This window comes from Hydra vulgaris, chromosome 06 (assembly GCF_038396675.1).
Source record: "Hydra vulgaris chromosome 06, alternate assembly HydraT2T_AEP".
In the NCBI taxonomy this organism is placed as follows: domain Eukaryota; kingdom Metazoa; phylum Cnidaria; class Hydrozoa; order Anthoathecata; family Hydridae; genus Hydra; species Hydra vulgaris.
The window spans coordinates 29,135,193-29,207,281 of NC_088925.1; the positions used below are offsets into that span (position 1 = coordinate 29,135,193).

The 72,089-nt window shown below is 26.7% G+C and overlaps 1 protein-coding gene and 1 long non-coding RNA gene across 5 annotated transcripts; both read left to right on the forward strand.

Moving 5' to 3' along the window:
* Positions 1-8,010: 8,010 nt before the first annotated feature.
* On the forward strand, positions 8,011-25,844 carry LOC136081764 (proline-rich transmembrane protein 1-like). Of its 3 annotated transcripts, XM_065799816.1 has the most exons (6): positions 8,576-8,712; positions 8,866-8,892; positions 9,208-9,263; positions 23,258-23,370; positions 25,414-25,557; positions 25,657-25,844. In XM_065799816.1, the coding sequence occupies exons 3-6, from the start codon at positions 9,245-9,247 to the stop codon at positions 25,792-25,794; spliced, it is 414 nt and encodes a 137-aa protein (XP_065655888.1). In that variant the 5' UTR covers positions 8,576-8,712; positions 8,866-8,892; positions 9,208-9,244; the 3' UTR covers positions 25,795-25,844. The 3 variants fall into 3 exon arrangements, with proteins under 3 accessions (XP_065655889.1, XP_065655888.1, XP_065655887.1); XM_065799817.1 differs by lacking the exons at positions 8,576-8,712; positions 8,866-8,892 and adding an exon at positions 8,011-8,534; XM_065799815.1 differs by lacking the exons at positions 8,576-8,712; positions 8,866-8,892; positions 9,208-9,263; positions 23,258-23,370 and adding an exon at positions 25,088-25,237.
* Positions 25,845-47,528: 21,684 nt separating this feature from the next.
* Positions 47,529-59,036, forward strand: LOC105845932 (uncharacterized). Of its 2 annotated transcripts, none has more exons than XR_010638802.1 (4): positions 47,529-47,684; positions 49,694-49,755; positions 58,194-58,340; positions 58,618-59,036. It is a non-coding gene; the product is annotated as an uncharacterized LOC105845932 (long non-coding RNA). The 2 variants fall into 2 exon arrangements; XR_010638801.1 differs by lacking the exon at positions 47,529-47,684 and adding an exon at positions 49,553-49,613.
* Positions 59,037-72,089: the final 13,053 nt, after the last annotated feature.

Below are 72,089 nucleotides of genomic sequence, written 5' to 3' on the forward strand. Positions count from 1 at the left end.
TGAAAACGCCGAAAAAAAAAAGCCAAAAACAGTATATTAAAAAAGTTAGTAAAATAATAACGATAGCAGTAAAATTCCAACGATGAAATTTTACTGCGCAATAAAATTTTAACGTTGGAATTTTGATGGGCAGTAAAATTTTAACGGCAGAAAATTAAAAAACGCTACAACGGTTTCAACCCTACATTGATTTTTAAATGTACCTCCATCTAAATCTTCCAGATCTATGCTGGACAATTAGCTTTCAAAGTTCCATGGTAGCTGATATTCAAACTTTTAAAATTCCATGGTAGCTGATATAATATCTGATATAATATATAGTATAGCTGATATAATGGCTGCTAGCTGAAATTATGGATTTACTCCCCTTTTGCCAAAACACAAAAGTACAATGTTCTGGGTCAATTGTTTTCATTGTTAGGGTCATTTATACACTTATACTAGTTTATAAAAAAATCTATAAAAATTCATAGCTTTTTCATATTACCTGCAATGCATTCTGTAACTTTATCTACTTTTAACCTACACTTTCTTTCTAACCACTGCATCCTAAATATTTTCAACTATACGCTTTACATGCTCGCCTACATACAGTTTTTAATATTTTCAACCTTATTCATTAATTCAACTCAATTTTTACTTGTCTTTTTTATTACTGTAAATAACAATTTAATAATCTAATTTAATTATATTATGTAGATTTATCGCAAAAACAAGTCCTGATACAAAAAATAAAAGCAAATTAAAAAACTAATATGTCGGACCTCACCCGACATACTGTTTTGAGTTTTGTAAACAATCTAGTGCTGTTTTAATGAACAGAGCATCAATAGATCATATGACGTTATATTTTTAGTTTTTATAATTATTGTAATATAATATAATAACTATTATAATATAGCATAATTTGTTATAATAAAATACTAGTTGTTATCGTAAATAATATACAATATATAAAATATAATATACATTATAACTTCTATAATATAAAATAATTTTTTCATGTTTATATAACTATTGTTAGTATAATAATTATTTCATACATGGTCATTATCAAATACGGTACCAAAAATTACATAAGAGCTTAGTAATAACATAGTATTTTAATTACGCTCTCCTTTATTAATAAACTTTCATTAAATAGAGAGGAGACAGACTGCGTTTTAAAGGTAATATGTTTAAAAAAAGTTACAATAAATAATTATTTTCATAACTTAAGTTAATGTTTTTAATAACAATGACAAAAAATATCTATTAGCACAAAATAGCTATGGCTCAATTAAGCATTAAAAAAAGACTTTTAATGTCAGTACTAAACAAAATTATTGTTGCCTCAATAGTTTAGAATTCCAATTTCTTTATAACTGTGAAAATGGTTAACACAGTCAATTTTATATCATATAAATTTATTAAATTAAAACCATGTTTCAACAGTAACTAATAAAGCAATAACAATTAAAAAAAGAAAAAAGGAATACAATTTTATTTGAACTTCAAAAAAATAAAGTTATTATTTCATTTTAGGATAATTATACTCAAATTTAATAAAATTTGATTCTAAAAAAAATGTAGTGAATAATAGTAGAACTAAAATATATAACAAATCTGATAATATTCTAATCAATTATAGTCATAAAAACTTTATTATTATTTGAAAAACAGTTCTTAAATAATCTTATCTTTCTTAAACATATCAGTCGTGATATCGTAGAATATCTGAAAGTAATTAGAAACAAAATGTTAAGTATAATAAAAAGTAGATATACGTAAGGTTGAATTTCAATTAAAATATAAATATTAGTAGTTATCTGATGGGTCCAAGAAATTATAACTGAAATAATATTTGGTAGCTTTAATTTATAAATTATAATTGAAATTATAATTGGTAACTTTAAAAAAAAAAGGAAAAGAAAAATGAAAAAAAAAAGATATGTACCTTAAAAAGTTGTAGTTTTTTATTTTGATACTGATTATAAAACAATTTATACTTGGTCTTATTTCTAAAGTGGAAATAATTAGGAAATGATAACATTCCTTATTATTAAGGAATAAGTTCTAAAATTTACAGCTGCAAGTGGCTCTGAGATTTACAGTTGATAATGTTCGGGAAATATCTTGAAATAGGGAAAAAAAAAGCAAATTTACCTTCCCATATTTTACTATTTAAAGTAAAAATTTTTAAATTAAAAACATATGTCAATTTAATTAAAGATTTATCGAAATTCATATCTTTTTATAAGTTTAAATAAATATATAAGTATATATAATTTACTAATTAAAAACAAAATACAAACTGTTTGTGAAATGAACTTAAATTTATTTAATGTATAAAACAACATTTCTTAGTATCAATTATGAAAAACATTGTTTATAAAAATGAAGTTATGTCAGTCAGTATATAATTATCCAAGGTAATGAAAAAGATAAAATCATTTAAGAACAAAATTAAAAATTTCTGATGAACATATATTCAAACACCTTAAAATGAAGCACAACACAAAATTCTTTTGACAACACCTAGCAGAGTTATTTTATGTTTTTTTATCTTTGTCTATTCCTTTTTTTTTTTTCTGAGAGAAAACCTACATTTAAATATAGAGAAATATAAAATATACTGAAATATACGCAAATTTATGCATATAAACTTACATGACCACAAATAACAGTCTTATTTTATTTAACTTTTCATGTTAAATACATAAATAAGGTTTTATTCTCATTAATCTTTCTATAAACAGTTATCTTCGTCTCTAAATTATAAAATAAATTTAACTCACTAAAAAGACTAAGGGTCTGCGTCTCAAAACTTTTCTTATTACGATACGATACAATAAGATATCGGAATTTGCGTAATCATAATCGTAAGTTTTTTTATATTATGATAATATTGTTGCCAAAAAATTTGCACGATAAAGTTTCGATATTTATTGGTTCATTACGATAGTTATCGTTCAATTACCATAAATATCGTAACTCAAACGACAACGATACTTATCGGTTCATTACAATATTACTTTTTCCGACTAAAAAAATAATTTTTTTAAAAACCTAAATAACTTTAACAAAATTTCTGACAAGTGCACTATTTAACGTAAAAAAAGAAATAAACAAAACTTTATTTGTAATTTTGATTTTTTAACTTATTAAGACTTAAGCTGAAGCAAAAAACAACTAAAAATAAAAACTAAAAATGTTTTACGTGATAAATTATTGATTTGGCATGTTTAACATGTTAAGGTTTGTGCTTTTGACTTAATTTAAGAAAAAGATTAAAATTTAATCTCAAAGAAAAAGTTCATTGAAATCACTATATGGCAAATTTTATAAACTCTAAGCAGTGAAGTTGACCAATGACTCCACTAAGACATTGAGGCAATTTAAATAAGTCATCCATTTCAACTGCTGGAGTAAGAGTTGATGTAGGAGGTCTCTGACTTGAAGAAGTTGAATTCTGAGAGTCATTGGTAGAAACCTACTCAAGCAATTCTTCTTTTTTATCCTGAATGGTTAGAAACCATCTTTTGATCTGGATCTTAGGGTAGTTTTGCATAATGTACAACAGTTTTTCAACTTTTTCAGGCTGCAATTTTGTTCTTTTATTAGCGACAATTCCACCAAAGGCACTAAAGACTCTTTCTCAATATGCTGAGGAAGCAGGTACATATAGCCATTTTTTAGCAGCTTGAGCAAGGAGAGGAAATTTGTACATATTTGCTTTCCAAAAATCCAGCACGTCAACACCAACAACCCCTGGGAGTTTTTGAAATAATTCCAATTCAGTGACAATGTCCGACTTTGCAAGTGAAGCCGGACCAGAAAAGGAAGTCATAAGTGCAGAAGCTTCTTTCATTTCAACATTATAGAAAGAATCATCATCTGAAACATGACCTTGGACTTCAAAATGTAACCGTTCATTGAATAATCTTATTTCAGCAATCCATTCCTGATAAGCATTGGATTAAGTAATCAGTGTCTCATAGGCTTCATCAAATCCACCCAGTTTTTTCAGAGCTCTTCCCTTGTACAAGGGGTTAAGCAAGTTGGCAACAGAGTAAAAAAGGTTTTGATAAACCAGTCTCCGGAATACGAACATTCAAGTTTACCACCAATTTTTGGTGAAAAATTTGTGCTGTTTGTGATGCCTCACCTGCCTTGATGAAATCCAGGCATTTGTGCCTCAGTGTGTAAATGTTTGAGATAACGAGGTGAATGCTTACTTCTTTGTTAGCAGAGAAACATTCTGATATCTCAGAAACTCTCCTCAGAATAGGCAAAATTTCGTCATAAAGATTGAACTCATCTTCTGAAGGAATGACTGGAGCTAGTTTGCTGTCATCTTTTCCAGGAATGTCTCTAATGGAGCTTAGGATACAACGCATTTTTAAAATGCTTTCCAACATCCTAAAAGTTGAATTCCAGCGTGTTTTCACGGGAGTGATGGTTTTCGCAAATTTCTTTGCCAACATGATCACTGTCATCAAGCAACAGCTTTAGCTAAAAATTAAAATAGAATTATTAGAAACATAGCATAAAAGGTGATTTGCCCTATTTACTAATATTAAAAACTGATATTAACTATGTTATATGTTTTTACTTTTTAAGTGTTAACATTTTATTAGTTATTATTGATATCATTAGAAAAATTTGTCACACAAAGTTCATGGACACACACAACGGACGAAACTCCATTATTTCCCGCCATCTCTTCCTGAAAAGCAAAAGTAAAATTAGTTGTTTGGTTTTTGATATTTTAAAATACAAACTTATACTTTTGTTGTTATTTTAGATATAAATAAAAATATTAATTTGTGCCAATAATTTTAAACTAAATGGCGGGTTTTGCTTTTTTGTTACAAAAAGTTAAATAATTTAAACGGTTAACTTAATTTACAGAAGTTTTAACCTAATAAAAATAAAATACTAAAATATACTTATCCAGACGAAGAGCAATGGCTTCAGCTGTATGTTGCCTGAAAACAGAAAAACTCCAATCACAAACATCTTTAACCGGAAGTCTTCACTCACATAGTGCAATGTGCTGGCTTGGTATGCATCATTATTTCTGCTTTGCCAGAGGTCAGTTAAGATTGCAAATCCAGCGGTCTTTGGCAATTTCTCCTTTAGAATGTCACCCACACAGATTTTCACATTTTTGTACAACAACCGCAACCTAAAATTAAAATAAAAAATTTGTTATTACTGGTATTCCTCGTTACATATCAATTTAATTACCTACTAAAAAAAAAATAACAAATTGGTGTGGATTGGTCTTAAAAAAGTATCTTTTTAAAAAATTCAGTTCTCTCGGAACTCCTAATAAATTTACTCCCCACCCCAAAATAAAATTTATTTAAAACAATTAAAATTTTGTATACTTAAACCGGGAGTATGTTGTTGCAGCCTTCACATTTATTTTTGGGTTCTAGTAGTGAACAAAATCTTTAAAAGCTTCATGTTCAACCAAAGAGAATGGTAAATTTAAACGGGCCAAAAAATTGACAATTTCAATGTCTCCTCTAAGGTTGTCTTGTGGCTTGTATTTGACCCAATGCTTTAGATTTTGGACCTTTTCTGCTAATGGTCCGGAAAGTCTTCCTTATTTAACTTTACTGCCCAACACTAATGACTTCTTATCATCTCGGACCTGTTCATAAGCCTCGTTTTCATTGTAGGTCTAAAAACTTATATGAAACCTGTTAAAATACCTAATATTGAAACATTCATCAGCATTTATTGAAAGTTATTGATATTTATTGTTAAATCTTGTTAAATCTTAGTATTGTAATAGTAATAATAACTAACACATATGAAAACAAAAGTTAATATTTAAATTAAAAAAATAAAAACGTTTCTAAACTTTATTGCACGTCTTCTAACTCATCAAAAGGAACATGGCGCTTTTTCTCCAGTGCTGCAAACTATACAGGATGCTTCCTTGTCAAATATGATCTCATGCCAGATGTGTTTCTGTCCGTCAACTTGCAAATTGCAAAACAAGACTTGCATTTTGCAGTAACAAGTCGCTCTTCATAAGGTGTAGTACTGACCTCTTTATCAAAGTGATTCCAAATTTCAGTCCTTGGCCTTGGCGTTGTTTAAAATGCTGTTTAATTACAATTTTAATACTAATTCAAACTAAATCTTTAACATCTTTCCTTATAAAAAAAAAATAAGTAAAAAATTTTAAGAACCTTGTAATGTATATCTAAGTAATTTAAAGAGTATTGAAAAACTTTTTCCCAGAGAGTTTTTAAAAACGTTTTTATTACAATTAGCTAGTAAATCTCGGTTCAGTAGAACCGTGATTGGAATTCTAACCAAAACCAAAAAAATGTTATTTTTAAAAAAAGTAACCACGAAAAGAAATTAAACTATTTAGTTGGTGATTTTAATTTTGATTGCTAACAGTATCACGTCAAACACAACATTAAAGAGTTTTATAATGACATTTAAAAACGAAGCGTTTCTCTCAAAAAAGGAATCATTAAATGCGATCATAGATCATTTTCCGATTTTTTTCCTCCATAAATACAGATACTGAATTAACACTAAATAAAAAAATAGCTTTTGTAAACGCATTTATAGCAAAGGAAATTTAGCATCATTAAATGACTAATTATCAATGCTTCATTGGCACCATATTGATCATTTTCAGGACGCCAACTTAGCTTATAGCAATTTTCTTAATACATTCTATGATATTTTTGAGGCAAATTTTCCTAAAATTGAAATAAACCAAAAGCTTAAAAAAATAACATACCCATGGATAACCGATGTACTTAGAAAATCTTACACAATTAAACAAAAATTATATATTACGTACATGAAATCCAAATTAGTTGAAAATCAAACCATTTACAAAAATTATGCCTGAGAGTTCAAAAGACAAAGGAAATATTTCAAAAAAAAATACTATATTGACTTGAAAAAAAAAAAAACAACTCAAAACGCTTTTGGTAAGTTTTAAGAGAAATCACTGTTATATATATAAATATATATATATATATATATATATATATATATATATATATATATATATATATATATATATATATATATATATATATGTATATTTATAAGTGTTATAAACACTTGTTTTATTGAAAAAAAAAAAAAATTACTAATAAAAACACAAATATATTGATTTCATTACATAAAATATGATGTTCCAGTACTTTTGGCCACCACTGTATACATATATATATATATATATATATATATATATATATATATATATATATATATATATATATATATATATATATGTATATATATATATATATATATATATATATATATATATATATATATATATATATATATATATATGTATATATATATATATATATATATATATATATATATACATATATATATATATATTTGATAATGATAAAAATAATCTTCAAAAACTCTATAACTATGATATTTATTTATCATTCAAATTTATTTGAATAAATAAATTTTTGAAAAAATATATTAGATTTGTTTTTTTACTGATTTACGGGATAAAAGGCATTTAAACGATCAGTATATAACACGATTTGATAAAAAAAAGAGCATGTGAAAATATTTTATTATTTGATGTTCGTTTAAAAAATTTGATTCATTTGTCACGTGATTTCAATTAAAAAACTGCAACTGTTATAATTAAAAATTGATTTACCCACAAACGATTAAAACATAAATATAATTAGGAATTCATCATGACCCCATACATCAATTTAAAACAACAAAATTATTTTCCGCAAATGCTTCTTTATATATACAAAATTTGTCATTTCTTAAAATAGGACTTTCTAAAAGCATAGGACATTGTTAGTTCACACCACGGTATGTTTTTATTTAAAAAACTAAAGAGTTGGATTATTCTTCTAACCGCCTGAGCCATTTTTAACAATTTATCTAAAAAATAGCATTCAAAATTAGGCGAATATTAATTTTTATCAATATTTTAATCAATAAATTGAGAAAATATATTGCAAAATAATTTAACTTAGCATTTAGTCATATCTAATACAAAGTATTGTAAAATATTGAAACCAAACCATATTTTATCGGAACGTATCGAATCATATCGAAACTCAAAAAAATATCGTTATACACTTTTTAGCGATAAATTGTGCGATATGTATTGCTAAAAGTGATACTGATATCGTGCATATGGAAACCCAAGCGATATTTTATTGGAATCATATCGAAACATATCGGATCATAGCAATTCATATCGAAACCCATTATCGTAAAAAGTATTGCTTAGTTTCGATATTTTGATAACGATACGCAGATGCTTAAAAAGACCTTCAGCTCTATTTAACTGCTCCAAAAACAATACTTGATTAATGTTTTCAAACGAAAAACAAACAAATGATTATTGAAATTTTTATTTTAGTTTTTAAACAATGAACAACATCAATTCTTCTATAAAGTAAGAATTTATCAGCTCTAATTTGCTGGCAGACCTTGCTTGAAAGACCTCGTGGAATATTGAACCGCGTTGATATAGAAAAGCCTAGAAACTACATTTAAATGACGTAAGTCGACTACTATTAACTATGTATTAAATTACAGTTTTATTATTAAGATAACTTTTTTAGTTTTGAATTTCATCATCAAATAAAAGTAAATGTTCAAATTTTCTATAGACAGTTTATTAGTAATATTTATACTGTAGACAATTTAATAGTAATATTTAAGTTTATTTTTATGCAGGTTATTGTTTTATTTTTATTTCTAGCTCAAGTAAATGTTGAATCTTTTAAAATTATATCTATTTTTTTAAATTTCTTGATTATTAAAATAAAAAATCTGTATATTTGTTTCGAAATAATAACAACAACAATAATAAAACCATCATAATCATAGTTTCGTTATTCAAATGTGGATGCAAATGTGAGTGGTAAAATTTTTTAGAAACATATATAAAAATATGCATGCATACATATATACCTACATACATACATACATACATAAATATATACATACATACACACATACATGCATACATACATATTTCTATGTACGTATATACATACATACATACATACATACATACATACATACATACATACATACATACATACATACATACATACATACATACATACATACATACATACATACATACATACATACATAAATGAGCATATTTGTGTACGTATATACATACATATTTGTGATTATACAAAAGCAAACAAATTTTTTTAGAAAAACATTCAACATAATTTACAAATAATTAGAAGCAATGGAACAAAATTATAGATGTAAGTTCGCTTTTGTTGCCTATGCATCCTTATTGTTACTTGTTAAGTTCTTAATTTACTTTGTTGTTACTTTTAATTTAGTATTTTTTTTTTTTATACTAACATACAACAATATAAAATATATTTAGACAACTAACGTGAACTAAATAGAACGTTTCGTAAGACTGCATTTTATGATTTTTATTCTCGGACAATAGTATTAGTTTCAGTCCTAATTTTAAAAGTATGCATTTAATGTTTTTGTTAAAACGCTAGTAGCTAGAGATCTTCGAAATGGACAGTTATGTTAGGCAGCTATGTTATAGGCATAAACTAGTCTATACTTTTTACGTTATTTCAAGTAATACTTTTTTTTGCTAGAGCCAAATTTTTTTTAAATCAAGATAATCAAATCGATTTAAGCATTGCGTAAATTTTAGGATAACCCTGAAAGTAATAATTTTATTTCAACAAAACTTTTCAGGCAAGCTTTGATTTAATAAAACTTGTAAATCACTAATGTTTATCAATTGAATTTAAAAAAATGAATAAAACTTAACTAGTTAAAAAGGACCGACTTTTACATAAGAATTCGTTTAACTAGTTATTGGTTGGCGGTCAATAAATAGAAAACCTGTATCATGTTATTCATTTTCTAATTAAATGCAGTTTTTTTGCAATTTTTAACTGCAGCTATTAGTAGTGACGCAGTGGTAACAGCGTTAGACTCGTATTTTAGGTGTACCGATTTCAAACCTCCGTCAAAGCATATAAGCATTTTCGGTTCGGTAGGAAATGAGAAACTAAATAATTAGATGCTTATCCCCATGTGATGGTACTCCGTGATAAAACCATAAATTGAAATAAAGAAATTCAAAATCCCCAAATAAAATGAGTATTATTCAAAAAGAAATTGTACAACACTTTGTTTAGATTTAGTTTCCAATGTTGCCCCTAAATTTTCTCAAACTTAAACAGTTGTTTGTAGTTAGGCGATTATTTTGTACTTTACTTGAGATATTGGTATTTTAAAAAATGTACTATAATTTCTTAGAATGAATGAATCATGATAGATCGTTTTAATTAAAACGAAAAACTTTTTCTTAACTTGTGTTAGGGTTGTCAAATAAACACTTTTCTCAATGTTTTATATTTCACTAATATTTCTTTGATATAAACAATTTAATTTGGTAAATTATTTTTAAAATAGTCCATATATAGTTAACTTTGCACACCACTTACAACTATCTTTTTTGTAAAAAAATATATTTTTCAAGCAGTGCTATGAAGTCATGCATGGCTTACCTAATACACGGCCAGGTATTTTGCATAAGTAGGCTGAAAATTAGAAAAACGGTTTTTCGATATTATAAGTTTTGGGGTTTTTGTTTAAAAAGATTAGTGTGTCTCCTTCAATATTAGATTTAGTTGTAGATAGATATGCTGCATTTTGCTCTTTGATTAAGAAATGTTTTTTTACTCGGATTGAGAGATAAAACCACTTCCATATCAAGCTGCAATGTTAAGGCATAAATTTTGTTTAGAAACTCGAAACATATATGAATCATTAAGTCTAACCAAAGATGAAAAAATGGACCCTTCTGTTATATTGGAGAACAGTTTTTGCCAAGAGTATTATTAATGAAACTTTAGAAAGCCATAAATACTTTAAATGTTTTCAAGAAGGTTGTGAATGTTTTAATGATTTGTAGACTGAAATAAAATTATTAAGTAAAAATTGCAATTTTTGTAAAACAGCCGATTGTTTTGACAGTTTATTAAAAGATAAAATTGTTTTTGGGATACTACGTGGAAATACAAAAAAATTTACTTCCTGAAATGACATTAACACTGGATAAAGCAGTGAAAATTTGTCGTTCTTCTGTAAAAGCACTAGAAGGTGTATCTGAATTACGAAGTATTAAAAATGAAAATGTTGACCGGCCTGGACAACAATTATAAAACAGATAAAGTTTAATTCACTGACACAGAACAGTGGCAATGAAAGAGACTTTAGGTTAAATTCATTAGCGTTTAAGTTCTGTTTAAAAAAAAAATCATTTAGTCGAGAATCATGTCCAGCATGGGGTGAAAAATAAAGAGACTGTAATATTATGAATTATTACTCAAATAGATTAGTTTACCTAAAAACAAAATCGAATATTTCAGATGGAGAGGCTGATCAGTAAAACAAAATAAAAACTTTTTCAACCTCGGAGCAACATTTAGGAGCATTGTATTTAGAAAGAGTGAAATCTAATTTTGTGCAATTGGATTGGATTAGTTTTGTGCCAGAAGGACCCTCGGAAATGCAACTAAAAGTAAAATATGATACAATAAAATTCAAAAGTGACGCTGGTACCGATGTCACCGTTATAGTACGTAGAATATTTCTAAAAATTCAATAAACATATATGTATGTGATAATGTAAAAACTGCTTTTTTAGGTAAATCTGCCTCACGAAAGTTTAATCTAGTTAGAATAGATACTCCTGAAAAACGTATGTGTGGTATGATTAAAATGTATATGAATATGTATATGGAATGAATAAACTAACAAAAAATAACGTGGTAGAACAGTTTACTTCAGTATTTAATGAGTTAAGAACATTTAAAGATGACCCTGTACGTATTAAGGAAGATATTGGAGCACCACAACGAGTATTGTTCCCACTTCTAGAACAATTAAAGTTAGAACTGGAACGTATAAAAGAGATGGGTGTTATCAAAGTAGTAGATCAATCTACTGGCTGGTGTTATCCAGTTGTAGTTATGAAAAAGTCTAATGGACAGCTTCGTGTTTGTACGGAATTTCCACAATTAAATAAAGATATCAAACGCGAATTCTACGAGTTATGAAGTGTAGAAGAAAATGAGTACAATAAAAATCCAGTTGCATTACTATGTAAATTTGCAGATCATGGAGTTACCCTTAATTTAGAAAAGTGTTTAGGACATAAAAATTTCAGCTGAGGGTGTGAAATCTCTAAATAAAAAGTTGCGTAGTTCCCTAGGTATGGCTCAACCGTTATCGAAAGTTATTCCATTACTCACTAAATTAGCTCAACCCTTGCGAGATCTTCAATATTCAAAATCAGAATGGGTATGGACAGAAAATCATACTAAAGCATTCGATGAGATAAAAAGTTTGAAAAACCCACCATTATTAGCACACTATGATGTGACAAAACCAGTAAAACTGAGAACAGATGGAAGTTTACTAAACGGAGTTAATGTAGTTGTTTATTATAATCACGATAAGGTATACTAACCAATTGATTGTGCATCTAAATTTTTGACAACAACAGAAACAAATTATTAACCAATCGAAAAAGAAATGTTAGCTGTAACATGAGGGTGCACGCGGATGTATTTGTATGGGTTATCAATTTTTATTTTAGAATCAGATTACAAACCTTTAGTTCTTATATAAAATTATCGCTTGCTTACAGAAATATCGCCAAGAACAAAAAAATTAAGAATGTCATTGTTAAGAATTTTATTCACTACAGAGCCTATTGCTGGAAAGTCAATCACAGATGCTGATGCAATGCCTCGTGCACCTGTATTGCAACATACAAAAAACAACGAAATTGATCTAAACATATACATTGATTTAATAGTTAATAGTATGCTGACTACAGAGAGTCGAAATAATTTTGAAGTGTAGCCTTAGAGGTAAAGTAATAAAGTGTGTAGCCTCTATATCTTACGAAGTCAAATTAAATCACAACGGGCATATTCTCCGATCGAAATCAAACTCATCTTAGAAGATTGTATACTATATTTGCTCTACACAGGATTCGAGACAATGCGGAGATGATGGTGCACAAAAAAATAATAGCAGAAGCAAAAAAAGTTCCAGGTGCGATTAAAGAAAAACAAATTATGCAAGTATCAATTCGCAGACAAAAAATAAATAATTAAAAGCCACTCGATTGTGAGGATTTATAATTTAGCTTTAGGATTTATAATGTATTACGACTTGATTGGATAGATAGGTGCCGGTCTTTTAGAAATAATATAATATGAACACAACAATACATATAAAATATAATCGCAAATTTTTATGTCAAATACATTGAAACTAAGTAAACATTTTTTTCCCTGCATTAAGCATAGCAAAATAATTAATTACATGATTTGCCGGTGTTTTTGAGAGATTTTTGAGGCCTCCTCTGAATATTAGCTCAATATATTCCGTATTAACATCAATGATATCACTTTTTAGTGAAAAAGAACATAATTCAAATTTTTCTTTTTTAAGTAATTTTCTGCATATACATCCATTAACAAAAACAGAAACTTATTTATTGTTTTCATTTAACTCACATTCCTGAATATCATTAATAAAAAGTTTCGATATTTAGATAAGTTTCGAATTTAGATTCACAACTAAGTTAAAAGATGCTAAATCTATTTTCCAAAAGACAATTTTTTTTTAAATAACAATTTTGTTTGCAAAACGTTCTCAGAAGTATTTACTTCACGTAGTCCAACAAGAAACTTGCAACCACTCATTTAACGGTTTTATGAAAAATGTCTTTCTAATGGGTCACTTTGGAAACGAGTGGTAAAAATATAACGTAACGTTCAAATAAAATTGTGCCACTGTTCAGCCCAGTGAGCAAATGCACGCAAAATATTGTGGCTTACCATCCCCTATTAGAAATGCATTAAAAAATATATGATTAGAGTACTTTATTTTAGAATTAAACATTACCCACCATAAAATAAGTAGTTTTAATAACTAAGATATTCGTTAGAAAAATAACTTTGAATTGCTGCTGAAGTTGTTTCATGGAATATGCTTAACGTTAGGTTGACGTAAGGATCTTGTTTATTGATACCTGGATTTAATGTCCTCTCCTAGTTTTAATGCTTTTTTCAAGTATGCTTAAATGTGTAGACAAATTTATTTTAAAATTGTAATCAGTGAAATGAAATGGTGGGAAAATAAAACTTTTTGGTAATAATTAAATTAGTCGTAATATTTTTAAGCAAATGTAAATTGTCAAACATCAAATAAGTTATGTCATCTTTGTAAGTGATGTAGAAATTTTCTTCTGGCTTCAACTTAATAAGGTAACAAATTAGTTGGATAGTTATCAGCAATCAATGCGCAAATGTTAACAGAGTCTTCGAAAAATAAATAATAGTATAAAACCAAACTTTCACATCTTTGAAATCTAAACTTATTTGGAGAGTAAGAATCATGACACGTATAAAACTTTTTATTTTATCCATTTCTTGAAATGTATGAATTTCATCTGAAATATTGAAATCTTGTTTAGTTTGAGGTTATCAAAAGGAACTATAGGCTTTATTGAAGATGAAATAATATTATATAGGAACTAAAGATTTGTAACCTGTTTCTAAAATAAAAAAAATCAGGATAAATGGTTAGAAAAGGGTTTAACTCGTTTCCATATTTTAAATACTTTAGTTCAAAATGATCCAAACATATAACTGAATGTTTACTAGGTTTCCAATTTTTCCTGTTAACAAAATTTTATCCGTTTTTCTTCTAAATGAGTTTATTTAGGTAAACTAAAAACAGCATTACTTGCAAAAATTGATTCACTTTTTTATATTTATAGCCAGTTTGACAATTAACAACAACACATTTATTCGCCATTATAAATAATTTTTCCCAATATTAAAAAAAACAATATTAACTCACAGTGTGATAATGAAAAAGCCTTAATGAAAAAAAATTGTCTTTTTAATTTTGGCATATTTATCCAACATATCCGGCCGTGTATTAAGTAGGCCGTGAGTCGTCATATAATCTTAACTTAAACAGCTTTCTCTTTGAAGCGTTTCAAAATCAACTTTAAACCGCTGAACATAGGGTTGTTTCCTATTAATTAAATTCTTTTAAATCAAATCTGCAATTTGATTACCTCTTACAATCTTTTAGATTAAAAAAGTAATCATAAAAATAAAGAAAAGTAAAACTTGCGTAAATATTATTCAAACAAGTTTTTATTACTTTGGTCTTAAAAATCAAATAACTTTGTGCAGTATTTTTGGTTATGAATGGAAATAACAAATGTTGTTTACCACAAAGTAGTTTTTAGGGTCACCATTATCTTTTTTTATTAGCTCAATACTTTCAAAACAAATCAAAGTTTTCTAAAACAAATCTCGTTATTCTTAATTCATATTTGTTTAAAAACATTCCGCTGTTATATACTTAAAAGTATTTAACTTTTATCTATAACGCGAACATGTTATTTAATTATCGTTAACAATAATTACAATAATAGTGTTTTCCTCTGCTGCAGAGAAAAAAATCTTTTTTTAAAAAGATCAAAATGATCTGACTTATTTTGTAAATACTAAATAGCTGACTTATTTTGATCATAAGATCAAATAAGTCAGTTATTTAATATTTTCAGTTTACGACGTCAGCTTTGATTATATATAAAGAGGTGTACCGGATTTAACTTTTACATATCCAGATATATACTTCTAGATCAGGCCAGATATGCCGGAGATGCATGATATATTAAATTTTACAATTCAGCTTGTTTTTTTACACACAATATGAGTTATACTGGTTATCGGCACAGTAATTAAAATTTATATCTTGCTTTTTAAAAAAAGATTTTTTTCTCTGAAGCAGAGGAAAACAGTATAATTGTAATTATATTTAAAGATATTTAAATAACATGTTCGCGTTATAGATAAAAGTTAAATACTTTTAAGTATATAACAGCGGAATGTTTTTAAACAAATATGAACTAAGAACAACGAGATTTTTTTTAGAAAACAGCAGTTACCAACTTATTAGCAATCAAACTTAAAAACTGTCAATTTTTTTGTAGTATTTATTTACTGTATGGATACTTTACCAAAATTACCATCTGTAAAATATAGATAAATGTGTTGGTCTCAAATGTATGTGTAAAATAGTTGAATATTCAATGTCATTTGTGAACACGTATAGTTTTATATTTCAGACAAACTAAATAATGAAAAGTTTTACAAGGTCATTTTATAAATAAATAAATTATGCAAGTGATCTGTATGCAAACCGCAGTATATATTTAAATAAATAAAAGTGGAGCTAAGGAGGCTGGTGAAAAATATTTTAGTACAACACCTTTGCATAATCACATTAAAATAAATCATCCAAAAAAAATCACGTAGAACAAAATAAAAGTAAACAGAAAAAAACAGTTCAGGTTTTCAATAAAATCACACTAGTAGTTTTATCAACTGACACAATAGTGAAAGACGAGATTGTTTTGGAAACTTCTAAGCAGAATTCAATAGATGAATGTTTAAAGTCACTAAAAGTATGAGGCATTAATGACTTTAGGTCTCAAATTATTCATGGTAAAATCGGGTTGATCGTGGCCGTAGACAAACAGCCATTTACTTTAGTTGAAGATACAGGTTTTATTAACTTAATGTGTCATTTAGTATCCAGATATTGCTTGCTAAATAGTAAATATTTTTCTAAGATAATAATATCTCAACTTCACATGAAGTTAAGTAACAAAAATTCTGATAAATTTATAAAATAAATTTAAATAAGTTTTTCTTCAGATAAATGGACATCCCCAATTTCTAATGAATCATTTATTTTATTGTAAAGCCACTGCATTGATATAGATTTTACCAGAATTGATATGATATTACGTGCCTTATTTTCATGAAAGTTATTTTAGATAAATAAATCCAAAAGGTTATGTGAAATAGGTAGAAAAATCAAATTGAAAGACGACACCTTCTTGTAAGAGACCGTGCTAGCAATACGGTAAGTGTGAGTAATCTAGCTGAAATTTCCTCAATACATTGTACTATTCATTTGCTTCAAATAGTTGTTTTCAGATTTAATCATAAGTAAAAATATTATTATCAATGTTCTTTTAAAATGTTGTCAACTTGTTACACATTTCAACCATTTATTCGTAGCATGTTACAACTTTAAATTTATTTCTTTTATAATCAAAATCAAATGAGATTTTGATTAAAAAAGAAATAAAGTTTTTTTCTTAACCTAATTTGTAGACAGAAAACTCTGTCCAGTGAAAAACTGGATGCAAGAAGAGTGATTTCTTTTTAAACACAATTGCTTCAAAACACCTAAGTACTCCTGCATTATCCATATTTTTTGAAAGATTATTCTTAAAATATGGTTGTTGCTTAAAACAGGAGAAATGCTTTTGTTTATTCACCATAAAAGGAGGAAAATTAAATGACTCCTTGCGTTTACTCATTCTTTAAATTTTTACTTATTTTATTTTTCTATAACTGACTTTCTAAGAGTTTTTGTTTCATTGAATTTATTGATTTGAATTATAGGCCATTTATAAAGTATATGTATAAGTAAATGTATACAGGTATAGGAGAAGGCATTATCTAAAAGTGTACAAGTATTATCTAAAAGTGTACAAGTATTATCTAAAAGTGTACAAGTATTATCTAAAAGTGTACAAGTGCGTATAAACGGGTTGAGATAAAAATGAAAACACTTAAAGTAGAGGCGAGGGGTCCAGACAGCATGAGTATACATGATTGGACCATCTTTTTCATGAGTTTTACTCCAAGTTGATTTTTATTTTAAACAAGGACAAGGGATTTATTGAGTAAAAAAATCTAAAACAAGGACATTTATAGATATCAATTAAGATTTTAATTGATAATTAATATCAATTAAGACAAGGAATTTATTGAGTGTAAAATCTCTACCAAATATCAAAAGAGAAAAAAAAAAAAAAGTTGTAGATGTAATTTCAAAAAACAATATACTAAAAGCAAAAAAAATTAAACATTAAAAAGAAAAATTATTTTTTGTTTATTTGGTAGAAAATTCTTTTGCAAAACAAGTTCTTTACATTTTTGTTTTTCGGTAATACTGTATCCTAAAAAAAAAAAAAAAAAAGGTTAAAAAGTTATAACCGGTAATAAATTGAACATGATCGTTTCTAGCATTAACTAATTGAAGAATTTTAAAACCTCAATGAATTTAAGTAAAAGATAGTATAATGAAATAATTATTAAGTGATTTCACTCTCATTTAGGAGAGACGTTCAGGAAAAATTTTTCAGCTTATTTTTGTTTCCAAGCTTATATTACCATAACTTTGAACTTTGAACCATAACTTTTTGAAGCAAACCATTCTCATTCAAAGCATAAACTTAAGTTTGGAGTGTGCACAAAGCTTGATAATGTTATATCTAAGACTTTAAAAATATTTAATGTTAACGCCCATTTATTAGCGTGTCGGTAAATCCTTTTTATTTAGAGTGCTCAAAATTAAATTTTCACTTAAATTATCAATTTTTAACCCTCAAAAATGTAAAATGTATTCATTAAAAGATTTTTTATAATTTTGCTAACCTTTTTCTTTTCCTTTTAGAACATGGGAGTTTTTAAAGTAAAATTAAAGTAATAGAACGTTCGTAATTACAACACCGACCATTAAAGCACTTTAGTGCTGAAAAAGTACTTTTCACTCATTTTTTAAAAACAAGCTCGGAATAAAATTTTTAGTTCAAATGCTTCCCGAGTATCAAACAATATTGGTGCAATTATTTTTATATAATTTACATAATGTAAACAATTTTATAACAATATTGTTCGCTACTCGGGCTGTTTCAGCTTTATAAAAACGTCAGAACTTTGAAAAAAGGCACAAAGTAATATATATTATATAGCCAGCCAGATACCCGGTAGTAAATAATCCTGCATTTTCATTTCATATCTGGTATACCTCTAACTATATAGTGTTAATCAGTATGTAGTACAGTTTGATCATAATTTAATATTCATAAACAGCTGAACTTTGTCTGTTAAGAAAATAAATGAAATTTGACATTATTTTAAACTGACAATGATTTTGAAAATCTGTTGTATAAATTATATATATCATTTTTAGTAGCATAAAAACTAAATGTATAAGTTTTATAAAATATTGCCATATATAAAACTTAGTTAGACTGCCTGAACTAAGCTATCAACACATTGCATCAATACATAATGCTGTAGTTATAATGAAAAATTTGAACTGACGGGCGAGAAATTATTAGTAAAACAAATAACCGTAATTTTTCTACCGCTAGAGTCATCGCGGAGAGTGCCTAATAATGTTTTATAAGGGCTAACTAGCATAAGAAGGATTATGAACGAATAAAAAACTGCAATAAAGAATTTATTTTCATAACTTTAAATAGTATTCAACAAATAAAACTAACTTCTGGATGGTGTTTCAATATGTTATCCTTGAGAAATATAAAAATCAAACTTAGCGTCTATTTGAAGAATGAAACATTTATGGTTATCTCCAAAAAGTAAGAGTCTCACCAATAGTTATGCATCTTATACGTTTTATACGTTTCACAAGCTTATCCGTTCACTTCTGCAGAGATACACACATATTTATATATATCTATAAACACACACACATATATATATATATATATATATATATATATATATATATATATATATATATATATATATATATATATATATATATATATATATATATATATATATATATGTATATATATGTACATATATATATATATATATATATATATATATATATATATATATATAATATATATAAATATATATATATTATATATATATATATATATATATATATATATATATATATATATATATATATATATATATATATATATATATATATATATATATATATATATATATATATATATATATAGTAGCGTGCAAAGATTAAGGGATGCTAACTTTTTATCAATTTTTAAGGTATAGTTATTCACAGACTTCCTCAAAAAAGCTGAAGTTTTTACTAAATGAGCTTATATTATTTCGATTCAAAAATGCAGACAACAAAAATTGTAAAATTTAACGGTTATTTATTTTAAAAGGCTTTCATTCAAAAATACCATGCAACTAAGTCAAGTTTTTATAAATAAAAGAAAATTTAATGTTTAAAAATACTTTCAAAATTTAATAATTCACTAACTTTGAGATATTTCAAAAAAAGTGAAGTATAACTGATTCCTAAAATATTTGGAAAATGTTATATTTCAGTTTCAGAGTGATATTTTAAATGTGAAAAGCTTAGAAGATTTAAAAAAAAATTAATTTTAAAAGCTGTGGAAAAAATGACTCACAGGATTTTTATATTTTTCTAAATCAGTAATAAGTTGCATTATGAAATGGTTTTGTCAGCACAAAACTTTTAAAAACAAGCTCTAGAAGACTAAAAGTTGCAACTGAAAAGGCTGACAGATTATTAGTAGGCTGTTTCAAAAATTATCCACGCAAGACTGCTTATAAACTAGATTCAATTATGCATTAGTTTCACGGCTCAAACTGTAGCACTGATACGATTACAAGTTAATTACGATAAAAATAATTTCTATAGCCGCCGTCCATTCAAAGCAGCTGCAAGAAATTTAGACGCCACAAAAAAATTTACAAAAAATCATCTTAGTTGGACAGTTAATTTAACTAGTCAAAATGTACCTTTTGAAAATAACTTGACCATGGGTGTACAGACTTTAGAATAGACCATGTGAATAAAGGGATTTATTTGAAATTGTTTTTTAAATCCCAGAAACAAAAAACATTTTTTTTGAACTTGATGGTATATACTGCTTTGTTTTACACCAATACGTGCACCAGCTTTCAGAATCACGAGGACAAAACTGATGTCGCTCATCTTAATTTGGAATATTAGTAAAGAGGAAAAGAATGGCAAATATAGACTTCTTCATAGCATAAATATTATCAATGTTCCTTCTAATAGCAATGCCATAGTAGTTTTGCATCGAATTTATTATCTTATCTCTCAGTTTATTTCTACCAGACAATGGTGTTTAGTGCCACTGTATAATTTTACTAAACTTTGTAATCGGGTACTCATACGCTTTTGAACATGCCCAATACATTCAAGTTTTATTGGAATTACTCCTTGTTCAATGTAAGGTTTTGATTTTACAACATCTAAAAATGAGCCCCCATCTCCAAAGTACTCTTTATAAATTAAGTTTCGATTTGAAATTGACCGATAAAATATGACAACAGCCCCTGATGATTCCATGGATCCTGAAGACCCTTTATGGTTTATTTGACAATTGTGGTCTAACTTCCACTGCTCGTATTCTAATGTATTTTCTTTACTGATCCACATTTTGCAACAGTAACAATGTCTTTACTTGATTTTAACATCAACACATTTATCACCTGATTTTGGCTGTAACAATGCCATGCAAAGAAGAATAGCCACGTCGTTGCCATGAGCCATCAACAGAAACCTGAGTGCAACAAATATTATTTACAATTTCAGTATAAGGAGATTCTATAGCTGCCTTTTTCATGCTAGTTGTTGCAATTTTTTTTATGGTATTTTTAACCTGCAAGTCTATGTTGTGAAATGCCCCTTTAGCTAAAGAATGAATGTTCATAACTGACATGAATGTCTTCATTAAAGCATATCCGCAGCCAATTTCTTGAAAAGCAATAACAGCTAAAGTGTTTATTTCCTTTAAATCGGTTCCTTGAATTATTTTTTGTTTTTTTATTTCCGGAGAGGTATCGAATTTTTTAAAAAACTACATTTTCATATCATTGCAACATTGTAGTGATAAATTATGTGAAAGTCCTTTTCTTTTATTAAAATAATAAGTAAGCCTAATGTTGCAAAAACAATCTGGGCATGAAAGAGACTGAGCAATATTTTCCAACACATGACAATGAATAAAGATGAAATAATCTGATGCATTAGAACTATCGTTTTGAATGCTGGAAGATAACTTTCTTTCGCTGGAACTAGAGGGTTGATTAACATTTGAGGCTTTACTAGATACTCTATTTGGTATAACAAAGTTCCATTTTCTTTTTTTTTTTCTATAAAAGTTTTTTTGTTGCTAACTTTAAAAATTTAATTTAGGTTTTCTTTTCCTCCTGAACTCATTTTTATATATACTAAATAAAAAGCTAAAGGTATTGAATCATATTAAAAATATATATCTCACATTAATTGATATATTACAATAAAATTTACAACAACTATTTAAATTTGAATAAGTCACACAACAATGCGCTTTTAAAGTTTAGCTCAACTCTTTTATTTTTTATACAACAAATGTGCTTTTAAAGCACATTTTACAACAAATTTAAAGTATAGCTCAACAGTTTACGAATATAAAAAAGAAGCCTAACATAGCTTAGGCATAAACTTTAGAGCTTAAATTATGGTTTTTTTTGTGTTGCTAAGGCGTTGCTAAGGTCAATAATTTTTATTAACTCTAGTAAAATGCATTTTTTAAATGTTTAATGTAATTCAAAAATACAAGATGGTTATATCAAATAAAAAAGGACAAAATTTAAAAAAAAATGAGTCCAAAAACAAAATTTTGACATTTTACTTCAAAATTAGTACTTTTTTAGTAGTCTATCACCTTAAAGAATTTACCATACCCTCGAAACACTCTTTAAAAGGTGTTCCCTAATGTTGGTTCTCTATATGAAATGGTTTATTCTGAATATTTATTTATTATCCGAGGTTCACTTGTTAAATCCACTTTACAAAAAATCACTACAAAAATTGTGAAGTCTTGGTATACGAATCATGCAATAATTTGATATCTACATAATTACAGTTTTTTAGTTTACGTTATCCTACTACTTAATAAATAATATAAATAAGTAATAAATAACTCTATTAATTATTACATATACATTTAATAATAACTCACATATATTAGTGTCATAAATTTAGTAAATTATTTTAATGTTGTTAAAATTATTTTATTAGATACAAAATTTTAAATTTTGAACGACAATTTAGTATTCCTATTTTAAATTTGATTTAAAAGTAGTTTAACATGTAAAGTTAAAAGCCATATATTTAAGGTTTGAATTAATTTTACCGTTTTATAATTTATTTTAACCATCAATTAATTTTTTTTCATACTTCGTCACTTTTTTTAATTTCTAAGTTTTTACAAATGTTAGATAAAAATTTTTTAAGTTTTATCGCATTTTTTATATATAAGCTGAGCAACCTCCTCATTTCCAAGCATTAGCTCAAGTATCTCCATCTCAAAGTTATCAATCTCAGCAATATGGTCCTTCAACTCCACTAATTGGAAATGCACCTTACAGAAACGTAAGTAACGTTATTTCATTTATACAAAAGTTAACAAAATTTGTTTTGTGAAATCATTCATTAATTTTTTAATATTAAATTATGCCTTTTTGGCTAATGTTTTTATATACTTTTTTTAAGAGTTGACTTTAAAAGTTCTTCTTCACTTTGTTTTTGAAAATATTGACAGTTTGATTAAAAGTTTGGAAATATGACTAATAATAAGTTTTCAAATAGTCACTTTTACACTGCTTTTTTTATTTTCAAAATTTAATTTTGAAAAAAAAAAAAAAATTCATCATTGAAGTTTGTTTTTCAGATTTTTTTATTCATGTTGGGCGTAACATGTTTAAATACGCTATAAATCTTACAAGTTCTTATCTTACAAGTTCTTATCTTACAAGTTCTTATCTTACAAGTTCTTATCTTACAAGTTCTTATCTTACAAGTTCTTATCTTACAAGTTCTTATCTTACAAGTTCTTATCTTATAAGTTCTTATCTTACAAGTTCTCATCTTACAAGTTCTTATCTTACAAGTTCTTATCTTACAAGTTCTTATCTTACAAGTTCTTATCTTACAAGTTCTTATCTTGATCGTAAAATCTGACAGTTTATAAACTTTTTACTCTAACTCAATCATTTAAAAATATTTACATTTAATCAACGCCAGCTCATTCAGAAATTTTTATCCTGGATTCGGTAAAAGGTTGGATTAGGTTAGTTGATGGCTGCCGTGGCACAGTGGTTATAGTCCTGGCTCAGAACCCATTGGTCCGGAGGTAAACTCCGGTACTTACCCAATAAACGACGCTGGTAAAAAAAAGAAGGCGTTTTCTTGTTAAATGCTTTTCTGTGGTGTTCGCTTATAAGACCATTTCGTCCATTTTTTACGTCACACACTTTTCGACCGTCTTTGACAACTCCCCCTCCCTCTCGTCACGACATCGTAACTCTTTAGTAACAAGTCTCGTATGTGTTGCAACAAAACCACAAACCTTCCCCCATCCTTTCAGAGCGTGATTTAATTGATGGACAATCCTTAAGGACTTCTGAGAGCACCTTAATAAATACAAAAAAAAAAAGTTTTAATAGCTCTAAAGTCTGGTGTTTTTCAAAACACTTTTCTATGAATGAAAACATGATTCTGACGCTTCAAAATAATATCCTAAAGCTCTGAAACAAAAACTTTAATTAGAATGAATTTCCTTAAACATATAGAACCTATATTGACTGAAATTATATCACCGAGTTTTTTTGTAAGTTATTGCAATTAAATAAGTACAATTGTGTTATTATAGGCAACCAACTACTCCTATAATGGCATGGTTCAAACAAATCTGACAAAGAAAAGTTTTTGTTTTTTTTACCAATAACAACACGGAAACTGATAAACATATATTATTATTTTTGAAAGCGCAGCCTTTTATTTCATGACAAAGTTTTTAGTTTTTGTATTAATTTTTTCTATTTTATATAAATTCGTTCTTATTTTTTCCTTAAACATTTTATAATGCTTTTTTTTATTATTATTCACACTAAATAACTACAAAAAAAAGTTCTATTGCAAATGAAGATGAAAATGTTTAGTCCTTAAAAACATTTGGTTTGAAAGTTTATATTTTGGTTTTGGCGAAAGCATGAACAACATTAGCTGTTCATGCTTTCGCCAAAACCAAAATATAAACTTTAAATAAAGTTGCATTTTGTAAATTTTGCATTTTTTTATCATAAATTTTAAACAATACATGGAATTAAACTTTAGAAGGTCGAGAACTTTGAAATGTGTCACAACTCTACCTGGATGTTGCGTTACCCAATGTCTTAACCCCTTGATCTTAACATTTCAGTCATCGACCAAAAAGTCCAACACCAAGTTGTTAGACACGGTGCGTATAAAAGTGTTGGTAATATATATAAATTTAATATAATAGGAATATTTAAAATGAATTTATCCAATTAAAAAAATGCTTATAGGTAACTGCGTTAAAACTTTCTAGGCTTGTGTGTTTTCAAAAACTTAAAACCTTATTTTGATTTATAAGAAAATATTTTATTCTTTTAGCCTTATCATGCAATAGGCATTGTAACTCAGCAACCTGAAGTCAATATGGCACAACTTCCAAATAGTTATAGAGCAACTGCGTGGTTTACTTGTTTATTTTGCTGTTGGCCTCTTGGTCTAATGTCAATTAAAAAGTCTAATGAGGTTTTTAGTTTCTTATTTAGTTTTTATTTGTTTTTTTGATACATGGTATAACTTTTTAGATTGAGTAAAACTAAGCAATTTTAAATTGTTTATTTTAAGGTTGAAACAGCTATTTCATTAGGTGATATTGAAAGAGCTCAACTTGCTTCTAAATCCGCAAGAAATTATGCCATTGCAGCTGTGTTTGGTGGACTTTTTGTTATAGCATTATTAGTAATATATGCACTCAATTTATAATAAAACCAATATTAAAGTTTGATATTAGTAGAGATCTCAGTTGTTGATAATTATTTTGGTAATTTTGAGAAAAATTTTGGATTGATGTTTTAATAAATGAAGTGATTAAAAATTAAGAAAATTAAGTTATAGCAATCAAACTAAATAAAAATTAAGTATAATAGTTATAATTATTGCACTGATAACCAAACTAATCAAGAAACTGCCCTAAATAAAGTTCTAATAAATATATTTATTTCATTACAACTCTTTTTAACCATAATAGTAATATTTACTTACAAGCAAATCAAACAACAAATTTTAAACGCATTAAGCATTCAGTGCGGCCGTGGCGCAGTGGTTAGAGCGCTTGCTTTATAAGCAGGAGATCCAGGTTCGAAACGAGCTCTGGACAAATTTTCGCGTCACGGTAAGGAAGGAGGCGTGAACTTCCTGGTTAAATGCACTTCCGCGGTGCTCTGTGACAAGACCGTTAGGACTTCTTAGGGCACCTAAAATAAAAAAAATAAAAAAAAATAAATAAAAAAAAACCATTATGTTTTTACCGTGTTTAGAGTAAGTGGTACTGCAAGCATGTTGACCTAAACTATATATTTATTTAAGTTTTGATTGTTGCGTAGTTGACCACGGCATGTTTGCGTAGTAAACATGACGTGATCAATTACGCAAAAGTAATAAGTATTTAATACATTTGATATATCATAACAATAAATTCGTAACGGATATATTTTATTTGAGGAAACAAAGACAAGTTTTCATTAACAAGATGTCCTAAGAACCTTATAATTACTTTTTTTTGAATAGTATAACATTTAAAGAAAAAATTAGAAAATGATTTTTTAATTTTCTTTTTATATTTATATTGTTTTAAATAGTTTTCTGTTTTCTCAACATTTAGTTTGACTTTTTAACGCTGAATGTAATTATTTATTTCAGTTAGTAAGCTGATATTCCCACTTTTTCAGAACAAAGTAATCTAACTTTAGTATTAATTTAAATACTTTTTTAAAATTTTTAGACACAAAATATAAAGTTATGCCCCATTTCGCATTCTGTTGTTTTTAGACGCAGAGATATGTCCCAGAATCTCATTTAATTAATGTAGAATACATGCGTGGCTAAAATAAAATAGCAAAAATATAAAAAAAATTTTTTAGTCAAACATAGTCATAATAATAAATAAATATATAAACTAGTATTTATTTGGATAGCTTTTATTTTTTAGCACAAATTTAATCCTTAGAAATTTTTTTCTTGTTTATTATCAGAAGACTCCTTCTAATTTCTAAAATGTAAAAAACAACTTTTTTCACTGGAGGTTTAGGGAGAAATCACGTAATTAGGCGAGTGCCAAGTAATTTTTTTGTTCAAGATAGATAACTAAGAGTTATGTCATATACTCAAATTTTTAGTATGTTAATACTGGTATCGAATGAGAATTAATTGCAAAATGGTCAAATTGGTTAGTATAATATAATATATTATACTGACCATTTTGCCTTTAATGAACAAAAAATTCCATAATATGCGGATAATTTTGGATAAATTGAACATTTGTTCCTTAGATTACACAGTATCTGAAGATATAAATGTCTTGCTTTAAATGGTTGGAAAACAAACTGCAACATCAAAGCACCCTTGTCCGTTTTGCATGACCTCATCTAAACTTATCTATAGCTGATCATTGTTCTTTAGAATCTTTGTGCAGATTATATGACCAATGGATATCTGATGGTGCAAAATTAAAAAACGCAAAAATGTTCACCAATGTTGCTCGACGCCCTTTTTTAACAGGAAACAAAAATTAAAAAAAACAAAACTTGTAAATATTCCCAGTCTAGATATACTTTTAAGAGTTATAGACAAAATTTTAAAAGAGGCTAAAAAATTTTTTTAAAAAATAAGGAGTACTGATTACAGTTTGTCAACCAATATTTGTCTATTATAAACATCTGAAGAGTATTCTACCAAAGGCAACATCGTTTGGCAATGCTTGCAACAAGTTGCTTAAAAACATAGAAAGTTTTGAGCTGTCTTTTTCAGAAGTCTTGGAGATCCCGTATCCAAATACATTAAGGTACTTAGAGATTTTGAAAAAGTAAGCCATGGCTGTTTTGGAAAATCATTTAAGCTCAACTTATTTCAAAGATAAAGAACAGTTCTCTACGAGCTATAGAAATTTAGGGGCTACAATTCCTTTGAAGGTACACACAGTTGAGTAACATATAATCGCATTCATCGACATGAAAGGTTGAGTCTTCGGTATTATCAATAAATTTTAAGTTTGACATAAGAATAGAATCTTACTATTTAATTATAATAAAAGTAATTAAATACTTGTTATTACAATAATACAACAGTATATGCAAGTCTAATCTTCCATAAACTATGATTATTCATTAAATAGACTAAAACTTATTTTGTGCATTTTGTTTTCTGTACGTTTGGGTTACTGTACCAAACAAGCTCTCGAATCCATTCACCAGGATTTTAATCAGTTTTGGCGAATGAGAAAAGACGGAAAACACAGTCGAAATTATATTGAAGCGCTAAAAAACGCAGTCGTTGCTTACAACTACAAACACTTTTAAAGTAGCTTTTAATTTGCTGGTAGCTTGTAAAAAGTATAATATGAACAATTGTTTAACATTACTTCTTGATATATGATATGATGATATATGACATGCAAAATATAAATAATGATTTAACCAAATAGACTAGAAACTTTTTTTATTTACCGCGATTAAGTACATGAAGCTAATCCTATTGGACCCCTAACACTTCACCCCTAGTGTATGACTTCGTAAAGGAATTTTTAAAATTTTTTTTGTGTTATATTAAATTAGATTAAAATTCTTAGGCGGATTTTAAATCTCATCAGAAAAAGTTTTATAGTTTAAAAGTTACGACCATTCAAAGTTATTTCAGAGGGTAAATTTGTGGAATTTTAAACTTCTTATGGTCATAAATCTCTAACAAAAAGATATTTTTTGTTGAAACTTGAAGTCTGTGAATAAATTTTGGTATAATTTATAAAACTTAAAAAAATAATTTATTATCTTAGGAGACGTAGTTCTAAAAAGGGGATTATTAGGTGTCAGGACGGGGTTGGGTTAGCTCCAATTACCTAAACTTTTTGCAGTTCTTCCTCATTAGATACCAGTATTAACATACTAAAAATTTGCGTATGACACATTGCTCTTAGTTACCTATCTTGAACAACAAAATTACTAAGCACTCGCCTGAAATACGTGATTTCTCCCTTGACCCCCAGTGAAAAAAGTTGTTTTTTACATTCAAGAAATACGAAAAGTCTTCCGATAATAAACAAATAAACCAAAATTTCCGGGGATGTGTTACAAGGTCTTAGAGCATGTTTCTATGCACCGTGAGCACCTTGATCTTTTTTTTTGATAAACCACTGTTAAACTGTTTTTTGCTGAATGACACGAGACACCATCTTGTCGGAATATGGTACATCAATGTATTGTTGGAATGTGGTACATCAATGTATTATCAGAATGTGGTACATTAATGTATTGTCGAAATGTGGTATATCAATATATTGTTGAAATGTGGAACATCAATGTATTGTCGGAATGTGGTACATCAATGTATTAGCATTTTTTTTGTTTCCTTTAATAGTTACTATACCTTATCAAAGGTTCAGAGATTTTTTTTTCCGAATGTGGCTCAATCTACCTAAACGATGTTAAAAACTTATATAAGAACATAAACAAGTTGACTATTAGTATAGGAACATAAACAAAATATTATAATAAATGTTGTCAATAAGCCTACTAGCGCGCAATTTATTTTCTCAAAGAAAACAAACACATCAATTAAAGAACCGATATCATAAGAAAATATCGTAATAACAATTCAAAAAAGCAAAATGGTAAAAATGCTCCTAAGATACCGTAAAACGCAAATACATTTAGTCCTGCAAAGCTAAGAAAAAGATTGTTTATATTTATAGTGCGTGACAATTATACATAATTTCACAATAACAATCTTCCTTAATTATAATCATCATTCTAAAAAGCATCAACGGATCCAACATTCAAACATGGGCCAGAAATAGAATTTTGATATTTGCTTAATTCGTCTTTGATTTTAATTGAATTTTAAATCAAAGTCTAGAGATGCTGAGTAAAGTTGGCGATAGTAGACCTCTGGAGTTGTAGCATAGAATAATAGTTGTGAAACTGTTCATATACTGACCAGAAAAGAATAATTGACTCAATAAGGTTACGTTAATAAACTTCTTTGTTGCTTTGAGAAAAATGCTGGGGTGTTATACTCTAATCATCTATAAATTTTTACCTTTCATTGTTTAAACAATTTATGATATCAGCTATAAAAAGAATGATACAATATTCATCTTAAGACAAGAGCAGCAGTTTGTAAAAAAAAATTTAATGCAAAGATTATTGTAAGCTATTGTCTCAAGAATAGATGATTTTGTTTATATGTATATATATATGTAGATGATCAGAGTATAACACCCCAGCATTTTCAATTCATATATATATATATTTATATATATATATATATATATATATATATATATATATATATATATATATATATATATACACATATATATGTATATATATACATACAGGCCCTTTTCAATAATATAGTCCTTTTTGAGGACACTTAACATTTTAATTTTTACTGATTAAATATTTTTGGTTAATCTTTAATTAAGATAATATGCATATGAATTTTCTTTAGTGTTCTACATATTTTTTTTATTGCTGTATATATTAAAAAAATAATATTTAAACGAATTTTTTTTTATAATTGCAGTGTATTTTAAGACACGATGTTTTATAAAATATTAAACAAATTCAATGAAATAATGACAATGGCTCATGTCAGGTAAAATAGTAGTATACAATACTAAATTATTAAATTTAAAATTATTTACAATCAACTAAGTGAATTAATACATACATATGTAAATGTGTTATTATTTATTTATATTATGGTACAATGACATGTCCTATTATGAGTTTGTACTTTTTTCAAGAGTTTCGGAAGATCATTATTTCTTAAACTTTGCTTTTATATAGATGACAGCTCTGTCAATTATATAGTACCACCTGGTACTGATAAGTTTTTAGAACAAATTTATTTATATTTACTACATTGTGCCCACAAGCTTTATTTGCTATTACTAATTGTATATTTATTTGTATATTTAAAATAATAGATCCTTTGAACTTTTTGAATTTTTTAAACGAAGTGAATTTATACAACATCTTTTAGAAACTTTTGGGGACTGCTTATTAGTTTTTTTTGAAATACTAAGGTAGGCCTAGTTTTATAAATGTGTTTAAACTTTTACTGCAAACTTATATAAACTGAACTAATTTTGCAACATTTTTCAATGCTTTTGTAAATGCCTGAGATATGATGTCAATGTTATTATTTTTTTTTCTAGGTTTTCTAGGTTTATAATTGCAATTTGAATTGCAAAGCAATGAAGCTTGTGTGGGGGCTATATTTAACTCATACCAGAAGAAAAAATTACTTATATTAGACAAATTTGTTGAAAAGGTAATAATCATTTTTGTTTTGTTAATATTTAGGCAATATTTTAAATTTTTTTTGGTGGCTGATACTTTTGTTTATTATTTCCAACTCGCACCATTATTTTTATAAGAAAATAAAATCTAAATTTTATTTGGAAAAGAAGTTGAATGCAACATTCAAAAAGTGACGTTTAGATCAAGTCTATATTTGTCGAAAACCCAATTGTAAAGTTAAAGCGATGCTATAGCTGAGCCCATAACTCTATCTTTTTGAATATATATCTGTAAAAGACCAATCTCCACATATTTGACATTTTCTGTGTTTCTTTTTGCTATGGCTTTTGCTGACTATTTGCTATCTATTACTCTTTTCAAATAAAACTCTTAATAATTATATCAACTTTTTTTCTAAGCCTTATGTAATATAATATTGAATTTATATTTGAAAATATATAATTTGACATCTATCAATTTCACTATAAATGTTTATTTATACGATATATTTTAACTTTACTAAATAAATAGTAAATTATTTAAAATAGTTATAAAATATTACTTGTAAAAACATAGTTAAAATAATAATAAAATAACTTTTTTATTAAAATGTAAATAATAAAATAATTATTACGGAAATATTATGAAAACAGGTCTTGCGTAAACTTCTCATATTATGATATCAAGTTTTGAGTTCAGAATGATATCAATGTGTGATTTCATTTTGATATCATATCGATATCATAATTATATCAAACTATGATATATTTGATATCGAGTTATGAGACGTTTATGATATCAATATGATACCAAAATGATATCACATCATTTTGAACTCAAACCCTCTTTTTATGATTATGATATCAGGTTTTGAGTTCAAAATCACTATTTTTATTTTGAATATGTCATTTTGTTATAAATTGTAAACAAAGGTCGATGAAGGCAAGTGATGCTGCTTGATATTTTGCTCAATCATTTACCAAAAATAATGTTATTTATATTCGTTATCTTGAATATATATGTCCTTTTATATATAAGTAATTAAACCTAAACCGTATAAAGACTAAAAAGTAGCTCTAGAATAGTTAGATTGTTTTTGAATAAAAATAGGTGATGTGGAATATTAATAATATATTCTACAACATATTCGTATTAAAAATTAGTCATTAAAAACAAATATTTTACTCGTTAATTTTATAACTTTAAATGCAACTTTTTTTTTTATTTTTTTTTTTTCAAATTGCAGCTAACGATAAAACAAGTTTTAAGTTTCATTTACTTGGTCTTATCATTTTTTTATACTTTTTTTCCATCTAGAAAGTAATTTTTATTCTTATTAGGCGTTTCCGGCAAAGTAGTATGAATGTAAACTTGTGTTTCACATCGCAGCATGACAAATTTTTGATATCATAATGATATCATGATATGATTTCATAAATCAAAACTTACTTATTTGGACATTAAAATAGAAAAACTTAACTTTTTACTGTGCTATATAACTAATATACGAAACTCTGGTATAAATTAATTTTATTTCCCAAAGTTATGATATCATAATGATATCATTATTTGATATCATACCTTTAGCAGGTTTTGATATCATTCTAATATCACATTGATATCGCGTTTTGACTGGGTTAGGCCATTCCTATTTAAAATACTAGCCACGGCTTCCCTTGCAGCAATTGTTTTTGTTAAGTAAGGTTTAAGTAATTAGAAGCAATAATTTAAATAATTACAATTGTCTAAGCAGGTCCTGAGTTCTTAGATTATTGTAGGCTTCCAAAAATGTGCAAAAAGCACATCTCAGATGGTCATCTTGAAATGATGTCTGTACCGCAGAAAGTTTTCTGTGAACTGTGAACTGTGAATAAAAGGCCACAACTACGCGTTAATTAATAAAAATGAACATATAAAAGAAAAAAACACTGATTATTGTAATTGTAAACAAAAAATAGATTGCCTTCTAAATGGTAAACTCCTTTCAAAAAATGTAATTTACAAGTGCATTGTTTACTCACAAAATAACCCTGATAAACAATATATTGGCTTAACCATGGGGAGTGGAAAAACGTTATGCCAACCACAAACAATCGTTTAAACACAAAAAGTATTCAAAAGAGACTATGCTGTCAAAATATATTTGGGATTTAAAAGAAAAAATTAAAAATTTTAATTTACAATGATCTATTCTAAAATCTACCCCTGCGTATAATAACATTTCCAAAAAATGTATGCTATGTTTGCAAGAAAAATTTTAAATAATTACTCATTTAAATCAGGAAAATTTATTAAATAAAAAATCTGAATTAATTTCTAAATAAAGGCACAAAAATGAATACCTCTTAAAATATTATAAAAACAAATGACCAAACTAAATTATCCCCATTCCAAAGAAATTTATTTAATAATTATTTTCTGTAACTTCCCATTAACCAAAAATATATAGTATTTTTATTTTTAGTTATAATAATTTATAACTTTCTGTAAAATATTTTTTTCTATAAATTGATTTTTTATTTCAGATTTAGTAACTCTTTCTGATGACCCAGCTATGGTGAAACTTAAAGTTGAAGAAAAAAGTTAGATAAGTGTTTTTTACTAATTTATATATATATATATATATAAATATATATATATATATATATACATATATATATATATATATATATATATATATATATATATATATATATATATACACTCTAAAAAAAAATCCTTTAAATACAACGAACCTCATGTGTCGGTATTGCACCAACAGGTTATCCGTTATGTAAACGAATTAAATTTTTTAACAGATTGAAGTTCGTCAATATTAATCCGTTGAAATTACGGATTTATACCGTTCGTTCAACCAACAATTTGTTAAAATAATGGAATTATTACATTAGGCGGCTTTTGCTGTTTTGGTAAATTAAAGAACTTAAGTCGTCATCATATTGAATAAATTATTATTTCCTCTATTAAAATTAGAAATGAATTTAGGGAGATAGAACTGCGATTTCATTACAAAATAGTACTTATTTTTAATATGAAGATTATTATATCATAATTTACTTGTTTTTAATATATAGATTATAATTTTCAACATCTGATGCAAGCAGTACTACTTATACAAACTAACATAATCGCGAGAGATATTTTAGGAAGCTTTAACTTTTAAATTAAAAACTAATTACATATTTATAATAATTTAGTTCAATATAAAAACTTTCAATTACAATAAAAGTTAAAAAAATTAAATAAAAATATAAAATGATTTTTAATATATATTTTATAAATGCAGTTATTCAAGGTCAAAAAACATTTATATATAAAACACAGACATGTATACAATTGTTACAATACTAGGTTTCAAGTTTTAATACTGTTCTCAATTCGTGTGTGTGCACATTTTTATTGAAGCAACCTGTTGTCGATTATTTAAAAATAAGCAAACCTTAAAACACATTAAAGAAAATATTGAATATAAATAATATACTATAATATAAAATGATAAAATTTTTTTACTAATAACCCTATTTAATACAGTTTTTGCTTATTTTTTATTTCTAAGTTACTAATAAAAATTATGTCATTTTATTAGTTCTACATTTCAATGTAATAAACAAAAATTAAATGCACTACAAAAGATAACCTTACCTGCTAACTAAAAGGTTCTAAAATTTTTACACATATCAAAAAATGTCAAGAATATAAAAAGTCTCTCACCTTTTTATTTAATAATAATAAACACGTTAAAAGTAGTAATATTAGAATTTAAATTTGATAACTAATGCTTTAATGCCACTTGTCCAAAGTAGCAAGTTCTATACAAATATGAACAAGCAATATATAAAATTAGTTGCGAAAAACATAAAAAAATTGCAGGAAAAAAAAAAATTAGTTTTACAACTAATTTAAACTTAAAGTGGGACATAACATGACACATGTCTAAAATAGCAAATTACAAAAGCATATAGAAACTCAAAATGCAAGTTATGACAATCCATATATTAACTTACCTGTAACTAGCCTAAATAAATACCCATTAAAAAAATGCAAGTAAACATTTTACAACTGATTTATTTTACAGCTGATGAAACATACAGTGCAATATTGCATGACACGTGTCTAAAATTGCAAATTATAAAAGCATATAAACTAGCTCGATGTAAATATAGCTGCAACTAACCTAAATAATGATATCCATCAAAAGAAATGTAAACATTATTAATTTTACAACTGATTTAAGTTTATATTATAAGTTACTACATGTCACGTCTAAAATAAAAAATTATACAAGAATATATACGAATCATATAAAAATTTATCACAAGAATATATACAAGTCATAGAAACTTATACAAGAATATAACATAAATAATGATATCCATCAAAAGAAATGTAAACATTATTAATTTTACAACTGATTTAAGTTTATATCATAAGTTACTACATGTCTAAAATAAAAAATTATACAAGAATATATACGAATCATATAAAAATTTATCACAAGAATATATACAAATCATAGAAACTTATACAAGAATATATATAAGTCGTATATAAAAATTAAAAATATATTCAAACTGAATAGAGAGTAGAGAAAGTAATTGGATAAACACAATTTAAATTAAGCTCTGTTAATTGTAATTTCGAAGGTTATTAAACTTATTTTAAATTTTCAAAATAAGCATTGAATTTCAATGCTTATAAAAAAATTAAACACAAACTCTATTCTAATACTGCAAAACGAATTGAGTGTTAGACGATGTATTTTACAAATGACATAAAAGTAAATTGTTTATTTTTGAGTTATTTGAACTAATTGTTCATTTTTTACACATTATAACTAATTTTAATTTTAAATGAAATAACGTCCAATTGTCTTCTACTAATTTCGGGTGCCCAAATAGCTAAATTACACATGAGAAGGGATCCCTAAAGTAACAAAGTGAATCATGATTAGGGATCCCTAAAATAACTAAGTGAATCTTAAGAAGAGATTCATATAATAACTAAGTGAATCGTGAGAAGGGATCCCTAAAAATTGTTTATTCGCAAAAATTTTGTACCCACCGTAATTATTATTGAAAATATTCCAACTTTTGCTTAAGGTGCTCATATTACCCTAAACTACCTAATGTACAATAAAATTTTATTCAAAAATAAAATGTTAAAATACTTTAAGAAGCGATAAATAGAAAATATTCATAAATAAATAAAAATGTCATCAATTGAAAAAATCTCATTTAGTTTTCCTTCAAAGGAATAATAACTCCATTCACAATTAAAATCAAAATTTATCAAAACTATTTTGTTCCATAAAAATGCTCCACGGAAAGGAATGCAAGGTTTTCCAATATTTGATTTAAATATTGGTTGTCGTATAAAGTTATTATTTGGCAATGTATATTTACTTTTTTCTTTACATAAATATAAATCACCAAAAGTGACTGGACACGAGTTAATTTTGCATTTAACATAAAACAAAGTACATTAAAACATTAACCTTACAATTATTAGAAATGTTCATGTTAAATAAGAGAGGCTTGGCATGAGTAAAATAATCTTTCAAACTAATAAAACGTGCTACATGCTTCTGCTAACATTGTAAAGTCCTTAACTTACTTTTGCGGGTAATCCCCCAGTAAAATAAACATTTTGAAATTTTATTACATAAGTTACCAATGTGGTGTTTCCATGAAAAATATTTATCCATAATTGCATCTAAAAAATTTGTATACATGACTCTTTTTATATAAATTTTATCAATAATAAGCACACGGATTTCAGACGGCAACATGTGTTTTTTTGAAGCTGAATGAAAGAGAACCTGTTTGTTTTTTTATGTTTAGTGAAATTTTATTTAATTAAAACCGGTCAGAAGCTTTTTTGAGATCATTATTGATACCATGAAATAACTTATTAATGTTGTTGTTCGATAAAAAATAAAAAAAACTGATGTCAACCGCAAATATTATTATCATTTAGTTAGAGGCTCTATGCAGATCATTGAAATAAATAAGGTATAATAGTGGTCCGAATATGGAACCCTGTGGAACTCCACTTGATATTTCTAAAACATTTGAAAAAAAAGATGCATCATTATTAACAAATTGTTTACGACTTATTAAATAGTTTTTTAATAATGTTAAGACTTTGCCATGTGATACCATAATGTTTCAATTTTTTCATGAGAATGTTGTTATTGAATGTATTAAAAGCTATAAATAAGTCTATGAAAATGCCAAAAAAAAACTAGAATCTTTCCAAGGAATCTGTAATGCACCGAGTAAGTTGAACTACTTTTTTGAAAAACGGACTGATTATCATTGAGTATCTTATTTACAGAGAGATGATTATATATTCGGTTGAACAAAATTCTTTCAAAAATTTTGGAAAAAACAGAGAGGACTGAGATTGGATGATAATTACAAACATTTGTTAGTAAACCTCCATTGGATATAGGGTTTAGCTACCTTCAGTTTACCCGGAAAGATCCTTGATTTATTGAAAAATTAAAAACCTTAAATAAAACATATTTTATGTAATTGTATAAATTAATGAGTATGTTTCCATTTATATAGTCTGGATTTATTGCTTAATTGGATTTTAGAATTTTAAAGGCACTTTCAAATTCTACAAATGATATTTCAAAAGCATTTAAAGTAGTTGTAAGTGAAAACACAAAATTATTTATAGGATTTAACATGTCTGGAATGTTTTCTAGATAAAATTAGTCCTACAGATACAAAAAGTTTATTTAAATTACTTGGTTTTTTTTTTTAATTGTCTACATTTACATTAATAACTTTTATAGCTTTTGGCAAAGAACATGACTTTAATTTACGATTCTTAAAATCTAACAACTAAAAACGGTATAGTTCCTGGACATGATCAACAAAAGAGTATTGAAACAGAGGTTGTTCCTGCTGTGAACAAATAATGACTGCAGTCGATTTATTGTTCAGAAGACGAAGGAAAAAGTTTAATTTATTTTGTCTAATACTTCCCGAAATTTCGTGGATTCCAAAAATAGAACCCGCATAATTCCTACTGTGTTTCGAAACATTCAAAAACAACTTTAGCGCACTCCTTCCAATTATATCTAGCTTTTTTATCAAAGCAGAACTATTTCCACAGAGCTTCATACCACAAGTTAATGTAGTGACTGCCAATGATTTGTATTTATCGGAAATAGAATTTGGGTGGGCAAACCGGATTCCAGATGGAATAAGAGTTTAAACAACAGCTCTAAAGTTTGAGATTTTTCATCAACATTTGTATGACTGAGTGAAGCAAAAATTGAATGTTCAGTATCCTGTGTGAATCCCAAATGTCTAAGTTTATTCTGAAGATTTTTGTTGTTTTATATAAATGTTTTTTTTAATTTTTGAAGACTTTCTGAAGTCTTTATTAATCCTCGGGGACTATAAATTTTTATAAGAGTTACTTATTTCTTTTTTTGGAAAATTTTCATTCATTTCAAAAAAGGTTTTGAAGAAGGTATCATAGACTACGTTTGCATCATATGTAAAGTTAATATTTATCCAACTAATTAATGATAATTGCTCATTAAATGCTTTCATATTTGGTTCACTAAAAATGCGTTTAATGAAGAATTTTATTTGTTGTGGTAAAAATTTAGAGATAATATTTACTAAAAAAAAGATAGCGAAGTGGTCAGGAATGTCACTTTTTATAATACCTTTATTTACAGATTCATTAAAATCAGTTATTTTAATGTTATCTATGTAAGCCGCTGACATAACTGTTACTCTTGATCTGTTAATTAATGGAATTGTATCGTTCTAAAACAAATCATCATATAATTTTTTCATGTTGTTATAAGTATGCTATTTGAATTTCACTTATTTTAATAAAAACCAAATGATTTATAGGAATGAACATTTTTTGGGATGTGTAAAACCATCACCGCCACATCCTTCGCAACTCTAAGATAAAATTCTAGTATTTATTGGAGATTAACACATTCTAAAAATTTGTGAATTTCTTTCATAAAAAGTATTTATTTTTTGCGGCATGGTAGTGGTTGTGCATCCCCTCTTTCCCCACGCTAGAACCTGTGGTAAAAAGCTAATATAAATCGTTTCTTCGATGTTACATTTATCTACTGATACTAATTTATTTGGATTTAGATAAGAATTAACACATTTATAAAAATTTAGATAAATAAATAACTAAATTTCAATGTTTCTTCAACAAAACCATAAATCAAGTATTTGTTACTTAAAACTATAAAACTTTTTTGTAAAATGGTTCGAACTTCAAAACTTTTTAACCATTAAAATACTGTTTTAAAACTCTTTCCAATGATACATAACTAATAAATATTTAATTAATTTAAAAAAATCAATCCACATACCAAGTAGGTGTTGTAAAAAGACAAAAGGATGAAAATGTGTAAATATTTAACTAGACTAGTTAAATATTTATGAACTAGATTGACAACCACTGTGTCAACCTCAATACCTTACCTAATTGCTCGGTAAGAAAGCATATAAAATTTTTTGATGATTTGCATGCAGTTTTTAGTAAACTCTTTTGCTTTCTAATGTAAAATGATTATTCTTTTGAGTTTTTCTATGTTTAAAAATTATTTATTGCAAGATTCAAATTTAATAAAATGCTTGTGTTAGTACACCTTACTATATGATTAAAAAAAGTTGTTCATGATGTCCATGTTTTTTTTTTATTTATCATATGATGCAGTGAGGTTTGGTTGTCTTAGCAATGTTTTAGTATTTGATTTTAGCAATTATTTAAAATCTTTATATAGAATAACAAAAAACACAACAAGCCCTATAGAAAGTTACCAATTGTTAGTGTTATCCCAAAAGTCATGTTATCTAAAGCTTTCTAATACTTTTCAATTAAAAAACATCACTAAAATAAGATTGTTTTACAAGGATTAAACCCAAAAACCAATTTTCAATCACAGTTATAGATTTTTGACGTCATGAAAGATTTAACAGTTTTAAATCATGGTTTAAGTCTTAGTGTTGTTACAGAAGTAAGAGATATTTTTATCAAAATTTGTGAAAATCGATATGGTATATTATAAAGGAAAATAAAGATAAAATAAACTGTTGATTACCAAATATACAAAACCATTCATAGTTTCTTCACATTCATTACTATATTTTAAATATGATTTTAATATTCTTAGATTTTTCAATCTACTAACCAATAAAAACCAGATATATCAATTAAGTTTGTTTAGTTACCATATAAAAAGGAGTCTTATGTTTTTATATTATCATATTTAATATTATAAATATTTAACTTATTAGTTAGGTTGTAATAATATTTTCAGAAACATTAAATATTAATAAAAACACAAGACATTTGTCATCTGGTCACTAGAAGATTTTTTTTTCTGTCAATATTCAACAAAGTTGTTCTTTTTTGTTATATTAGTTTGGGTGAGTTATATTATTTTAAAATACTTTAATTGAATCTATTTGAACTAACAAAAATTAGATTTAAAAAAAAAAAAAAATTTATAAGATATTAAGGAAATTTAATGTTGACTGTTTATTAATAGATCAATCCTGACCAAGTCGTTATTAGTATCGCTCCACTAGTTTCTTGGCATAGGTGTTGTTGCAAGTTTTATAACACTTTGAATTTCAAATTCAAGAATAATCTTCACTTAAAAACTGAAAAAATACGATTATGCGAAAAAAGAAATTAGAAAAAAAGGTATATCGACACCATATTATATCTATAGACCAACTTAAACCGATGGCAAGGCTCATTGGCCCAGCGATTATAATATAACGAAAACAATTAAGAATGTTTTTTTTTTACTTTATTTTAATGTATATTTTGTATATTGATCTTTTTCCATAATGAAACAAAATACAACAAGAAAAGTGATATATCCAAGATAAAAAGTTGGGTCAATGTGCAAAGTTTTATCCTACATCGAGCAATATCACTTTGAACACTGTTGATGTTTAAATCCAAAATGGGATCTTCCCCTAAAATCTTTCAAACTTATTTGAAGAAAAAAAATAATAAGTATTCAACAAAGTTTTTAAATAATTACTTTGTTCTTATCAATTATAACTTAAAATTACCCTCCTATTCAATAAAATATGGAAAACTTTCATTGTGGAAAAATTCACTGATATTGTTAACTAAAACAAGACTACATTAGAGCAACTTAAGAATGAATCAAAGCGATTACTACTGTTCAGGAATCTTAATTTATTCAATTTTACACTAAATTTTAAATCACTAGTAAAATATTTGATAAGTTCCGTTAATGCGAAAAGTTTAATTTCGGACAATTTAGGTTTTTAAAACTTAACTATTTATTCTAATGGTCATACTCCAGATAATGTTATAACTTTTCTTACGTTACTAAAGTTGACTAAAATATAACTAAATAGAAAATTTACACGACAGGGGCAAAAAGACGACTATAGTTGTATTATCATTAAGCCCCGTAATAAATATCATACATAGGATAGTTTTAAAAAACCGTGAAATTTAAAAGTTTGATAAAGAGTTATTTTGGAAACATTTAGTTTACTGAGTTTACTAAAAACTAATTTTGTATGGGAGAGTTGAACTTCATTTTTAATTATCCTAATAGAATGTTTTTGATAGCAGAAAAGTTTATATGTTTATGTAACGTTGGTGCTGCACCAAGCAATATTTGCATAGTTTAGGTAACAATGTATTAAAGGAAAGTGAATGTATTTCAAACAAGATTGGATTAAAAGCTGCTTATTTTTCAACAGTATTTTTTGAAATTTTATTCTTAATTACATTTATATTTTCTCTCCAATTTATTTCCCTTTTTGTTAAATTATTATCAATAAAAAGAATTGGTAGTTTCAATCGAATATTTTTTTTAAAAGGAATGATGGAACAATGTGTGTTTAGTTTTAATAACGTTTAGAGATTGTTGCTTCTGCTTTTATAAGTAATCACATTAAGTAATCGCTCCTCCTGATGAGTTAATTTTCTCGTATTAATTAGTAAAACATAAAAGAAAAATAACTTATCAGGAGCAGTTACAAGAAAAATAACTTATCAGGAGCAGTTGCTTCCTCTCTTCACACTTGATAGCTAGATAATTTCAATCTAATATAAAATCTAAAAAACATATAAGCAGCCGTGGTGTATAGGTAGGAGTTCTGAGTTCAGAACTGGAGATCCGTGATAGGAGGTGTGAACATTCTGGTTATATGTTATTTCGTGGCATTAAATTACCTAAGCATTTAAAAAAAAATAAAAATGGTTTTAGAAAAAAGCACTAAATTCTTTACCAATCCTTTCTGAAACAAAGGAGAAACAAACTGATAAAGTATTATTTTTACTATTCTCAACTAAGTTTAAAAATCATGCAACAATCAATTTTTCTTTTATAATTGATGACCATATAAAAATCATACTTCTTCCCCTGCCTCCCCTCTCTCCTCCTCCTTCCTTCACAAGAGGAGGTTACAAATGTATTTGGTGATAATTGTTAAATACTTCGAGTTTGTTCCATGAAAGACAAATTTTATTGAAGTATATAAAATAAATGAAAACTAGTTTAAAAAATGTATTAATAATCTATGTCTTAGAAGTTTGAAAAAGAAGAGGAAAAAGTTAGGGCTTTGTAGGAATTGTAGGAATTGTGTACGTATTTACAATATATATGTATATATATTGTAGGAATTGTGTTATTATTTCAAGTAAGAGTGCTCAATACAGCGTGTAATATAATTAGTAGAGCAAATAACATAGTGAAAACTAAATAATTACTAATATATATTTAAACTACATAACTAAAAGTTTCACGCAATAGCGATCATCAGATGTAACAACAAAAAAAAAGTAAGGACAAATTTTATATACAAAAAATGCTATGGAGTGTCCGCCTTGATAAGCTTAAAGTTCTTTATTCGAAATATATTTTCATGGCGGCATTTTGACGCAAGCTCGTTTCGTTTGTTAAGCAAATTTAATAGTGATGTAATAACGTGGTATTTTTATGTCAAGCATAAATTGCAAAATTTACCACCAGGTTTTGGATGGCTTTGCTGGATCGAGAATATTCCATTTTAATATAGATTCTATAGCGTTATTTTTTTATTCCCACACATATTTTGAAAGCTCAGTGGAGTTGGCCTTACTTTCATAAACATAAGAGTTTTTAAGTTTATAACACCTGTCTTTGAAGGTTTTCTCAGTAAGCCTAATGTAATAATGTCCTTATTCTTCTTGGTGAGTTTTTACGTTGCAAATATAAATAAGGTTTATTGGAAGGCATTTCCCGTTGAGTGGGCATAAGGTGGTTTATCGACAATTGCATAATTGATTGGCATTTTCATGAGAATTAGATAATACCTTTTTATTATGAGAAATTTTATATATATATATATATATATATATATATATATATATATATAGAGAGAGAGAGAGAGAGAGAGAGAGAGAGAGAGAGAGACAGAGAGAGAGAGAGAGAGAGAGAGAGAGAGAGAGAGAGAGAGAGAGAGAGAGAGAAAGAGAGAGAGAATTAAATTGTATTATATTGGATTTAATACTGCACTTTGTCGATTAAAGAGTGATCGATATTTATAAAATAGATCAAAATGTATTAAACATTTAAATAAAAAGAATTCGAGTTTTTTCTGGGATTTTAAGTTTCATGCCATTTGGCAATCGTTCAGCCATATATTTTTATTCATTAAAAGAAAAACCGTTATAAAAAAATAAAAAATTGCGTTGCAACGAGATCAAACGTCAGTTTTTACGCAAAACGGGAATTTATTTAACCGGTGTCGAAATTCGATAGCAAAATATTTTCTGTGCCTACATTCTGAAATCAATTCACTTTTGTTATTTAGCGAAGGTTCTTTATTGTATGTCAAAATAGAATACTTCTTTTTTATGTAAAGTTTACATCTTTTTGAGGATGGGTTATAGGGTTGACATTTTTCAACAAAACCCTACTTAATTTTCGGTTTAATGGCTGCTTCCTAAAGTTTCCATATCTCTTTAGGAAATTTAGTGTCGTTTTTATACTTTTTTATACCTAAAGTTAAATTTTGTGTTTAAATTTTGAATTTATGTGGTTTGCAAATCTGATCTTGAAGAGGTTTTCGCCAATACCAAAATAAGATTTCTTAGCATGATTGACGTTAGGAGGCGTTATAGTAGCCTTATAAACAGTATAATATAATCCCCCTTTCAGTAAGAAATTTGTCATCAAATTATGAAACCTTTTCTTGAACTTTATCAACTTAGATTTTCCTGCACACCACAAGACTTTTAACAGAAACACCATCAAAATAAGTTACGGCTGCATGCCAAATATCAGTACCATTATTAAGTCCAACAACCAGCACATTTTGCGCAGCAAAAATAGCAATAATATTAGAAAACACAACTGTATAGATAGAGCTACGTGTTCTTTAGAAAATTAAAGCCTAACTAAAAATATTGTTTATAAGGCTACTTTTACACCACCTAACGTCAATCATCCTAAGAAATCTTATACTAATATTAAAGAAAACTCCTTCAAGCTCAGATTTGCGAACCGCATACAAACATTTAACTTGGTCTGGTAAAAAAATGACTCTGAACTTTCTAAGAAGATATGGAAACTTAAGGAAGCAGGCATTAAACCGATAAATAAGTGGGGTATTGTTTAAAAATGTCAACGGTATAACCCATTCTCAAAAAGATGTAAACTTTGGATAAATGAGAAGAATTTTATTTTGACATACAATAAAGAACCTTTGTTAAATAAAAAAAGTGAATTGTTTTTAACATGTAGGCACAGCAGAATGTTTTGCTATTGAATTTAGACACCGGTGAAACATTTTCCCGCTTGGCGTGTAAACTGACGTTTGATCTTGTTGCAACGCAACGTTTTGTATTTTTTTATAACGGTTTTTATTTTAACAATTTTAAATATATGGCTGAATTATTGCCAAATGGCATGAAAGTTAAAGTCCCAAAAATTCGTTTTTTTATTTAAAAATTTTATATATATAAATATATATATATATATATATATATATATATATATATATATATATATATATATATATATATATATATATATATATATATATACGCAAAAAAAATTTAAATATATAAAAAAAAAAAAAAAAAAAATATATATATATATATATATATATACGCACACATATATACACTTATATTTACAATTATATGTATGAAATAGGATACATAAAGACTTATTAAGTCTTTATGTATCCTATTTGAAAGTTATGTACCCCCCGTGAAAGCAATGAAAACCGACCTGTCTTATTAAAAATAAGACTGGTCGGTTTTCATTGCTTTCACGGGGCTTACGGTCTTACAGTAAATGAAAGCAATAAAACCAATACAGACAATTAAGACACATGATTTCATAAAGAATATATACCGAGTTATGGTACCTATACAGGTGTCCTTATGAGAGTTGTCTGAGGGTTTCGCATGGGTTCAATAAAAGCTAACTGCTGAGTTGCTTGTATGTATTTCCGATCGTTTATGCTTTCGTACAACTTATAAATGAGTTTATTATGCATTCATGTAATAAAAATGCTTATTGCGCAATAGCCGGATTTTTTTATACTTCCGACAGTAAAAAAAATTGAAAAAATTACTTTTTACACAAACGACTGCCTGTTTTGCTGAAACTTTTATATTTGTTTATATTTAAAAAAAGAAACAATAACAATTTGTTTGAAAACAATACGATATGCAATCATGGCTGGACACCGTTTTTGTTGTTTTCAAGATTGCATAACGTTGATTGTCAGTACGACTTTCTCTAATGTTCAAAAACCATTTTTATAACTTTGTTTCCATAACAGAGTTTTAATAACGTTTTATTTTAATCGTAGAAAAATTGTTATACAGTTACATTTAAAGACAGTCTTTATTAAGAAACCAAATCATAATCATAAAAACACATTTCGCAGAAGGATTAATGTATTTATATGATGAATCAGATTATTTCAATATAATCATTTCATTCATGACATGCGTTGACAGTCATTTCTAAAATAAAAATCCAAGTTTTGACAGTGTATTTTTTAAATAACAAGGCGATTTAAATTTTAAATTTCAATGTTGCTTTTATGACTTGTCTATGCTAAACCTAAAAAAATGTTATTAACCTTTTTAATAAGAAATTTGTTTTAGACCTGTATTGAAGCCAATCTAATAATGGGTTGTTTCATCGAAGTATTTAAAGTTAAAAAAAAATACTACTCAAGTTCGTTTTATGTTTGTCGAGCGCTTGTGGTGACAGATTTTAATTTTTATATTCAATAGATAGCAAATAAAACGTGATTATCTTCACGTCAATTTTTATCTTTAAAAACGCATGATTTTATTTGTCAAAAATATAACGTAGTTGGCAAAAATATAACGTGAAGCAAAACTTTTTTCATAAAAAGAAATACCTTAATTACCTTAGGTAATTTTAGTTAACAATATAAAAGTGTAAGCTTTACGATTTTTTTTAACGATTTTAGCTATTTTTTATGAAAACTCATTGTAAAAGTCTTTAACTATCAAAAGACATGATGAATAAACAAAGGAAAACAAATTAAAATCTTCACAAGGTAAAAAAAAGTCAATGACAAGTTTTTTATTTTGGCAAATATACTTAAAAAAACAAGTAGTTCGGTTTAATTAAGTACATTTACTAAACATGTCTTATGTCTAAATATGACTGGTATTCAACTCTCTGTTTTTTACTTATTCTCTTATTTTATTATGAATCAATTAAATTTTTCATTATTGTTTTCTACTCTCCATTATTTAAATTTTTTTAATTTACCGCCTGAAATTAAAAACTACAAACTTGAGAGCTAAAGCATAATATTACAATGTTTACTTGTTATGATAACAATAATTTAGACAGTTTCACATTATAAAAGATCTTAAGATTTTTAAAGTTGAAAATTTCTTTAGTTAATTTAAATATATTTAGTTTATTATTAATTCATGAATGTATGAATGTATGTAAGTATGTATGTATGTATGTATGTATGTATGTATGTATGTATGTATGTATGTATGTATGTATGTATGTATGTATGTATGTATGTATGTATGTATGTATGTATGTATGTATGTATGTATGTATGTATGTATGTATGTATGTATGTATGTATGTATGTATGTATGTATGTATGTATGTATGTATGTATGTATGTATGTATGTATGTATGTATGTATGTATGTATGTATAAATGTATGTATGTATGTGTGTATGTATGTTTGTATGCATTTTTTAAGAAAAAACATAAAAAAAATTAATTTAAATATACAGCATATTTTGCAAAAATATTAGAATAATGGAACCAGACGTCAAAAGTAAGTTCAGTAATTTTGTTAATTTCCATATTATTAAATTTGTAAATTTAACAATTTCGATAATTTTGTCATTAACTCATTTGTTACTTTAGTTAATATATTTTTTTAACAAAATGTATTAATTAAATTAACAAAATAAACAAAAATAAAATACTTTTTTGATTCTTTAGCGATTTAAACTTCGTTTGTCAGAACACTGAAAGTATTATAAATTAATTTCGGCAGTTTTCCTTTGGCTCGCTATAAATGCTATTTTTTTGTCTTAAAGGCAATCGTCTAAAACGTCTTAGAGCATCTCTTAAACGTACTTTGAAAAGGTTTTTGTCTCGATTTATCAATAAATTCTTTGCTTACGGTTAATACTTACTTATTTCAAAAGTACTTAAGTACATTTGAAATAATATAATTAATACAAGAGCACAATTGAAATAGCAACTTGGCAGAGCGAAATTGAAAATGTATCAAATTGTTTATTGATTTTTAGCTACATATACAATTTCCACTTTCTTGTTATATATATTTATCTTTGTTGGCTTTTAATTTATCTGATCACAGTTTTGCTCATCTACTTAACTTATTGTTTTTTTAATGCGATGAAAGTATTTTGAGCAGTTTGTCAAAGAAAAGGTATTCTGATTTTGAATTTGTATTCAAATTCAAAACTTAAATTCTTAAGACAATCTGATAAATTAGTTTTACAGAGTTTATCAATAATGCTGTAATAATACCGTTAAGGTAATTTGCTTACAAAGAGAATTTTTGCCAAAAACCCTTTTATTAGCTACTGTTGTTATTTAATAAAAGCTATGTTATGATTAGTTTTATTAAGAATAACGATTAGTTTTAAATTTTATAAATACTTAACTGTTTATCACTACCCTCTCTTTCGCGCGACGTTTACGTTTTAAGTGACGTCGTAACTTAGGAGTGCATGTAGTTAAAAACTTGTTTTTTTTTTTTGCATAATTTCATGAAAATAAAAAATAAAATCAAAAAGAAGAAATTTCAGGTCTTTTTCCGCCATTTTGTCTTCTTCCACCAATAATTTTTTCTGTTATCGAAGGTTATTGAAAGTGCAATTTCGTTAATGTAATTTTATCAATGTTTTTTTTAACAAGTACCATTATTTAACTTAAACCAAATTAAAATTTTACTAATAGGAGCATTTAAATAAGTGCATATATAGATTAAAACATTTTTCATTGACTTATCGAGACTAGTAATAGTAAAAGTGCAACCACAAAAAACAAAATCATCGAAATAAATGTTATCAACAAAGATGATTTGCGAAGATTTATCAAGATTTCATCTATTTATCAAAATTGTTTGTTTGTAAACTATTTATAGATTAGGGTGACATGAAATACTAAATACTCCTGAAAATTTTGATTTAAATTAATATAGAGCTGAGGTCGAGTTTAATGCATCTTGTCTTTTATTTGTATTTTAGTTGAAAAAATATCAGAAAAACAACATTTTAGTAGAAAAGTTATCACTAAAATAACATCTAAGTTATAAAAAATTATCACTAAATCAACATTTTCAACATTATTTATCTAATAAAACAATGTTATTACCCTGATTTTTAAACCATTTTTACTTTGTAAGCTAAAACAATTGTTATGATGAGAAAAGAAGTCAAAAATATAACAATAAACTTTAAAAACAAACTTTAAAACGTGGGATAAACTAAAAATAAGTTAAATTTACTTAAACTTTTTGAAGTTTTTTGAAATTTTATATATTTTTAGTTCGTAAAAAGGATTTATCAAAGCTGATATGTTTTTTTTGCAACAGACAACTAAAATTTCAAATTTTAGTTCATAAATGAAATATTGTATGTTCTTAATAAAAAAGTTGTTTTTTGCAAAACGCCAATAAATATGCAAGTCGAGGGCAGTGGAGGGAGTCTGGGCTTACTAAAAAAAAGTAACAAACAAAATTTTAAACTTTATTCTACATTAGGTTTTTTATCATCGGATTTTTGTAATCTTTTTTTTTTAAATAAGATGAACCACCTCCTTATTCCGAAGCCATACAAGTTCAAGTGCTGCAACCAGTAGTTGGAAATGTAAGTAATTTTACTTAGTAAATTTCAAACTAAACAGAGTTTATTTACAAAGAAAAGGGTTAAAACTAAAACAGGGTTTGTATACAATTGAACTATCTGAACCTACAAACTTTAAGATTTACGTTTACTTCTATAGTTAATATAAGTTTTTTAAACTTGTATTTTAAAATTAAAAATTGTTATATTTTGTAAAGACGTATTTAATATTGAACTATAATAATAAAAAGGTATTATAGTTTGTCAAATAGTATTGAAAAAATGTCTAGTTTTGTTATCTAATACTTAATAATATATCTTGGCATTTATAAAGTAAATTTATATGATCTATTTTTTTATTGAAGATTTTGCTTAAAAGTTACTGGTAAAAACAATAAAAATGAATTTTAATTACTTAATTAAATAAATTTAGTATAATAAATATTTAAATAGTATTTAAACTCAAAACTTACCCGAGCATTTATTATTTAATGCAATTACTTTATTAAAAAAAAATTTACATAAAAACAGTGCAAAAATCACTCAGACCATCAATAATTATTAAAAATAATATAATGTAAAAAATAAAATTAAAAGCTAAATATAATTTGATGTCAAAAAGCAAGACATTCAATAAAAAGCTACTTGCATAAAAGAGAGCTATATATACTATTAATTGTAGAAGATAAAAACTAACATTCAAACATAAAAAGACTATGGCATGCTCCGTTGGAATTAATTTTTTTATTCATTTTTATTATTACCCATTCAAATGTCTCGGTACAAAATTGTACCATCACTGAAAAATGCGCAGGAAGTATGTTAATTTTTTTACAATTTTTTCTTATAATTTTGACTCACATATGTGTTTGCCTTAAACAGAGAAAGTCACATGCCTATAGCTATTTCTGACACATTTCCCTAAATTAGAGCGATCAATAAAGTTTTTTTGTAAACAAGGATTTGTGAAATGGTTTCATTGAAAATTTCATATCTTTGGTTTAATCAGTTCAAATGTTGCTATTTAAAAAGAGACTTTTTTTCTGCCTTCCTAGTAAAATGATTCTGAGCATTTTTCAGCTTTAACCTTGTTTCCTTTACCCAGCTATAGCATTTGGTATATAGAGCGCAGTTTTTCATCATGTATACTTTAAAAAGTCATATACGAATTATGCTTCTTCCTAAATATTAATGATCTTCATTATTCGCAATGACTTGACTTCTGTCAGTTGTACAAATGGCTTCTGTATATAATGTAGTATATATAATCTATATATAATAATAGTTTATAGCTATATATAAATAAAGCATTTATGTTATATATGTTATGTTGTTAAAAAAGCTTCTTGTTGAAACTATTTTGTCTTTAAAAGATTAACCAGATGTGACTGTCATGAAGATATTTATATTTAGAACAACATTTCACTTCATACTGTATTTAAGACGCTATATTCTAGGAGTTTTTTATAAATAAAGTTTTATTTAATTATAAAGATTTTGATGTGTAAATCAAAATCTTTGCAATTAAATAAAACTTTATTTATAAAGTTTTATTTATAATTGATGATGTAGATTATTTAAAAGATGATGTAGATTGATAATGTATCGTTTATCTTTTCTGTTAAATAAATAATATATAGTACACTTAAAGAAGGTTTTTTATAGTTCTTTTACCTGTTCTAAATAAAGTTTTATTTGAATTACACAGAGATGAACATACTATTACTTTCCTTGCCAAATTAAATGCAATATTTAATATAAAACATTAACATTAACAACTTACTTACAAGTATAAGTTCAATCAGTGATTAGAAGGTTTTATCAGGTCCCAGTGCAATGAAAACATTAAGAAATTAACTCAAAATGATATAGTTATTGCTCCAGATAATATAACTTATACCTTTAACAATATCAGGTTCTGTAAATTACTATAGTTATCAACGACAATAACAAATAAACATATGTACATTGAACATCCATAACACCTAGAATATTAGTTATTGTTAGAAATGAAGAATTCTATTTTTTTTGATAAATTAATACTTTTATTTTATGTTTTTTTACAAAGAATGGTGAACAAAATAAGATGAGTTTTTTGAAATAACTGTGTGTTATGCTGTTCTAGTTCTATGTCGGGGTATAATAATTCAGACATCTGCACATTAAATGTAAAGTACTGTTTTTAAACTAATTTAGGAAGTATGGTAACTTAATAAGAATTTTTAAAGTTTTTAAACTAATTTAGAAAGTAATATAAGAAAGTAAGATATCATCTTTTCTAAAATGATTTTTTCTAATATTTTTGAAAACGTAGGAAGGATAGTAATAGGGTGATAACTATTGACGTTTGATTTTTCTCTGCCTTTATAAATTGGGATAATTTTGGCAATTTTTAATAGATCAGGAAAAAACTCTTGTTGTATAGATGTTTTGAAAACTTTAAACATAAAATCTTTCATACCAATCTATAACTGAGTTCCCGTTAATTCCATCCGCACCGATTGCTTTATTTATTTTTAGAGGCTCCTTTAAACTCTTGAGTTGATAAATCTAGGAATAAGTCATGGGAAGAAAATCATTTGAAGTTGTCAAAAAATCTTTACAGGAAATATTTATAGAAGGAATACTATCAGCCAGCCTACTTCCGATATTAGTGAAGTATTTATTAAATTCTTTCGCTCTTTCATTTGGTTCACTTACACTTACATTGACAATTTTAATCATTTTTGGAATGAATTTAAGCAGGTTTTCTGTTTCCCAGTTATTTCTTTCAATATTTTCCATATTTGTTTTGAGTCATTTTTATATTTAATAATTAGATTAGAGTAATAATTTTTTTTTAGGTTTTACGAATTTTTACAAATAGAGTTTTATAGTTTTAATATATTTGTAAATTAGCATGAGATTTATGACTCTTGTAATATAATTTATGACCCTTGGTAATCCAAGTGCTGTATAAGGTTTTCGATTTTAAGGTTATTAATTAACTCAAAGAAGCTAAGAAAATTATAGGCATTTTTATATTTAAAATCGTTTTGTTTTTTGTAAAACTTTGTCCAAATTCCTAAAAAATATTTTTCAGGGGTAAGGGTGCAAAATTGTTGCGTATTTTTGGTGGGAGGGGGGTCAATAAAGTGTTATGGATATGTTACAATGGAGGGTGGAGGGGGTCAAAAATATCAAAAACTGCGCGACGTAATTTCTGGACGACCGATTTTTGGACAAAGCGAATTTGTAAATTATTTACAATTTTTTTGAAACATGACAAAAGTTGTGAGGAAAACTCTCTTTATTTTATGCCATTATTCAAACATAAAACATTGCTGCCTAAGCTGCTGATGATTTACCTATGTGAAAATTGATCAAATTTACCAAGTGATCATGCTTGGTAATTAGATATAAACAAAATTTGATATAGAAAAAAATTTAAATATTTTTTATATTGATTTATTTGCATGGTTGATTTTTAAATATGTTCTAGAAAATCATCCTACTGCAAAGAAATAACTGTTTCCGTTTATGATTAAAACGGACGGCAACCTTTAACTAAGAAATCAAAAATTGTATTTGTTGTATATGAAAAGGAGAAGAAACAAATGACACAGTAGTGTTTTGGAAAAACAATAAAAAATTTTCACGTCTAGCATGTTTGGAAAGTGAATATTAATTCTTTCAATCAAACAGTGTAGCAGTAAAACACATGTTTTTAACTGCTAGATTGATTGTCAATACTTAAAGATATTTACTTGACCCAACTCAAACAAACATGATTATTTTTATTTACGATATAATTGTTTATTGCAAAATAAGTTAGGATTGTGTAATAACTTAACTAATGTTTACAAGCCTGTGTTCTTGACCGGTGTTCAACTTACTGACGGATGAAAAGTATAACTATATGGTGTTATATTTTAAAAACATGATGGCTAGCTATATAGGTAACAAATAACTTCACAGCGTGCAGTTGAGTTGTTAGTCATATATTTGTAATAATTATTAAATAATTTGATAATGTAAGCTAATTGCGTTAACTGATAACGTATGCTATCCGCTCATTTTTGTTTAAAATTTTTTTGAAAACTGAAAAGAAAGCGATGCTTTCGAGAAGTTTCCAATTATTTTAATTAAACTGCAACCTATTATTTAGAATAATCTTAAGACCTAAAAAATAAAAGACCTAAAAAATAAAAGACCTAAAAAATTAAACTGCCTACAGTTTAATTTGTTTAAATTAAATGCTAATAAACTTAATTAGATACACGAAATTCATGTTTAAAAAAAGATTTGCTTCAGGGTTTTAACAAACATTTTGCTTAATTATTTAAAAAATTTTATTAATAGTTTTTTAATAATAAATATAAATCTGAAAGCTATAATGATAACTTTTCCAAATTAAAAGTTAGCGCCGCAGAAGCAAATTCTTTTTAATTTTTAAAGCTTTAAAAGTCATTATTTTTGGAATCTAGCAGGTTGCAGCCTCCTCATTATAGCTTTTAGCATACATACTTTCAATTACTTACTTATAATTACTTTATACACGCAAATACATTACATTTATTCACACAGCTACATAACACTCATACATTCGTCTATATTATATTCATTCATACAACAACTCTAGATTTATACATAAAGCTAAATTACATTTAATCATACAACAATATTACATTCATTCATACAACAACTCTAGATTTATACATAAAGCTAAATTACATTTAATCATACAACAATATTACATTCATTCATACAAATAAAATACAGCTACAAATACATTAATACAAACAGCAACATCACATTTATATATACAGTTACATTACATTTATTTATTCAGCTACATTACATTCATTCAAAGAGCTACATTACCTTCATACGTATGGCTACTTTACATTTATTTATACAGATACGTAATATTCAGTTCATTCAGCTACATAACCTTCATACTACTCAACATTCATACAAACAGTTACATGTCATTTATTCAAACACCTACATTACATTTATACATACAGCTATATTTCATTCATACATAAAAATACATTTTGTTTATACATACAGCTAGATTACGTTTATTAATTCAGCTACATTACATTCATACCTACAGCTCTATTATATTTGTTCATACATTTACATTACAAATACACATGCAGCTACATCAAGTTCATACATAAAGCTACTTTGCATCCTTATATACAGGAACTCAACAATCATATACACAGCTACATTACATTTATTCATACAGTTACATCACATTTATACATACGGCTATATTCATTCATCAAGCTATATTATATTAACACATACAGCTACATAACATTAGTGCATACAGCTACAATACATATATACATTCAGCTTCTTTACATTTATTTATACTGCTACATTACATTCATACATTCAGATACGTTACATTTATACATACAGCTAGATTACATTTATTTATATAACTAGAAAACATTTATTCATGCAGCTACATTAAATTCATACATACAGTTCAATTACATTCATTTATACAGTTAGATTACATTTATACATACAACTACATTCATTCAAAATGCTACAATGCACCAATTCAAATAGTTACATAGCGTTTATTCAACAGCTGCATTCATAAATACAGCAACATTACATTTATTCATTCAGCTACTTTACATTCATACATGTAGCTACATTAAATTTATACATACCTTCCATAGCTACATAACTATCTAACATTCAATCGTAAAGATACTTTAGCATACATACAACTGTATTACACTTACTTCTACAGCTACATTTCATTCATTCAAATCTATATTACAATTAAATGTTTAGCTATATTACAATCATTTATAGAGCTACACTACATACATGCAGCAACACAACATTATACATACAGCAGCATTACTTTCATTCATGCGGCTACATCACATTTACACACTGCTTTATTTATACAGCTTACAGTACACCTTAAAACTTAACACCTTATATTTATCCTACTTACAGCTGTAAACTTAACTTAAAACATTGAATCTTCAAATAATTGGCTTTGTTTTTGAATGAGCCAAAATGGATATATTGTCTAAAAAAACAGCCAATGACTTCAAGAACGTTATCTACTACTTTAGTGAGTTTCAAATACACTTTTTACGTTTTTAGTACTTTATTGAAATGTGAATGCATTTTATTATTATCAAAAAACAGCAACAAATTAAATTTTGATTTGATATATGGTGTTAATTTTTTTTTTTTTTTAACTATTTTATTAGCTAAAATAATAGCTGCTTTCTAATTTTAACTTCTAAAAAAGCCTCTTTAAGATTAACAAAGTTTAAAAAGATGCCATATTGGGCAAGCTAAAACAGATTTTAAATGTGTTAAGTTTAACTAATCTAATTAATTTTTTAAGGAATATTTTGACTGTTTTTAAAGAGTTGAAAATTTCTCAGAAACTTTCAACTCGTAAAAATTTCCGGTTCTCTGGAAGTTTTTTGAAATTTTCAAAAAAAGATATGTTATTTTACAATTAACGGGTAAAATTTTATATCTTATTTAGGCAGTTGCAATTCACATTTTTATGGTAAAATATTTTAAAGTAGATTATGAAAATTTTAGAAAACCCTTCTTTGTAAAACACATTTTTGGTATTGTTTTGAGTTTTTTATGATAACTTTAAACTATGATTTTGAAAATTTTTTTAAACTGTTTTATCCCGTTATTTGCTAGGCATAGTGATGTTTATGTGCACCCTTATCCTTAAAGGTAATGGGGCATTTTTCAGCATATATTAAATTGGCCTAAAAGTTATTGAAAACTGTAAAACTATATATATATATATATATTTATATTTATATTTAATGATTTGATTGAAAATTTACAGTACTTTACAATTTTTTCTCGAGTAATGACGTTGTCGATTAAGGAAAGACAAAAAGAAATTGTTTTTACTAAAGTTAAACTACTTAAAAATATAGTTAGTAATAAAAATAAAGAACTAATTTAGAAGTAATAAATTCCACCGCTATGTTTAAATATATGCTTTTGAGACTTAAGTCTCACTCGCCACAACCTTGCTTGGGCACATTTGACTTTATAAATTAATAAAATAAAAAATAAGGGAATACGAATCCGTAAAAAGAACCGATTGTTTTTCTTTAAAAAAAAAAAAGTTCTTTAAAAACTAAAATTCACCCGACTAATTTGTGTCAAGTACCGGACTAGCCAGCTAAATTCGTCAAACACCGACTGTAATCACCTTCTTTCTGAGGGTAGAACAACCCCTTTCCCCCAACACCGTGCCACAAAAATCCTCTTTGTATAAAATCTTTACACATAAAAAATCTTCTTTTCTTTAAGATATTGTACAAAAATAATACAAAAATAAAACTTTTCAATCTTAAAAAGATTTTATTTTGTGAATATTTTATATCGTTATTGAGAGAAGTTAATAAAACAATTATATTTTACACAAGCTCAAAAGACAAGCTAACTCGGAAAACATCTACTTTTTGTTGTTTCACAAAAGTTAATCTTATTTAGTAATTTTCAACCCTACTATTTACGCAATAATATAAGTTTTTTTTATAATGAGAACTGAGAATTTAATTCTCTCTATAAGTGAACTTAAATTTTTTTGGAGAAACTTATTAATTATTTTCTCAGGACAATGTCGAGAAACATTTATTAGTCATTTATCAACATTTTTCAAACGTTCTTGTTTTGCAATTTTTATCAATAAAGTTTAAATAAAAAGTTAATAACGACAGGAGCAAGTAGAAGACAGAAGTTTTGTCACCAAGCCCCTATAGTAAGCGTAAAGTACTTTTTACAAATTTCTCATTATATAAATTCACAAATACAAGTTATATAAAACAAGTTGATACATAATTACAACAAGAATACGATAAATTGCAAAAATTAAATAAATACATACAGTAAGAATTATTGGAAAATTTCTTTTTTCACTTAAAAATACAAAATCAGATGTTTGACGCTTTCAGCCACTCTACTGCCAATCCACATGTGCATTATCAATCTCAATCAATTATTTAACAAAAAATGTTAGTTAAAACGTTTTTGTTCTAATTGTAACGTAACTTTAAGTTATTTGTAAATTAAATATTGGCTGTAAATGGGAAACTGTAAGTTGTTTGCCGCTCAAAAGGCACTATTGGTAGACCATTAAATAGTTTTTAATTTATATTTTATATTAATTATTTGATATTTAATGAAAGAATATTATATTATTATATTCAAAATAGTTAGTTTTACCCAAATCAAATGCATAAAAAAAATTTAAAATCGTGTCCGTTAATAAATTAAGGATGGAGCGCATTAAATTCTTTTTGTGTTTTTTAACAATTTGTTTTTATAACATAAGATAAATAAAATTCAAACTTTAGTTAATATAAATATATATATACTTTAGTTAATATAAATATATATATTACTTTTGGTGGTGAAATGATAATATTATATTACTATTTTAGCCTTATCTAGCAACAAACACTTTTATTCAACAACCTGCGGCATGTGTTGTAAAAGAGCTTCCAAATAACTATGGTGCAGCTGCATGGTTATCTTGTATATTCTGCTTCTGGCCTTTTGGAATTATGTCGATTGTTAAATCTAAAGAGGTTTTTTAATTTCTACTTACAGGGCCAACAACACGATTTTAAATTGGAAGGGCACAAACCTCATTTTATAAAAAAAGTTCTCTATATCTAGAAATTTCTGAAAAAAAAACAAAAACTTGTGATCTTTACTACTCTCATCAGTCAACTCTACCACCCCCCACCCCACCATAGTACTGCTGGCCTTAACTTATTAACTTGCATTAGATTCTTGATATTTTTTAACAAAGTTTTAATTGTAAGAGTGAGTTAAATTATACTTTTTTTTTTTTATTCTTAGGTCGATACAGCTATTTCACAAGGAGACATTTACAGAGCTCATATTGCGTCGAATTCTGCAAAGAGTTATGCCATTGCATCTGTGGTTTGTGGAATATTTTTAGCTGCGATAATTATTTTGAAATTTTCTAGGATTATGTTTTGAATAATTGTTTTAGTAATTCTGAAAGATAAAGGGACAAACTTTAACTAAGCTATTCAACCAATAATTTTTCTTTTTAATTCTGTTAAATTAAACATTTACTTTTATTTGATAAAATATTCATTAGAATTTAAGATAAAAAAATAGTAATGCGTTCTATAGGCTATTTTGTAACTTTTCAGTTTAAACTAATAAATTAAGATTTTAAAAGTTTATCATTAAAAAAAGATTTTACTTTGTTAAAGCGTTCTTGTCGAAAAAAATATTATTGAACATAACATAACTGTTTTGGTGTTGGCGTCAGTTCAACCAAAAGTTTTGCTAATAAGAAGTCGTTTATTAAGATAATTTTGCTAATAATAAGTCGTTTATTAAGATAATTTTGCTAAAAATAAGTCGTTTATTAAGATAATTTTGCTAATAATAAGTCGTTTATTAAGATAATTTTGCTAATAATAAGTCGTTTATTAAGATAATTTTGCTAATAATAAGTCCTTTATTAAGATAATTTTGCTAATAATAAGTCCTTTATTAAGATAATTTTGCTAATAATAAGTCCTTTATTAAGATAATTTATAAAATTTTGTTTATAAATTTGTTTTTATAACATTTTTATACCTACCAAAAACTTAATAACTCAAAGGTCTGTCAAATTAGGTTTTGACCCGGCAAAAATGAGGAGCAAGCTAAAAATTGCTGTAAATATTCTGTATGCTTTTTGATTCATATTAGAAAAATCGTCCAAAGTTAGAGTGTAGCTTTATCTGAAATCCAAGATGGCATCGAAAGTACAGTTTGTAATATCTGAGCTTGTAGATCACTTTGAAACACGATTCTTGTGTCTACTATTCCGTTTATAAGGTCAGGAAAATTGTTTCTGATCTTTTTAGTTTTTTAAAAATTAAAATGATTATCAAAATTCAAGATGGCGGCAAAATCGGCTTTAAAATTAAAATATTCAATATCTCAGCTAGTTGTGTATGCCTAATATATTAGCATGTTGATCAAATTGAAGTACAATTTTTTCGTCAAGTATTATGTTTTTCATTACAAGCAATTCCATATTTACAATTTTATTTTTTTGGAAATAAAAAATGGTTGGTAATATCATAAATGGCTATGAAAGTATAAAATTTTTAAAAGAAGTTTTGCGGCTTGAAATTTTTTATTGAGAAAACAAAGATGTAGCATACCGAATATAAGTTTTCAATAAACGTATCATACATGTTAGTATAAAAAATAACAGTTCATAACGAAGCCACGGTTTTACAAGTCTTTAAGAAATTTGCTTGGAAGAAAATCCTAGTGTATATTTAAACATTAAATAAAGAAATCAAAAACATTTAAACATGGCAAAAAATATTGAACAATGGCTTAACTACACGTATCTGATATTGTTACAAAATTATCATAATTATTTTATCTCAAACTTTTTATATATTTTATTGTAAATTTCTCAAATAAGCTCTTCATCTGAACTATTGACGTCTTCCTTTGCATCATTGTTATAACCTTCATCTTCATCAGATGTGTCATTATCATTTATGTTGGTAGGATTTGAGCAATCCAATCCATTAAATGACAAACACATAGATGAGCAATTAAAACCAACTAAATACCATATAAATATGTATTAAAAGTCGTTTTCAATCATTGCACATCAACTACGACGATTGTATTATTTTGGTAGAAAGTTTTGTGTTATTTTAATCGCCATTGTCATTATATTATTCATAAGACTAGATTTACTATTTTTACATTTTCAATTCCTAATGCATCCAGTTTTGCAGTTACTACTCAAAAGACGCAACAAATTTTCTTGAGCTGACAGCCGAAGGCTTGATATCTTGGTGATAGATTTAATCCTATCGTTAACCAACCCCACTCCAGTGGATCCAAGTTATGACCGCGCCATTACTGTACCTGATGGGAGACACGAAATGAATGTTGCTTTGCTCCGGAAATTATTGGAGGTAATACAGCTAAATCGAATGTTTTGTGAACTGTTTTAATGCTATTCTGCGAAAATACTCATAATAACGAAACTTATCAAGTGAGATTGACTTGGTTTTCAATCCATATAGTGCTAAAAAAAATTGTTCTCCAGCATGAGCAATTTCATCGTGTTTGGTTTGTGGCTTGTTATATAAATCAACGAATTTGCATATATCCACATTGTTATGCAACAATTTGAAGTTTTTTTTTTGATTGACGGAAGGGAAATAATGTTGAATAACATCCAGACATTGCACGCAAAAGCAATAAATTTTCTCAGCTTGTTTGCACAGTAAACTTTGTTAGTATCTTTACCAGGTTTCATCATGAAAATATTAGTAGTTGAACCTGTTAGTGCCACAAGTAATACTAGCAGATCTGTGCTTTCTTCCATATATTTACTGCAGGTTTGTTGGAACCATATCTTGACAAATTAATTGCTGTTTTGAAAATTAGTATATCCGCTTCTCTTGGTACCTGTTTAACATGAATTCCAGAATCTGGAATTCATGTTAAACAGGCATCATGCACTGAGGATTTGAAAAAAATTTGTTTTGTTAAAAATAAAATTTAATAAAACTGCTTTGGACTTACGCCGTCTGTGTTTTTTGACTTGGTATTAGGTAGACTATGAGAATAGCCATCGAAAACAATCCAATAGTTGTTCCCATCTTAATGTAGCACATATGATACATAACATTTATATATATATATATATATATATATATATATATATATATTATATATATATATATATATATATATATATATATATCTTTATATGTTACTGGTCTCATACGTGCAATGTGTTGAAATCCTCCATCGATGACAAATTTTGAGGCAGGTGTTATTTCGTCACATGGCACAATAGATTCTATTGCATTACATAGAACTACTTTTGAACTTTTTGCATTAAAAGCGACTCATCAAAAAGTGCTGGAGGCCTTGGTTCCAACTCGTACTTAAAACATGCTGCAAGTTCTTCATCTGTTTTGACTGTACATTTTATACAATTAAAGAACTGTCGAATATTAATAATTCTTTCTTTTCGTGAACCTTCACAGAGGTCGTCAAGGAGCCCAAGGATAAAAATTTATCCCTCCGTTATAAATGAACATTGGAAAAATTAATTCCAACTATTTTGTTCTTAGCATTTATGCCAGTTTCAACTGCTCCATCAGAGTAAATTTTATCATCGCTTACAATGCCGTTGGAAAGAGAGATTAATTCAGGTCGCGCTTTACAAAATGGTTTATGGTTTTTTATCCCTCCAATAAAGATGTCGGTATTGCGAATGTCGCTTGCTTGATTCAGCAGTTCATTGCGTTGCTTTGACGATTCAAAAGTGATACCGCAAAAATATTCAATACCTGCTGCAACAGTTGAACATACAAGCATACCGAGAATCCTCTAAAAAAAACCGCTAAACCTCTTTAACGTGTGAGCTTATCTGTATCTCAATAGATCTTTTAAGTACCAGCTCTATTGTCATGTCAGTCCAAATGCCGGCCCAAAATTTATGTGTTCGGCAAATGGTGAAGTATACGTCATTTGTAAATTTTGAGTAATCTTCTGGAGACATTCTGGACTTAAGTGATAACATGTTGCAAATATAAATAAGCGGATTTTGCATAAGGCAAGTGAGCTGATGCATGAAAATGTAATAACATTTGACGCGCACAATTCAAGTAAAGCTTTCAGTCTCCGGTTTGTTCTGCTCAAATGAACAGTCTCATCAGTTGCAGTTGATTAAAATATTGCACCCATAGCTTTGCAGTTAAATTTGAAGAAGCAGCAGACTGCATTGCTGCGTTTATTCTATCTAATATGTTACCAATGATTAGACATTTGTTGAGACTTTCTGCCAATAATATGTTATTCAGAATCTTGGAATGTAAGCTGCTGATTTCAACTTTTAGTAGTCTTTTCGATTGGTTCAATTAATTCCTGCAGTTCAACAACTGCCAGCGCTAATTGAGTCATAAAGTGTGCTCGAAGTGTTCGTGCATAGGCATGACCATACAGCATGTGAACCACGGTTATCTTTACATAAACAGTTCCCCAAATCTCATCTAATCCGCTTCCAGACATAATTTGGTCAATAGCTCCCATGAACAATATTATTAAATGGAAACCTTCAAGTCGAATAACAGCCGAAGATAGAACACCATCAATATCTGAAGTCGCAACTAATTTGCACGCTTTGGCAAATAGAGGCTGATTATAAGTAACAAAGCATGCCAGTTGATTAGCTTTCTTGCGTTTTTTTTTTAGCCATCAGGAGTGAAGTGCATATTGTACTTAGTTCTTCTGGGGCAATGTTAATTAAAGGCATTAATGAGACATAAGACTAATTGTTTGGATGACCTTCGATAGTGCTATATAACTAATTAAACCAGGTTTACGAGTTATTTCAAGCCATGCACCACACATAGACGGAAAGTCAAGTCGCAATGGTGCATCAAGAATCGACGTAGTTTGTGTAACCCCATATACGTCCTCTATAATTAGATCTCAAAGGCCTGGAATGCTAAGCTTGTTGCAAGTAGCCAATTTTATCCCAATACCTGAAATCTCTTTTGAAGTAGAAAGAATCTGTGGCTTACTAACATTTATACACGAACTGATTGCATGCGCAGGAGTAATACATCAAAATCCACCCATGCTGTGAAAAATGAGCATTTAATGCTAGTGTTGAAATTAACATTATCGAAAACAAACTGAATTAAACCATCTGACTCTATCTTATTGTCAATGCTGGATGTTACAACAGACTCGAAAAGCTTTGTTTCGTTATATGACGAACGCAATCCAATATTGGAAAGCATTTTGGTAAGAGTCTTGGATTCAAAGAGTCTGTGCAAGTATACACAAAACCCAATTTAAATGTTAAACAGAAATGATCTTGGTCTTGTTTAATATATAATCCATGCTCAAAGTGACACACTTCCTTTTTAAGGTATTTTTCATACTTTTTTTGTCCTTATTAACCACGTTTTTAACAAAGATTTGTAAACTTTTCGGAACTTGTTCCTGTGAGATAACCATCATATTCTAAAATTTAGGGTAGTGTTTTAATTCATAAGCTCAACAACGTATGTCCTCTCTCGAATAATTGCTGCAACTGTTTGAACAATCCAAAGTTGCTCATTATTCCTGTTCATTATCCGCATCTTTGTAAGTACCAACTATATGCAAAATCTCATGGCTTGCATGAAGAAAGCAAAATAAAAATTTTTTTTCACCTGTAACGGTTGTAATTAGCAATTCATTTCCAAAACGAGCTTGAAGTTTAATTTTTAAATTTTTCTCTTTGTACGGGTCAATTACAGGGGTAAGAAATTCACAGAATTTATCATTTAATTCGGATATCGAATAATAGCATTTGTCGTTATCACAGAGATAACCACATCATTTATTGAAAGACAAATTTTGTTCTAAATTAAGTTGACGCTCAGGTTTTTTTTTAATAACTTTCTCTACTTTGAAAAAATGCAACTGACAGATCCAATGATATCGCTGATATCTGAACTGAATCAACCTGAAGGCCTATAATTACAGTTATGTTGGTAGAAAAGTATATAAGACTTACGTACCTCTCTAAACAAGTACTACTCTAGCTTAGAAAGAGATTTAACGAATTTTCTTTAATTAAAAAATTTATTTTAGTAAACTAAAGCAAAAGTTTTTGGGTTAACAACAATCAATTATTATTGTTATAAAAAACAAAAAACTTCGAAAAAAAATTTCTTGACATAAAAAATATAATACTAGATGCAAGAACCATATTTATAAATCATCTACAAGCTGAGATATTGCAAATATCATTTAGATGTCATCTTGAACGTCATTTTGGATTTCAGACAACGCTCCAGTCCGAATTTGGCCGATTTTATCCAATATTAATGAGGAGTACATTCTGAACATTTCCATCAACTTTCAGTTTACTCCTACTTTATTTGGGTAACATGACTTTTTTGATAAATTTACTGAGCAATAATTCCAAGGTTTTAGATAGTTTACCTCAATCAGGTCAAGGTATTAAAAAGAACTATATATCTTAAAAAATTTTAACTTTAATACTAATACTGAATCTAGCCACCAGTCTTTAACCACTATATACGCACGTAGAAATATTATTAAAAATTCAAGTAAATAATATTAAGATAATTAGTTGAAAAAATCAATAAATTGAGTTGAATAAACTTTTATTAATTTTATTGTAAAATTCGCTCGTCAAAAACTGTCTTAATGTTTTATCCAGAGGCAATTTTCAGTTTATCTTTCAACAAAAAAGATTAAATTAACTTTTAAGTTTTGTAAAAATGTAGTATTATATTGTTTGTCTATACAATATTTTATTAACAAATTCATCACGTCTAAGCCCATTAAACTAAAAAAGCTTTATGTATTTTTTTATATATTATTTGTTGTTGGTATCGGTGTTAAACAAAAGATCAGTCAAAACGCATTCAAAACAAAAAATAAAAGGTTTTTATGTAGCTAGCTAACTCAGTCCTGACAAAAAAATCACATCTATTCAATTTTTGCGCTTTGAGCTAAAGTTAAAAAAGACTTAAGTAGATGTGTTTCTTAAATGATCGGTCAATCATTATTTTCCTATGCAAATTTTCTAACTCGTATACTTCTGACTTTTACTTAATATTTTTTTCCCAGATAGCAAGCTTCCATTGGCCCAACATAAGTCTTAACATCGTTAGTTTATTTTGTTGGACTAACATTTGGCCAATGCTTTTTTGGCGTAATATTTAAATTCTCTATTTGATTTTTTGCAAAAACCGTTCTATGTTAGGCCAACATTTTTCTAACGTATTATTCGATCCAGACCCGTAAAGTACGGATCTTTTCAAGTTTAAATCGATTGTTTTTATATTTACTCCTTATTTACTTCAATTTTTTTTAGTAAAGTAACTCATTCTGAAAAAGTGCTTTAAGAGCAAAAAAAAATTAATATGCCCACCTTTCCGCTTGTAACAGATTTATAAAATGGATTATTTTTTTCCTAAACGCATGTTAAGCAGACTTAGGAATGCAAGGGGCCAGTCGTTTGATGAATCCGCCCATGTAATACACACACACACACAACAGCACACACACAACAGCACATACACACACAACAGCACACACAACACACACACACAATCAACACACACACACACACAACAGTGAGTTGTTTTTTGATGTTTCTGTAATAAGCATTTGATGTACTCGGTAGCTTTTGATTAAATAATGATTTTAAACTATGGGATTTCCTTTTTTTTAATCTATATGCTATTATCTGATTGGGCAAAAAATTCCTTCTCTTTCTTGAACCACTTGCTTTTTATTGTTTGATGAAGAACATCTTCTTCAAGTTACTTGGATTGGAAAACACACACACACACACAACACACACACACACAACAGTGAGTTGTTTTTTGATGTTTCTGTAACATCAAAAAACAACTCACTGTTTCATCCAGAGTTTTTTTATTTTTATATAAAATGCCAAAAGATATTTATTACCGATTGGCATAACAACTACCTTTTTAAATATCGATGCTTACATTTTATAATGGTCTATTTTTAATATGCTAATTGATATAGTGAACTTAAACAATCAGCGATGGTGAGCATTTAATGACAAGAAGAGCAAATATAAAAAATGCTTTCAATTCGAAAAAATGACATTTTCAAATGCAAAATTTTAGAAGAATTTTGAAAACTATTTTTAAACTATAAAGTACTTTAGTTTTAGGTGTATATCAAAAAACAATTTATCATATCTTCAAAATATTTCTAATAAATTTATCATATGATAACTCCTGATGAATGTCCGATGATTTTATAAATTTGTTTATATAATAATAAATGTTAATATAAAATATTGTTTAGAAAACAAAAATATTGTACATTATATAATTTTTTTAACTTTGGGACTGTTCTATCATTCTGTGGCGAAATCACCCCACAGTAATCTACTTGGACAAAAGCCTATTTAAAATATATACCACGAACGCCAGTTAAATAGTTTTAACAAATTTATGAAGCTCTCACTTTAGCAGTTATTCTCAAATGTAGTTTCAATCAACTTCACAAAATCTTTAATAATACCACTTGGAGCAAGGGTGGCATGATAATATCAATTAATAAAATTAAACAGCAAATGTCATTAAAAAATTTTTTTTATGATTAGCAAAAAATAACCAAGCCGTAACAGCAAAAAATGCAAGGTGTAAAAAGCTTTGGCCAAAGATTCAAAAAGCCAAAATAGGGAGTTAGTATCAATGCAAGAAATTCAAGATGCAAGGTTTATCTTTTTGAAACATGCATACCAAAGCGATATGTAAAAATTACTAAGCTATTTTGGACCAAAAAGTTCTATCGACAACTGAACGCGATCTCCAGAACCTCTCAACCTCTTAATTTCATAACAAGAACAAAAAATAAATTTATTTATAGGTTGTTCTTTAAATTGTTATTAGCTTTTATTATAAAAGTGTTTAATTTTTATCAAGTTTTATTTTAATTACTCATTTGCATGTTATCCATCTGAAATTGAAACATAGAATATAGTTTCTTTCTTCAATTAAATAAAAATTCTTAAAAAACTAAAAAAAAATTATTTGATTTAAAAATCCAATATTTATATAAGATCTAATAAACAAAAAAAATAAATAGGAAAATTTTGAAATTGTAAATAAAAGTTTTAAAAGCTCTAAAATATTTTATTTCATTTTACTTCCAATAAGTTTCTGACAAGTACTGGCATGTAACTTAGTGGTAAAAGGAGGTTTTAATCGGAATTTAGTAGGAATACTCAGGTTTTTATTCAGCCATTAGCCGTACCAGCAAAGTTTCAGTGAGAACTTAAGAATAATAAACTTTTTACTCGGTACTTGGTTGGAGTAGCCAATTTTAGTGAGAAATAAGTATGAACCATTAGTATTAAATTCAGAAACTAGGTTTTATTATTAGTAGAACTTCATATTTTTTTATTTGTTGTTTAGTTGTGTTATGAAGATTACATAGCTAAACTAGTAAGATTATTTTTTCAAGAAATATGGGCTTAAGTAAAAGTATAAAAAAAATTATTTTTAAATTTTTACTTAAGCACAGAGAATTAAAAAGCCCCTTCTAATTTAACTACCTTAATACTACATTAATTTAGTATAACTAATTTAACTTTTTGTCCAGGCAATAAAGACGCTGGTTTATAAAACAATTACAAAAATAAAAAATAAAGAAGCGTTAGGTTGTATTACTAGAACGTTTTATAAATACAATAAATAACGTGGGTCAGTTATTTAGCAATTTTAAAGGTGCCAATGGAAAAATTCCACCCATATTATTCCATTTGTCTTCATCTTTTATTTTTTTCATAACTGTAACTATAATGAAATTTACAAAAATATTAACATAAGTTGACAACCTATTTATGAAACTATAGTATCATCAGAGAACAATACCAACTTTATTATCCCATTTGTCTTTTATTTAATCCGATAATACTTTTATTCGACCATAACTGTATTCGATATGCAATTGACCATAAGTTTTATTTGATTCGATTAGTCTTTCATTCGACCATAACTGTAACTTTAAAGAAATTTACAAATACAAAAATGTAGTTCGACAACTTAATCTATATTATTTTACGATAAAGTAGCTTATTTAACTTACCATAAATTTAGAATGGTGAAAAGCTTTTCATTATTATTTTTCCATAGCAATAATAATTGTGATTATTCAGGAAAAAATCTAAAAATTTAAATATAAGTGTATAAAAGTATAAAAAAATTATCTATAAATATAAATAATTATAAAATCGTGCTGATTTGTAATAAATGTTCATTGCACTACCTTAAAAAAAATGTATATGTATATCGTAATTAGAGGTGTGTCAAATATACCTGACTTTTGAAAACTGCATTTATGTAGGAAGCGCCTAATAGAAAATTTCAACCAAAACATTTTATTTGTCTTCATGTTTCAATCAAAACTGTATCTATATAGAAATATATCAAAATGTTATTGCAAATTACTAAAATATATTAAACTTACTAAAATATATTAAACTTAATAAAATATATTAAACTTAATAAAATATATTAAACTTAATAAAATATATTAAACTTAATAAAATATATTAAACTTAATAAAATATATTAAACTTAATAAAATATATTAAACTTAATAAAATATATTAAACTTAATAAAATATATTAAACTTAATAAAATATATTAAACTTAATAAAATATATTAAACTTAATAAAATATATTAAACTTAATAAAATATATTAAACTTAATAAAATATATTAAACTTAATAAAATATATTAAACTTAATAAAATATATTAAACTTAATAAAACATATTTAACTTTAAAGTGTACCATTATAAGCAACTTATCATCAAAGCATAATCTTACCATTAAAACGTAAATTACTTGACAATAATGTAGTGTTGCTGGAGATTCACATTAGAGTTTCCTTTTTCTTAAAATAGCAAGACAAAACCTTGAACCTACAGTGCATTCAACATACTTCTCAACAAGTTTTTTGATTTTCCTAAAATAGAAAAGAATTCGTATTAATAATATTTATGTATATCATAAATAAAGGCTGAGTATTCTATATATTTTTCTTTTTTTATGTCCTTGTTAGATAGCAATTCAAATTTAAAATAATCATAGACTGTACCAACATTCATTTTACAAGTTGCAAGGTCTAATATAGAATTAGACTTGGACACATACATACATTTTATTTATTTTTATTTCGTCATTAAAAAAAGAATACAATGCCGTTTTATATAAATAAAATTTACATGACCGGGGCTAAAAGAAGAAAATTTTTGCCTTATTACTACGCCCCGACGTGCTTTCATCAGCAAGCGTGTTCAATCATTAAAATGCTTACAAAAAATAACTTTGTACGATATAAAAAATAAATACAAATTTTACAAGTATGCTAAGATCAGTAACTAATCTATAATCAAAAGAAAATCGTAAAAAAATATAAAAAATAAAAAAATGATAATAATTACACCTAAAAATTAAAAATAAGTTAATAGTAGAGTTTAAGGAAAATTTAAATTAAAGACCAGTTAATAAGATATGTGTTAAAAAAGAAGGAGAAAAAAAAAAAAAAAAGACGAAGTAAAGAATCTTCAAAAGAATTTAATTCATTAACATCGTTGAAAGCTTTTGTTTTAGTTTTTGTTTGGATAGAGAAAGCGAGAAACAATCTTTCAGCTGGTTATTTAACAAAGTGTTCCATAGTTTAGGACCACTGATGGCAATAGAAAATTTAGTGGCCAAATTGTGCATTTTAGGTTGCTCATAATTGTAATTTGAAAACCTTGTAGGGTACTCGTGATTAATTTTATTGAAAAGTGTATTAAATATTATAGTAGTTACTTTATTATGAAATTTGTACATAAATATAAGAATTTGATAAAGGTTCAACTGAAAAACATTAAGTATGTGATGATTTTTAAATAGTTTTTCAGAATGTGTAAAACTACCTGCACCTGAAATAATTCTGACTGCGTGTTTTTGTCTACTTCGCAATTTTTAAACTTTACTTACATTAGAGCTGCACCATACAATATTTGCATAGTTTATATAACAGTGTATAAGGGAGAAATATAAGATTTTTAAACAGTTTTGTTTTAATAATTGCTTAGCTTTGTATAGAATGCCAGTATTTTTTGAAATTTTATCTTCTAACGTTCTTATGTGTTCTCTCCATGACAAGTTTTTGTCAAGTATCACTCCTAAAAACTTTAATGATGACTCTCTAATTAATTTAGAGTTACCAATATTAAGATCAGGAAGTTTTAATGGAATATTGTCTTTATCGTGAATTCTATGAAAAAAAGTATACTTAGTTTTATTTAAATTTAATGACAATTTCTTTGCCTTAAACCATTCTGCTAGACTTAAAAATTCCTTGTTTACTATTTTAAATAAAAAGTTGACATTTCCATTAGAATAAAATAAATTTGTGTCATCTGCAAATATAACTGAATTTAAAATACTTGAAATCTTATGAAAGTTGTTTACATAAATAAAGAATAACAGTGGACCCAGAATTGAACCTTGGGGAACACCGCAAGTTATAGTCAAGTAATCAGTTTTTCCTTCTTCGTGTGCTATGTATTGTTTTCTACAGCTTAGATAACTTTTGAGCCATTCTAAATAGGTGCTTTTAATTCCATAACTTTCAAGTTTTTTTATAAGAATGCTATGGTCTACTGTATCAAAGACTTTGCTAAGATCTATAAAAACTCCGAGGGTAAACTTACTTTCGTCAAATGCTTTAAATATATCGTGAAAAATATTAAAAATGGCATGGTCAGTTGAATACCCTGGCTGAAATCCAAACTGTTTATTATATAGAATATTATTTCTATTAAGAAAAGTTAAAAATCGGTTATACATAATTCGCTCTAAGATTTTCGAGAAGCAAGGAAGAATTGAAATTGGTCTGTAATTTTTAGGATTAGAAATGTCTCCTGATTTAAAAATAGGTATGACCCTCGCAATTTTAAGTTTCTCCGGATAAATACCTAGTTTTAAAGATAGATTAAAAATATGTAAAAGAGGGATTGTTAAGTATTTTATCGACTTTTTAATTACGTTACTACTATTATTATCATACTTCACGCTTTTGTTAAGTTTTAAAAGATAAACTGCATTTAAGAGTTCCTTTTCAGTAACTTCATAATTATCCATCTCAGAGGTCTTATTGGGAGTAAAATATGACTCAAAGTTTACTTCAGTAGTTTCTATTTTCGACGCTAAAGTGGAACCTACACTGACACAATATTGATTAAATGATTCAGCAATTAAAGATTTATTTGTAATAGTTTTCAATGTTTAGATTTATAGGAAGACTATTTCCGTGAGTTTGTTTCGTACCAATTACTTCCTAATTTTTTGACGACTTTATAATTTCAGGCGTTATCCATGGATTTAGCGTTTGTTTTTTTTCACACATTTTGTAACGACAGGAAAAGCCATATTGTAAAGTTGTTGTAATTTATCGTGTGCCTTATCTGTGTGTTCAATATCAAGGAGGTCATCCCAATTTAAATCTGATAAAAGTGTATTATAATTTTTCATGGACTTTTCATTTATATTTCGCGTAGCTTTTTTAACTTTATGTGCATAAATGTTATCACATTTTTGTGAGATAAGAAATACAGAGAAGTGGTCTGAAATGTCGCATTTCAATATTCCTGTTTTTATTTTTGATTTGAATTCATTGGTGATTATTTGATCAATAATTATTGCGCTTTCTCTAGTTATTCTTGTGGGTTTATTAATT

Bases quoted from the DNA above. Each gene is read 5' to 3' on its own strand.
- LOC136081764 (XM_065799815.1), top strand. From the start codon at position 25,097: ATGGAATTAAACTTTAGAAGGTCGAGAACTTTGAAATGTGTCACAACT. The intron at 25,238-25,413 runs GTGCGTATAAAA...TTATTCTTTTAG, and splicing joins ACACCAAGTTGTTAGACACG to CCTTATCATGCAATAGGCAT. The intron at 25,558-25,656 runs GTTTTTAGTTTC...GTTTATTTTAAG, and splicing joins CAATTAAAAAGTCTAATGAG to GTTGAAACAGCTATTTCATT.